The sequence below is a fragment of the Oryctolagus cuniculus genome, chromosome 2, assembly GCF_964237555.1.
Source record: "Oryctolagus cuniculus chromosome 2, mOryCun1.1, whole genome shotgun sequence".
NCBI lineage: Eukaryota > Metazoa > Chordata > Mammalia > Lagomorpha > Leporidae > Oryctolagus > Oryctolagus cuniculus.
Window position 1 is genome coordinate 4,799,453 of NC_091433.1, and position 63,428 is coordinate 4,862,880.

Consider the following 63,428-nt stretch of genomic DNA (forward strand, 5'->3'; position numbering starts at 1 on the left):
ATGTACTACTGAGAAGAATGTGTATTCTGCAATGTAGGATGAAAAGTTCTGTAGATATCTGTTACGTCCATTTGGTTGATTAACTATGTTGTTTCCTTGCTGGTTTTCTGTCTGGTTGATCTGTCTACTTTGAAAGTGAAGAATTGAAGTCCCTGATTACTATTGTATTGGAGTCTAAGTCTCTCTTTCAATCCTCAACATTTCTTTTAAATAGCTAAGTGCCCTGTAATTAGGTGCATATGTTTATTTATTTATTTATTTTTGACAGGCAGAGTGGACAGTGAGAGAGAGAGAGACAGAGAGAAAGGTCTTCCTTTTGCCGTTGGTTCACCCTCCAATGGCCGCTGCCAACGCGCTGCGGCCAGCACACCGCGCTGATCCAATGGCAGGAGCCAGGTGCTTATCCTGGTCCCTCATGGGGTGCAGGGCCCAAGCACTTGGGCCATCCTCCACTGCACTCCCGGGCCACAGCAGATAGCTGGCCTGGAAGAGGAGCAACAGGGAAAGAATCCGGTGCCCTGACCGGGACTAGAACTTGGTGTGCCGGTGCCACAAGGTGGAGGATTAGCCTAGTGAGCCACGGCGCCGGCCAGGTACATATATTTATAATAGTTAAATTTTCCTGTTGAATTGATTTCTTAACCATTATATAGTGCCCTTCATTGTCTCTTTTAATGGCTTTTGTGTTAAAGTCTATTTTGTGTGATATTAGGATGGCTACACCAGCTCTTTTTTTAGTTTCTGTTAGCATGGAATATCTTTTTCTATCCTTTCACTTTCAGTCTATGTGCATCTTTGTTGGCAAAATGTGTTTCTTGTAGGCATTAAATAGATGGGTTTTGTTTTTTAATCCATTCAGTCAGTCTTTGTCTTTTAACTGGAGAGTTGAGGCCATTTGCATTAAATGTGACTATTGATAAGTAACAACTTTGCCCTGCCATTTTCCCAAAAAATTCCTACTTTTTTGCATTGAATTTCCTTTAAATGTTTATTGAGAGATTTTCTTCCTTTATCATCTTTCATATTGATGACCATGTTTCTGTGTTTCTGTGTGTAACACATCTTTAAGCATCTTTTGTAGGGCTGGACAGGTAGTGACAAATTCTTTCAATTTCTGTTTGTCATGGAAGGTCTTTATTTCACCTTCATTCATAAATGAGAGCTTTGCAGGGTATAATATTCTGAGATGGCAGGGTTTTTTTCTCTTAGTACTTGGGCTATATCTCGCCATTCTCTCCTAGCCTGTAGGGTTTCTGATGAGAAGTCTGCTGTGAGTCTAATTGGAGATCCTCTGAGAGTAATCTGGCATTTCTCTTCTGCACACTTTAGAATCTTCTCTTTATGTTTCAGTGTGGAGAGTTTGACTGCAATGTGTCATGGTGAAGGTCTTTTCTGGTCATGTCTATTAGGAGTTCTATGTGTTTCCTGTACTTGGATGCCCTGTTCTTTCTCCAAAGTAGGGAAGTTTTCTGTTATTATTTCACTAAAAACAACCCTCTTATCCTTTCTCTCTTTCCACGCCTTCAAGAACTCCTAGAACCCATATGTTGGGTCATTTCATAGTATCCTATAGATTCCCAACAGTGTTTTTTAGTTCTCTAATTTATTTTTCTTGGTTTTTGTCTGACTGCATAATTACCTGAGATTTGTCATCTAAATCAGAATTTCTTTCTTCTGCTTCACCAATGCTGTTGTTAAGAATCTCCACTGCATTTTTATTTGTTCTGTTGAATTCTTCCTTCCCGAGATTTCATTTTGATTTCTCTTTACGATCTCGATTTCATGGGGTAAATTTTCTTTCATGTCGTGTATGGATTTCATTAGTTTGTGCATTTGCTTCTGATTACCTCTAAGTAATCCTATGATCTATTTTTTGAATTCCACTTCTGGCACTTCTTCAGCTTCCGCATCTTCACAATCTAGTGTTGAAGAGTTGTGTTTGTTTGGGGGCTTCATGCTGTGTTTCTTGTTTGTTACTCAGCCTTTGTGGAGATACTTGCTGGTTTCTTCTTTGTTTTTTCACTGTGGCTGCTTTTATCTTCTGTGTCTCTGTGGTTTAACGGAGTGTCTGCTTTCAGTGAATACCTAAGGTATGTGGTGGGTGTGGCCAGGGAGCTCTGTTCAGTACTCCAGGGTGAGAAGGAAGTATCTAAGGTGACTGACACCCAGGTTGGGGTAAAGCTCTCTCTCTCTCTTGTTTAATTTTATCAGAAGGGAGGTTTGTTCTGCTCTGTTGGCATAGACTCAGCTCACTTCCTCTCCTCAAAGGAGATCAGTGCCTGGGCACTAGCCCCAGTGAGTATAATATTCATCCACTCTGCCCACAAGGACCACACAAAGGATCTGTGCAGTCCTCAGTGTAAGCTCAGACTCCCCAGCAATGTCCTTCACCAGGGAACCAGGGAGCCCTGATTGCGTGGAGCCTCCCACAGCGACTGCCCAGAGTCCCAGCCACACCCTGAGCCCTCCCACACAGCCTCAGTGTTTTCACAGTCCTGGCACACAAGCCTCCCACAGTCATGAGCACCCAGCCCCCTCTCTGTTTTCCCCACCAGACTCAGGAGTCTCTACTTGGCTGGTTGCTGGTGTGGACAGGAGCTGGTGTAGCTGTTAGATATGTCCAAAATGGTGCCCACTCTGTACCATCTTGTTACAGGATAGCATTGCAGGGTGATGGGGAGACAGAAACGTGCCCCCCATTTTATCCTCTAGTTTGGCAGCTACAATGTCTCCCACAGGGCTCCAAGCTGGATTCCCTCCAGGCTCTTCCTGCAGCTTTTCACCAGTGGCTTGGGCTGCTGCGGTCTGGTCTTGCCTCTCTCCAGAGCTGATGCGGAGGCTCTTGGCTGCTGAGGTCCTGAGTTGTGTGTGCCCTTACCCTCCACGTAGGTCCACAGTGTCCCTCTAATTTCTGTAGAGTTCCTTCTGTCTGTTTCTCCCTGACTCTTCCCTGAGACTGCACTCTCTCCACTTTTTTTAAACTATCTTCTAGACTAGAGGAGCAAGCACCCTCCCTACTCTGCCACCTTAATCCAGTCGTAAAATTTTTAAACAGTGATCTCATAGAAATTGAAACTGGAGCCAGTGCTGTGGCAGGTAAAGTCACTGTCTGCAGGGCCAGCATTTCATATGGGCACCAGTTCAAGGCATGGCTGCTCCCCTTCCGATCCAGCTCTCTGCTGTGGTCTGGGAAAGCAGCAGAAGATGGCCCAAGTCCTTGGGCACCGTACCTGTGTGGGAGACCTAGAAGAAGCCAAAATAAGGTATTTTAATTGCACTTTCCCAGGGGTGGTTTGGAGTTTTTCTTTTTTTAAGATTTATTTATGTATTTGAAAGGCCAAGAGAGAGAGAGGTCTTCCATCTGCTCGTTCCCTCTACAGATGGCCACAACAGCTGGAGCTGCGCCAATCCAAAGCCAGGAGCCAGGAGCTTCTTCTAGGTTTCCCACACAGGAGCAGGGGCCCAGGGACTTAGGCCATCTTCTACTGCTTTCCCAGGCCATAGCAGAGAGCTGGATTGGAAGTGGAGCAGCTGGGACTTGAACCGGCACCCATATGGGATGCTGGCACAGCAGGTGGCAGTTTTGCCTGCTACACCACAGAGCCAGCCCCAGCCCCCTGGTCTTAGAGGAGGCTTGCGAGCAACAGCACTAGGAACTAGGGCAGGCTGGCATGCAGCATGGAATCCTACAGAGAGACCCGAAAACCAAGGCTTGGCCACAGAGATGCAGCCCCCCAAACCCTGTGTCCTGAGCTTTGGTAACTCATGGGCCAGGCACTGGGGACAGGACCATTCCCAGGGGTTTCTAGGCAGCCGGACAGTGTAGGAAGCCAGGTAAGGGTCTGTGAGGGATCCTGGACAGAGGCTCCACCTCGTGCCTGCAGGTGCCTGCAGGCCACTGTGCAGGCGTGGAAGGGTGCTTTGCTCCCGACTGTCCAGGGGCATGCGGGCGGAAGCGGCTCTGGCTGGTCCTCCCCTGCCTAGCACAGTCACAGCCCCCGGGGGACAGGGCGGGGCTGGCCTGCCTCTCCTTGGGCTCCATACGGGCTGAGATGAGCGTAAGTTGTCTGTGGTGCCCCTGAACCTGCACATCCCCGTTCCTGCCCCAGAGGGGCTGGAGCTACCCAGAGGCTGCTGGTGCCCCCTCCCCAGGTGTGAGCCCGCTTGGGTGTTTTGTTCATTTTTCATGCACTGCCTTGTCCCAGGAAGAATTCAGGGCTGGCAATGCCCTGCACCCCGAGGTACAGTGTGAGTGCAGTTCTGGGGCCTGGACACCCTGTCTTTGGGTCCTTTACACACCAACAATGTAATTAGCCTGCTGGGGCTGCCATCACCACGGACCACAAATGGTGGCCTGCAGTGCAGTCGCCCTGTCTCAGTCCGGGAGGAAGGGGTGGTGGGTAGATTCCTTCTGGGGGCTCCCCAGGCTTCTGGTGCCCTGCTGGCCACCTTGGAGCCCCTGGGTTTGTCACTGCATCACCCCAGTCACCTTGGACATCCTGGGTGCTGGCTCCTCCCCCTCTTACCAGAACCCCGGCGCTGTGGGGTCAGGGCACACCCGCCCCCCACGAGACTCATGTGAACCCATTCCACCGAGGTATCTTTGTTTCAAGGCTCGGCCCCATCTTGGGGTCCTGCGGTCAGGGCTTCTACATAGGGATTTTGGGGGGTACAAATCAACCCATGACAGCAATTGACTTTTTTGCTTGGATTTTAGGTAAAATCAGACAAACCCCACCTGTACCATCCATGCAATGAGTCTCTCCCGAGTGCCTGGCCAGCTGGGGCAGGCGGAAGTGTATGAATGCAGTGAGGACCCTGCCCCCTTGGCACCCACAGGAGACAACAGACAAAGGCCTGTGTTAATGGCATGTTGGCTCCCTGCTGGCCCTGGCCTGTCCCTCACTGGCCGTTGCTTCCACTCTCCCCGCAGCCCTGGGGGGGGGGGTGGGTAGGCAGTTATTATCAGCCCATTTTACAGTGGGGCAAACTGAGGACTGAGGTCACAGCAGAGTCTCTAAGCCGCCTCCTTCAGATTTGACCCTGACTTAATGGCCTAGGATGACACCGTGTGAGCATGTTTAGGATGGACGCACACTGAAGTCGGTCCCAGAAAAGCCCGCCCTGTGGTTGCTGCGCCCATCTGCTCAGCACAAAGAAACAAGAGGGCTCTGAGTCTGACCCTGTGTGCCAGCTCCGTCCAGCCAGCGGGCGTGGGCTCAGAGCGGCCACGCTCACTCCGTTCTCTCAACAGCCCTGTGAGATAGTCCTGTCGTCTCCTAATATTTATTAGGGAGTTCCCATCCACAGGTGCACTCCCTGAATGCCCACACGGACGGGGCTGGGAGCTGGGAAGCCAACCCAGGGCTCCCCCATGGGTGGCGGGAACCCCTCCAGTGGAGCCATCACGGCTGCCTTCGTGGGGTTACAGAAGAAGGTGTCAAACCCAGGACCTCCATCGTGAGATGCGAACGTCTTTACCAACCTCCCCCCCCCCCCAAAGACGCAGAGTAAAATACATATAACACAAAATTCACTGCTCTAAAGTGTACATTGTGGGTGTAGTAGGATTTGTCTCCCCACACCTCACACCTGTGCTTAAGCTCTGACGTGATCATGGTGATGGTTGGTTTAGGGTGACGACTTGAGCTAAGGGGGGGTCTCTGGAGAGGTTTGAGTTTCCCAGTTCAAGTCCGGCTGCGGTTCTCTCTCTCTGCTGCTGGTTCTCCACGCGCTGTCCCCCATGCCTGTCACCACCAGCCTGGCACCACGTGCCACCAGCCCTCCGGCAGGTGCCCAATCCTGAAACCTCCAACTGGAAGCTGGAATAGACCATTTCTTTCCCAAAGAAACGCCTCCCAGGCATTTATAGTAATGCGAAGTGGATTAATACAGTGCCCAATTCAGGGGCGTCCAGCACACGCCCAAGGCTGTGCAGCCAGCGCCGCTGTGTCGCGCCCGTCCGTCGGGGCTGACAGGTCTGGGAGACGAAGGCGCCAGCCGCCTCTGTCGTCCTGGCTTGGGGACGGCTGCCTTCTGTGTCCTCACTGAGAGGGAGATCTGGTGTCCTGCTCGGTCCTATGAGGCCCAGGGCTCTTCTCAGGATCTCATGAACCCGAATCATCTCCAGGCCTCTGTCTGCAAACACGCTCCCACTGGGGATGCGGCGTCAACCTCCGGTTTCGGTGGGGGCGGGGGCGCACTGCCTGGCGCTGGCCTTGGGTGCAGTGAGCCGTCACTTCCCCCCTCCTCCCCCAGCCCTGCGCGGCCGGCACTCGGCTTCCTGTCTCTGGTCTGCCTGCTCTGTCGCAGGCATGGAGTCCCGCAGGGCGTGGCCGTGTGTGTCTGGCTTCTTTCCCTCGGCGCCTTTTCAAGGTTCACCCTGGCTGCAAGCTGGTTTTAAAGCCATTTTTACAGCTGTAGTCACCGAGGCCAGCGCTTGGGGACCTTGCCCTGCAGGGCTGTGGGTGGAGCCCCCTCCCGAAGGCAGGGTCCTAGGCCGTGCTGCGAGTGCATCTGTAGCACTCAGCAGGGCTGGGGGAGGGTGAGCAGGTGGAGACACTCCTGCAAATGGGGGCAAAGGGACTGCCACCTCACGGGCTTCCTGGGGTACCACAGCCTGCACAGGGCTGCGGGAACGACACCCGCGGGTGGGGCAGCACCTGAGGTGCCCCAGGCCCAGCTCTGAGTCGTGAGTGCCGATACTGCCATCTGCTGGCCAGAAAGAAGCCTGCCACAGAACAGTCCGGGAAGCCCTGGGGTTGAACCCCGCCTGCCTGCCGGGAGCTGTGCGAGGGCGGGGACTCTGCAGGCTGAGGGGGAGTGTGATGCGAGTACTGTGCAGGGATTCAGGGGTGGGCCCAGGGGCCAGGGTTGGTGACAATTTGCTTTGGGAAAAGGCAGATGACAAAGCAATACATGTGGTGCGTCTACGGGCACCTGCAGGTTAGAGCCCGGGAGGAAACCACCCCAGATGAGAGCAGGCTTCTCTCGCTGGGGGGCCGAAGGGGCTGTGCGGGGCTGGCCCGCGCCAGGCTCCGCGGGCAGTATCCGTGCACTGGCAAGGGGTGTGTGCAGGGCTGGCCTGTGCCAGGCTCCGCGGGCAGGATCCGTGCACTGGCAAGGGGTGTGTGCGGGGCTGGCCTGTGCCAGGCTCTGTGGGCAGGATCTGTGAGCTGGCACAGGGGTGTGTGTGGGGCTGGCCTGTGCCAGGCTCCGCGGGCAGGATCCGTGCACTGGCAAGGGGTGTGTGTGGGGCTGGCCTGTGCCAGGCTCTGTGGGCAGGATCTGTGAGCTGGCGCAGGGGGGTGTGGGGCTGGCCTGTGCCAGGCTCTGTGGGCAGGATCTGTGAGCTGGCACAGGGGTGTGTGCAGGGCTGGCACAGGCCAGGCTCTGTGGGCAGGATCTGTGAGCTGGTGCAGGGGGTGTGTGGGGCTGGCACAGGCCAGGCTCTGTGGGCAGATCTGTGAGCTGGTGAAGGGGGGTGTCTGGGCTCTCAGCAGCTGTGGTGGGTGGAAGGAAGCATTAGGGTCACTTCTGGAGGGTGGAATTGTATCCTTTCTGCTTAGTTGTGTTTCCGTATTCTCCTCTTGTCCGTGGGTTACTACTGAACATGCTTGACAGACATTAAGATCCAGGGCAAGGATGCTCCCAGCCCGCACGGCGGGAAGCTGATTCCCGACCCTCACGGAGCAGGCTAGTCTCTCCAGGCCCACCCACGGCCCTCCGGGTGAGCCCTGCTTTCTGTCCCGCCTGGCTCTCCTCTGGGACCGGCCCTGCCACTTCCTGGCTCTGTGTCCTGGGTTCCTGGCTCTGGGGTAAGTCCCCTCACAGCCGTTTTTCCCACGTGGAAGCGAGGGCCATCGTAGGGACTGCACCACAGGGTTGTCCTGCAGGCCAGCCTGCAGGTGTGCACCGAGCAGTGACCGCTGCACCGGGAGCTGTGGACACGTGTGCCTGTGCTGCTGCTGGCAGCAGGCGATCCCCCCGCCCCATGTCAGGGCCTCTGTACGTGAGTGCAGACCGGGTCAGGGTCTTCACACTGCCTGCCTCTGAGCCAGCTGGGACTCCGTAACGTGCAGACTCGCACCCCTCGCCCCTGCCCTGCCGTCGGCGCCTTCCAGCGTCTGCACGCTCGCAAGCCTTCCGGCTGCGCTAGTGCCGTGCTCGGCAGGCGCTGCAGGAGCCTGGGCCCAGGCCGGTCTCAGAGCCGCACAGCCCAGGATTCAAGTTCACCCCCGTCACAGCGCTGGACTCGGGCAGGGAGGGCGTCTGTCTCACGGCCTGCCTGTGGGGTCTCCTGCCTCTGGGACCAAGGGGTCTACGTCTACCCACCAGCCATGCACGCAAGCATGTACACACGGGCATGTGCACAGAAGCCCCTCACATGTGTAAACGCACACACACATGGGCATGCACACATGCATGAGAATGTGTACACAGCAACATGCAGGCACATAAGCATGCACGTATGCAGAATGTAAACACGTCAACACGGGCACACACGAGCACGTATGGACACGATCACACACATGCATGAGAACACACATGTATGCGCAGGCATGTGGACACGTGAGCACATCCACACAAGCATGTGGGCACATCCACACAAGCATGTGGACACACGAACATGTACGTGTGTGCATGTGTGTACATATGTGCACACGTGAGCATGCACACACATGTGCTCTTGCCCCTGCTGTGGACGGCCTGTGCCACGTGCTCAGCGGGAAGCCTAGGCCCGCCCTGGGCAGATGATGAGCCGTCCAGTACGCTCATGCACACCCAAGCCTTCTGCCCTCCTGTGTTTTCTCGACTTGGGGTGGGGTTGGGGCAGCGAGACACAGGAAACGGGAACCAAAGCTCTGCTTGACCGTCCTCCCCTGAAGCTTTGCCCACAAGGTCCAGCGCTCGTCCTCGCCAGCAGACATGCGCACGGACAGCTGCCTCGGCCCAGGTGAGCCTCGTCCTGTGGGAGCAACCACCACTCCCATGCCGGGGCGTGGGAAGGGACGGCTCACCGCCATTTCCTGGTGGGGGCAGGGCGACTCCGGGGTTCCAGTCTGGCTGAACAGGGTTTAGGGGAGGGTAGGGAAGGATCAGTCCAGGAGATTGAGTATCCTGACACGGAGCTGTCCCGAACCTTCACCCGATCGTGACTGGGCGCGTCGTGGGTGCCGGGCAAGGCTCTGGGCCCAGGGAACAGCAGAGAACGAGACGGAAAACTCCCCGAGCTGCCGGGGGGGGGGGGGGGGCAGGTAAGCACGGAGCGGGTGGGGCGGCACAGTAGAGACCAGAGGGCGGCCGTTGGAGCTGCCCGTGGGTAGGCGTGAGGGCAGAGCTGGGGGTCTCCCAGGTTGGTCTGATAAAGGGACTGGCAGGGATGGACAGCAACAGGGTGAGGGGGCTGAGGGGAGAGAGGGGGTATGCCCTCAGGGGCCACCCCAGGCATGCCCCTAACTCCACACTTGCTGGGCCAGCCTTAAACAAGGGCAGGAAGTGAGCCTGCCGCCACGGCAGAGCTGGGGGCTGGAGGCGCTGATGAGAGGGCTTGGGGTGCTGGCCAGGCAGGGAGCTCACGGCCACAGCAGTGCGCTGATCCATCTCCTCAAAGGCATTTCTCTCCCCTGCAGGGAAGAGCCAGACCCAGCGTGCCGGAGCGACCGGACTCGGTACCCAGCCTCGCGGGGCGAGTGCCCGTCCAGGCCACTTGACGATGGAGAAAACACAGGACCAAAAAGTAAGTTTCATTTATTCCAATTAAATTACGAGTTCCATATACAAATAGAATCTGTAAATATTTAAAAATACAAGATGCTACAAATTTCAAGCTTGGAAAATACAAAAATAGTATCTGTGTGGTACATCTCCATCTCCCTTGGCGCGGCCGACAAGGGCGTCCGGAGGCCGGCGCTGCCTCCCTCGTGGCCCCGCAGGCCCCGCCACAGCGCGCACCGCCTCCCGGCCGTGGGGGCGCGGCCATCACTGGTCCAGCTCGTTCTCGTTCTGCAGCGTCTTCATGGCCAGCCCCCAGAGCGTCATGCTGGAGAAGAACTGGCCCTCCGAGTTCCTGTAGGCCGTGGACGCCGCGCGCGCGCCCAGGGGGTCAGCGCAGTGACTGTCCAGAGCGGCCAGAGACGAGCGGATCATGGCCATGCCGTCGGCCTGCAGCGGCTCGCCGCCCGCCGTGCCGTCCGCGTCCGCGTAGGCGTAGGCCTGCGGCGGCGCCAGCTTGCCCAACTTCTCGGGCTCCAGGCCCGCCTTCTCGGGCTCCGAGACGCCGGGAGGCGGCGCCAGCGGGCGGAGCTTGCAGTAGGCGCCCGCGGCCGGGCTGTCAAACGGCGAGCTTTCTGCCGGCTGGCCCGGGAGCTTCACGGACACGGGCATCAGCGTGACCGCCACGTCCTGGGAGTAGGAGTCCGAGCCCCGAGACCTGTCCAGGTCCGAGGCCTCCGCGGCCGCGCCCAGCTCGTCCAGCGCGCACGGGCTGCCCGCGTCCGCCCTGCAGTGCATCTTCTTGTGCCGCCGCAGCACGGCCGAGCGCGTGAAGCACTTGCTGCAGATCTCGCACGTGTACGGCTTCTCCCCGGTGTGCGTGCGCACGTGCCGGCGGAGGTCCCCGGAGCCCCCGAAACACTTCCCTGCGGAGAGGAGGAGGGCCGTGTTAGTGCGCCCCCCACAGCTGCTCCCGAAGGGATTCGAGGAGTGAGGCCGCCTGGCCGGGTGTGCGGGACCAAGGTGAGGGGTCAGCGTCAGCGTCAGCATGGGAGGCAGCACTCAGAGGCCCTATCATCTGCACAGGGGCACAGGGGCCGCCAACGTGGAGGGTGAGGCTCCTCTGGTACAGAACGACTTTGAACTTCACGCCTGGTTCCCTCATAGTGTGTGGTTTTCTTTTGCTCTTAATATGTGAAAGGCAGAGAGATAGCCGGCGCCGTGGCTCACTAGGCTAATCCTCCACCTTGCGGCGCCGGCACACCGGGTTCTAGTCCTGGTTGGGGCACCGGATTCTGTCCCGGTTGCCCCTCTTCCAGGCCAGCTCTCTGCTATGGCCAGGGAGTGCAGTGGAGGATGGCCCAGGTGCTTGGGCCCTGCACCCCATGGGAGACCAGGAAAAGCACCTGGCTCCTGCCATCGGATCAGCACGGTGCGCCGGCTGCAGCGGCGGCCATTGGAGGGTGAACCAACGGCAAAGGAAGACCTTTCTCTCTCTGTCTCTCTCTCTCACTGTCCACTCTGTCAAAAAAAAAAAAAAAAAGAAAGGCAGAGAGACAGAGGGAGCTGTTCCGTCCACTGTTTCATTCCCGAATGCCCACAGCAGCTGGGCCGGGCTCTCAATCCTGGTCACCCGTGAGGGTGGCAGAGACCCGGGTACTGGCGCCAGGACGGGAACCCAGAGGCTGAGCTGACGCAGGTGGCCCCAGTGCCGGCCTCACCCCGGCACCGCGCACTCATCCGGGACACATGTTTCTCAGGCACTTTGACGATCCTTAGTCTGTTGAGACTTCTCCCCTATTACATATTTGTGTTTGAACTCCTGGCTCTCTAGTCCTAGTCAAGCAATAGTTGGGTTATTTAAAAAAGGGAAAACTCACACAAGATGCGCACAGAAAGCAGCCACAAAGACCCACGGCCCAGGAGGCCCCTCCCGGGAGATGTCCAACAGCCAATCAGATAGGAGGTGGCCTGGGGGTGGGGAGTGGGGAGCAACTGCCCCTGGGTGGAGAAATGTTCCAAAATCAGACTGCAGTGCTAAACAAGGCTCTGGTGAACCACTGGTCGGGGCATGTTCTCTCAAAGCCGTCGAAGACTGCACCTGTCACACACACAGCCCAGCTCCCCCAAAGCTGATGGCGCTGGGATCAGACACCCTGGAGTGGGGAGGGGAGGAGGAGCCCGGCACCGGCTAGCGGGGAGGGGGGGAGGAGCCCGGCACCGGCTAGCGGGGAGGGGAGGAGGCGCCCGGCACCGGCTAGCGGGGAGGGGGGGAGGAGCCCGGCACCGGCCAGCGGGGAGGGGGGGAGGAGCCTGGCATGGGCTAGCGGGGAGGGGAGGAGAAGCCCGGCACCGGCTAGCGGGGAGGGGAGGAGGAGCCCGTCACCGGCTAGCGGGGAGGGGAGGAGGAGCCCGTCACCGGCTAGCGGGGAGGGGAGGAGGCGCTCGGCACCGGCTAGCGGGGAGGGGAGGAGGAGCCCGTCACCGGCTAGCGGGGAGGGGAGAAGGCACGGCTGAGCTGATCACCTGGGACGGACGACTGCGTGACCAGAGGTGGGTTCCTGATGTGAAGTGACGACATTTCACGTTCTGAGCTGTCAAGAATGGTCAGGACTGCCCTGGAGCCTGCTGTGCCCCGTGCTGGGAGACCAAGTGGCCTTCTGGGTGCAGCCCGGAAGTCCTGCCCCACCGCGAGCGGGGCCTGACCACGGGCCCCCCAGGGGGACTCTGCTCTCACCCTGTTCTCTAAAATGCCCGCTGCTCACTTCATGCACCAGGCCCCTGTGAGGAGCAGGTGCACGTGGGTGGAGCCCACGTCCTCGCTGTGCGCTCACACCCTGGCACCAGGCTGCCGCCTTTGCTCCGTCAGGACTCGACTCCACCGACGCTCACGGGCAGCAGTAAGCGCCCAGAGCAGGGATGCTGGCTTTGACAGCCGGGTGCTCCTCCTGCGCTGGGGGCTGGGGGAGGCACAGTGACCCACAGCCCCCACCCCACTCCACCCTGCTTTCCCTAGCTGCACCTGTGCTCGCCACTGTCACATCCACAGCCCCAGCACAGGTGCTGGCGGCCGGGAGCCTCACAGCGAACATCTCCACCGGAAGCAGGAGCCAACAAGATCCCACACCCGACTCCGCCTGCGGCGCCGGCATCCCCTGTGGGCGCCGGGTTCAGTCCTGGCCGCCCCACAGCGAACGTCTCCACAGAAGCAGGAGCCAACAAGATCCCACACCAGACTCCGCCTGCGGCGCCGGCATCCCCTGTGGGCGCCGGTTCAGTCCTGGCTGCCCCGCTTCTGCCCCAGCTCCCTGCGGACGGCCGGGGAAAGCAGCAGAGGACGGCCCAAGCGCCTGGGTCCCTGCACTCTGCCTCCTGGCTTGGGACTGGCCCAGCTCCGGCCGTGGTGGCCATCTGGGGAGTGACGCAGCAGATGGAAGACCTCTCTCTCTGCCTCTCAAACAAATCAGTGTTAGAGAGAGACAGGGACTCACCGCAGGCAGTGCAGCTGTAGGGCCGCTCGCCCGTGTGCCGCACCCTGTGCTTGACCAGCTTCCTCTGCATGTTGAACGACTTCCCACACTCATCGCAGGTGAACACTTTGTCCGCCGTGTGTGTCTTCTTGTGCTCCTTCAAGTTGCTGAAGTTGCTGAATCCTGGAGAGACAACAGGCGTCAGTGGGAGGACAGCGCACAACCGGTGAGCAAGCTTCGAGGGAAGGAGGCTCTGGGCTCGGCTGTACCTCGACCACAGATGTCACACAGGTGTGGCTTTTCTCCTGAGTGGATGATGATGTGACGCTGGACGTCGCCAGAGGCTGCGAACCTGAAACGCAATTTACACCCGGTTAGGAGGCCGCCTCCAGCGCCGCGGCCGCTGGAACCGCAGGTCACCGGGCGAGGGACACCTGCATCAGAGGCAGCCGGGGTGCCCTCGACAGGGGCATGCAAAATCCACTTTGCTGTGCTCGCTCATCTGCCCACCTGGCCTTCCTCGGCTTCCTAGAGCACAAGACCAGATCCTACATGGTGTAGCGTCACCACCTCGTCGGCTGTCGAGAGAAAGAGTGTCACCGGTCCAGAACAAGGTGAGGTTCCTGGGGCCAGCGGGACAGCCCAGGGAGGATGCCCAGAGACCCCCGAGTGCTTCCCTGCTCTCGGCGGGCGCAGGCCAAGAGCAAGCAGGGGGTGCAGAACCTCAGGCACCAGGTAGATAGTCGAAAGGTTTGATCAAGAACACCCTTGTCCCTGCCACCCTCGAGACCCTGGGGGAGCGGCGCCTTCTCCCCTCTGCCTACTACGCCCAATCCTCAGGCTGTGAGACACCGGGAACTAAACGAAGAAAGGACACGAGGGCTCGCTGAGCAGCGGGCGAGGTCGGGTGATGCGCGAGGTGTCGCGTAAACCTCACCTCGCTCCCTGGTCTCCCCAGCACCGCCAAGCAGGCATGTTCAACCCTGCTTCCCGGAAGGAGAAACCAAGGCCGGAATCAGTCATGAGCCCGGCTTAGGCAGTAACCGCGGCTCTTTCCTGTGCTGTGTTCTGGGGAGGACGAACAGCCGAGCCGTGTCTCCCGGTGCTGCCGCCGCAGCACGCGGGCAGACTGAATTAGGGACCGAATCGCCCCCATGCCCGCGTCTTCCTCTGGGCCTCTCCAGCGTGAATTCATCAGGGGCCCAGAGTTCGCTGTGAGTTTTTATGTTCCCATCACAGCACTTCACATATAGCGGGTGTCCAATAAATGTTGAATGAACGTCTGAATACAAACACTACGTAACCAGGCTAGCTTGTTGGTTTAGCACAACCATTAGAGGGTGCAGTGTGTGGACCCCAGATACACAACCCAAGCGATAGGATGAGGGTCAAGGTTGCCGGCCAGGAGGGGCCAAGGCCCACACTTACACCACACTGCACAGAGGGATCGACGCCTCATTCCACCAGGGACCAACTGTTGCCAGCCCCCCGCAGGGTTTGGCTGAGCCTTCCTTGAGGCTGGACTGCTCCTGGAGTCACCCGGGCGGCAAGTCCCACCCGCTACGAGACGGCCACCCCGGGGGGCTCTCATCTGTGTTCAGTTTTGGGATAAATGAACATCTTAGTCTGAAATCAGTTTGCTTCATGTAAAATCCCATTTTCCCCGACTCCTGTCCTAGATTTGCGTTGGGAACTCACTCTTGTCATTGTAATTCTCATGCATGTCACGGGTCTGAGAGTACCCACCGTGGCAGGAGAGGCCCACGCGTGGGCTCCCATCAGAGCTCCCACCACAGGCAGCCCCTGACCTGCGCAAGTTCGAGCCCAGCACTGACCTCTTCCCACAGATCTCGCAGATGTACGGCTTTTCACCGGAATGCCGACGCAAGTGGGTCTGCAAGTTACCTGCCTGCGAAAGGAGAGGGAGAAACAACCATCACCAAAGTTTAGTTTCTTAAAGCCATGTTAGCTCAGAAGGACAAGTGACACGCTCGGCCAGGCTCCCAGCCTGCTTCCAAAGGAAGACCAGGTGGGCACAGCTGAGCAGCCGCAGGACAGCCACATCAGGGCCCTGGGACCCCACGCGAGCCCCTGCTGCAGCCTGCTTGGCACACTCCCTGCTGAGCAGGGCCTGGCTGCCCGTGGAGGCCATGCCGGCGCTCGCCAGCCTGCACCTTGACCAGGCCCCTCCACAGGCAGCAGCACCCGCTCCGGCTCGTTTCAGAACTGTGTCTGTGTGTTTACAGCCAAGGGGAGAACCTTCCACGAGGACCCCCTGGCCGCGCAGTGGCTGTGTCTGGCCCACCATGTCACCTGGGTGCGTGGTGCCCACGTGGGGCAGCACAGCTCACCCAGCTGCAGGCCTCCCCAGTTCCGGGCTCCCGAAAGCAGCAAGGCTCTGCAGAGAGTAACATCGAAATGGAGGCGTCGAACAGACTTCCAGGACGGCGGCACTGAATTACCTGACGTACACCGAGGTGGAAACCGCAGAGGCCTCAGACACTAGAAAAACCCTCGGTGATGCTTCCGGTCAGGACTGGGAAACAGCCCCCAGCGCCGCAGTCTGACGCCTGAGCCTCTCGCCCTTCTCCCTCCGCTGGATCCTGTGACAGGCCACGAGCGCCGCGCCCCGGGGAGCAAGGGGAGTGCACGGCCCACAAGGAAGCCCCAAAACGAGCACGAGCCACATGCGGTGAGCAGGCCTGGCGTTCCCACTCGCCCCCGTGTTTCACGTAAACGGCAGAGGCCGATGGCACCTGTGAGTGGGAACTCACAAGTATCAAAACCGTGTCTGTGGCCTGCATGACACGGGGACCGACGCTGTCTGCCAGGCTCTGGCAAGCTGAGTTGGACGCCACACTTAAGATCAGGTACCCATGGCTTAGGAAAAACCCAGATTTATCTTCAAAACCAGAGAAAAGAACCTGGCGAGATTTGGGGACGTGTCTGTAACAGAATGACCGTAAACAGCAAAGCCAGACACGACAGCAGCGTGCGCCTGCTGGACTCTTAGGCCTTCACCCCGCGACCAGACCCCACAGCTAAGTGGCGACAAACACATTCAGACAGAGCAGGATAGTGTGACCTGCTGGCTGCGCCGGCCAGGAGCGCTGGCGTATGTGGGTCTACACTCTTCTCTGGCTGTGCCAGGCCCCAGGAATAAACCAGCGTGTGTGCGCAGTGCAGCGACAAGGGGCCCTCTGCCGCTCTGGCACCAGCCACGAGGGTTACGCCGATGGTCTCCTACAGGTGTTAAAGCAGTGGCTCCCTAGTGGCAAGAAAGCTCGCTGGTTACAGGGCGGTCTACACCGCGCCCTGTGCCCAGCTGTGCGGTCAGTGAGTTACACATTACGGTTGAAGTGGATTCCGAGCAACGCGGCCTTTTTCCTTTTTAAGAAAGGCATAACATACTCGCTTCCCAAACATAATATAGTGGTCTTCCACGTAATGTTACACCAGCGATACCAAGCTGGGGAATGTTTCTTCACCTGGCCCCATTGTTCGGATAAATACTGTAAGATTCTATAAACAAGTGGAGTGGCTCAGGAAAAATCCCATCAGATTAGGCAGCACACCAGGCTGCAGATTATGTGAGCTTTAGCCAGCATTCTGACTTCCGGGGAATCCCTGAGCCACTCCAGTACCCTCAGGCCCTGCGTGCACGACGCTCCATCAGGTGGTAATGGTGCAGTGAGTGCTCTTCACGGGCGCACCCTGCATCTCCCTGAGTGGCTGCAAACAGCACTTGGCTCAGTCCCCCCATGTGTTACAAAGTAACAGTATTCACATTTCACTGCCAGGTCATAAAATTGGGATTAACTGCACGAATTCAGGTTTGTCTGAGGGTTCCAAGGCTTGTGCTGTTAAACATATGCTGAAGATGTCAGCAGGAATGACTTTTGATTCTAAGTCATTAACGACTCCTTAAGATGGAGCTGTTAGTTTTTTAATTTGACAGGCAGAGTTAGAGAGAGAGAGAGAGAGAAAGGTCTTCCTTCTGTTGGTTCACCCCCCAAATGGCCGCTACGGCCGGCACTGTGCAGATCTGAAGCCAGGAGCTTCCTCCCGGTCTCCTGTGCAGGTACAGGGGCCCAAGCACCTGGGCCATCCTCCACTGCCTTCCCAGGACACAGCAGAGAGCTGGATTGGAAGAGGAGCAACCGGGACTAGAACCTGGCACCCACATGGGATGCCGGCACCGCAGGTGGAGGATTAACCTAGTGAGCCATGGCACCGGCCCCGTTAGAATTTTTACCAGAACTCTGCTGCAGAACACAGCGACCTAGGAGCCGAGGAGCTGTTGTAAACGCCCTCTGGTAGGGCAGGACTTAGACGGAAGAACCCCGCCCATTCCCGATCACAAGCACTCTTTCCATGGGGGACAGAGGGAGGGAGAGAGCGTTTACATAAAAATGTCAAGAATCATAAAACTAGTGGCTGGCGTCATGACACAGCTGGTAAAGCCGCTGCATGCAATGCCAGCACCCCATATGGGTGCTAGCTGTGTCCCCACTGCTCCACTTCCCATCCAGCTCCCTGCTAATGGCCTGGGAAAAGCTGCAGAAGACGGCGTGGGTGCTTGGGGCCCTGCCACCCATGTGGGAGACCTGGATGAAGCTCCTGACTTTGGCCTAGCTTGGCGCTGGCTGTTGTGGCCATCTGGGGAGTGAACCAGCAGATGGAAAATATTTCTCTTCCTCTCTCCCTCCCTTTCAAATAAATAAATCTTCAAAAAATCATAATACTAGAGACTGTAGGGATCGCAGATCTTAAAAAGTCAGCTAGTTTAGGAGTTTCAAGAATGGAATTTCACAGAGTAGTAAAATGTAAAACAAAAACAAACCTGGGACCAGTCGAGAGGGAACCTAAATGAAGAACATTCTTTCACAACACGCAACAGGAGAAGTGGGGAGTGTCCCTTAGAGCTGAACACGGAGTCACCTGGGAAAAGCTCACTGCACCCTTAGTTTTACACCTGCACCACGGACACCGCCGCCTCAGTGCACACCAGCGCCCAGGACGCCCGTGCCGAAGCTGCTGGCTGCAGGCAGCTCCACCCGGCTCCGGTGTGGAGGCCTCTGCCCCTCCGGACTGGGGCTCTTGCCACTCAAACCCTCTCAACCCGGCTTCCTGTCCACCGCCCGTGTTTCTACTTCTGTCTCCTCAGAGGCACAAAGCTGCCCCGCTGCTCTCCTCAAGGTGCCGAGCACGCCAAGTGTGCTTTCTCCGGTTCCCAGCCAGGCTGTGCTGTGTGTCGCACAGGGGAGCCCGCGTCCTACTCTGAAGCACCACGACTCTCACTCCGCAGACGCAGACGCAGGCGCAGCGGCCAGGCTGTCGGGAGTCTGCACGCCAGGCGAGGGCGGGACGTACCTGGGGAAGAAAGTCACGCTGCGGCTGTGTGTGCTGAGTGGCGCCAGGGCGGCGGTGTCCGCGCCGGACACGCACACTCTCCTGTGGCTGCTCTGTAAACAACACAGTACGACAGCTGTTTACACTGCACTGCCGTGGAAGTCGGCATTACAGGTAACCCAGACGGCCTACGCTCTACAGGAGGACGTGCGCAGCACTGACCTGAGAGACCCGAGCTTCCTGGGGGTTCCATGGACACTAGCAGGTGATGGTGTATTCTGCTGTCCCAATCGAAGATGGCAGCAGCTTTCTAAAGCTGATGTACCGGGGCTGGCGCGGTGGCACAGCAGGTAAAGCCGCCGCCTGCGGTGCCGGGATCCCACATGGGCGCCACTTCAGGTCCCGGCTGCTCCACTTCCCATCCAGCTCTCTGCTATGGCCTGGGAAAGCAGCAAGGACAGCCCAGGCCCTTGGGTCCCTACCCGCTTGGGAGACCCAGAAGAAGCTCCTGGCTCCAGATCGATGCAGCTCCAGCCATTGCGGCCAATTGGGGATTGAACCAGTGGATGGAGGACCTCTCTCTTGCCTCTGTGTCTAACTCTGCCTTTCAAATAAATAAATTTTTTTTAAATAGCTGATGTACCATATTGCTTGCTGACTTATCATTAAGGCTGAGGTTGACTTTTTAGACAGACTAGCCCTGTGAAATACTAAACCCTCAGTAAGCAGGACGGGGAACATTTTCTAACTTCTGGCAAACGATATGGGAGTTCCGCGTTCCAGAGCCCCGGCTTAGGTGAAGGGCGTGTGGGTGGGCACTGTTTACTGAGCTGCACCAGGCGCAAACACTGGGGACTCTGGGTGGATCCCGGGCCTACGTGTCTGTGGGGCTCCCCCACCCAAACAGCACTTTCCAGGGAGATGTGGCTGCACCCGCCCTCTGGCCACGCTGCTCCTGTGCGCGTCACTGGACCAGATCCTTCGTGTGCCGGCTCCTCCCCCCGGGCCAGCACCACTCCCGTCCCCTCTGCAGGATGCTGCACACAACAGCGTGACAACCCTTACATTCATAAAAAACCAGGTAAAATACACACACGGACACAGGAGAGAGAAGGGTACTTCACTATGAGGCATAGGAGCCAAGGGGCTATGGGCAGTCAAGGCCTAAAGCAGCGGTCTCAAGCCTGGTTGTATGGCAAAAATTCCTGGATTAAAAAAATGCCAACAGCTGAGCCTCGCCCCAACCCAGAGCCAGAATCCCTGAGGGTGGGCAGCCGGCCCCCGAGGCGGATGGGGGCAGACAGCAGGGGTGCTTGACAGTCAGTTTTAGTTTGGTCTGCACGGGGTGGCACGGAGGCGTTCCGAGTGGCAGAACGACAGAACATCACACCATTAGCACAATTTAACTGTGAAGCCTGCAAGCCCACGTTCTCATCCAGTCTCCCTCAGCTCCACCAAGGGCTGTCCCTTACTTATCAGACAAAGGAGGCTGCGAGACGCTGTGACTGGCCAGGGCCTGTGCTTTCTCCACTATAGAAAGCTGCCAGGGGACCGGCACTGAGGCGTAGCGGGTAAAGCCGCTGCCTGCAGTGCCAGCATCCCATGTGGACACGGGTTCAAGTCCCAGGTGCCCCACTTTCAATCCAGCTCTCTGTTGTGGCCTAGGAAAGCAGTGGAGGATAGCCCAAGTCCTTGGGCCCCTGCACCCACGTTGGAGACCTGGAAGAAGCTCTTGGCTCCTGCCTTTGCATCAGCACAGCTCTGGCCGTTGCAGCCAACTGGGGAGTGAACCAGCGGGTGGAAGACCTCTCTCCCTCTCTGCCTCTCCTTCTCTATGTAACACTTTCAAATAAAATAAACAATTCTTTAAAAAAGAAAAATAAAGCTGTTACGAGGACCCTGGAGGAAGGGGCGGGCCCCAGGGAGGCTGGGGACAGCAGGTGGTGGTGGCCACAGCGCTCACCTACGTCACTAACTCAGCCCTGCCCACACCCCCACTGGGGGCAAGCATCTTATCTTCCTCATTTCACAGGTCAGGAAACAGAAGCCGCAAAGGGTCAGGAAGCTTGCTCGAGGCCACAGAGCAGAGGCCCGGACTGTCTGGCTCCAGGGGCCAGACTCTGATGCCCCGCCAGGCCTGTGGGACACAGCAAGGGCCTGAAAGGTCACCTGAGGTGACCCGGGCGGCTGGGACGACGAGTGCTCAGCTCAGGTCGGCAAACCCTTCCTGAACGCTTCCTGGGTGCGCGGCCTCCCCCTGACCCACAGGGCAAGGAAGACAGGACATTCCCATAAGCTAGAGGAAGCAGCAAAAGCAGGCAGTAAAAATCGTTTGCTCTTTTTTCTGACACCCCTAGGAAGAGGAGGAGCTGCACTGGGCGAGCCTGGTGCCACGTGCAGCCCCCAAGAATGCCACGCTCACCGTGGGCCACTGGGAACTGTGCCGACGGGGACAGGTCAGGACAGGTCCAGGACCCTGAGCCTCCTTGGTGGGGAAAGCAGAGAGGGTCCTGTGAGGATACACACACACACACACACACACACAGAGGGTTCTGTGCACACACACAGAGGGTCCTGTGCACATGCACACACACAGAGGATCCTGTGTGCACACACACACACACACACACACACAGAGTGCTATTTTCCCCGCAATGAACCAGAAATTTGTCCTCCTGGAAATCCCCTCTCGTGATTCAGTGTGAAGCCTGTCGGTCACAGGTATCAGCGCACGCCTCTCCCCAGGACGACAGCACGGCTTATTTATAATACACACACACACTGGGTTTCAGGTTCCCAATTATGAACAGTAAATAAAGAGTATTCCCACCTGAGAGAAATGCTTCCCACAAATGTTACATTCAAAAGGTTTCTCACCTAAAACAGAACAAACAAGAAACAAGTTGTAAAATCACGACCAGCACGTGCAGTTACGTCGGCTCCCGCCGCATTCTTTACCCTAAAGGCAGGGGGAGTCTCTGCTTCCGCACACCATCTGCTGCCGGGAGCTACGGGTGGGATCCACGAGGAGTCCACCCCTGGGCTGAACGGCTGTGCAGTTATGCAGCCTCAGCTGCGGGACACGGTCTCTGCCTTCAGCGGGAGTCAAAGGTGAGCCTGCCTCTGCCTGACACAGCAGGGCTCGCTCACGCGGAGGTTGCCTCCCTCTGTGGCCGTCCGGCTTGCTTTAAGCTTGCTCCCAGAGAAGATTCCCTCAGGGAGAGGGGGTTTCTCTGCTGACCTGCAGGCACCTCCAACGTCAGGCCGGGCAGCCGCATTCCAGCAGAGGAGACAGTGGAGGATGGCACCTCTCGGCCACCAAGAATGACCGCTGTCTGAACCCGGCTTACAGGCACCCGGTTAGGGGCTGGCACTTTGGCACAGTGGCTTAAGCCACAGCGTGCAGATATCCCATATGGGCACTGGTTCAAGCCCTGGCTGCTCTACTTCCAATCCAGCTCCCTGTTAATGCACTCGGGGAAAGCAGTAGAAAAAGGCCCAAGTCCCTGGGTCCCTGCACCCACGGGAGACCTGGAAGAAGCTCCTGGCTTCTGGCTTCAGCCTGGACCACCCCTGGTCGCTGCAGCCATTTGGGGAGTAAACCAGCAGATGGAAGATCTAATTCTCTCTCTCTCCTTTACTCTGCCTTTCCAGTAAATAGAGGAATCTTTTGTTTTTAAACAGACAGAGATCTGTTCAATAAAAGCACACTTTGTGGGACTAATCTACACAACCTATTAAACAGCTTGAACACCAAGACCTCGCCCTTTTCCCCACTCCCCTCAAAACTAATGGCTCCCTCAAGCCCTCTTTCTGAACCTGCAACCCCGCTTTCCCGCTACTGAACTTCTCTGAAGGAGCCAGCTAACGAGCTCTCCGCTCCTGCCACGGTGTTTCTATTTTTGTCCTGCAAATGTCTGATGGCTTCCTTGACCTTGAATAATTATAATCACATTAATTCTGTATTTGGAGATTCCATTTACATCTGAAATTGTCGGGATAACAGTGACAAATAAATTAAATCCCCCATAAGAGATTTATATAACAGTGTGAAAAAAATAGAGGTCACTGGTCCTAAGACTTGTAGGTAACCAAGGCCGTGGTCCTGCTCTGGTGGGCCTCGGGCCCCTTTGCTGACAGCGGGCCCTGCCTAGAACGTCCGTCCACGTGGGCCGCATCTAGGGACCCAGACCCTGTCTGACATGAAGACCGAGTGGCTTTTCCAACATTTCCCTGGCTGCCAGGGCGCCATCACCACCTGCCACACACACTACACTCAGAGGGTGGGAAGGGCGAGCGACAACTCCAGCTATTTTTGAACATTGTCATGGCCTCACACACTCCAAAAAGGGCTCCCAGAATTTAAAATAATAATAATAATAATAATAATAATAATAATTTTTATGTCCTTTAAACAGGTGGGCTTCTCAAATAAAAATGAACCTTGATCGCCAGGCTGTAGGAGAGAAAAGCAAGCAGAATGAGCTAACAGTCTGCAATACTGTCTTCCTATGGAGCAATTCTGTAGGAACACAGTTTATAAAGGGCTTTCACGGAGGTCGCTGAGATCTCCCAGCACAACAAGGCAGGAAACACCCAGCACACGGACGGCAGAGGGCCACACGGAACATGCATGAGAGCAGTTAACTGGGAGCATCGCGTCACACGTGACTTCCCAGTTTATAAGGCAACTGTTGTTAACGTGTAACGTGTTGTCCAAGTCATCATGCTGAATTATAGGAATGAAAGCAAAATGCATGTATTGCACAACATAACGTCCATGTGTACGGCCTTAAAAAAAACCTCCAAGGGTAGGAGGTACAGATTGAGACAATGAAACTTTGAAAACTCGGTGTTTAAAATCTAAGAAACTCATTTGAAAATATCAAATGATTAAGTGATCCTTAAAAGTTTACTTCCTGCCTCCCAAATCATGATTTCTAAAATCAGGTATTTATTACTTCTAAGAGAATTTTAGGATTACTCCAACTAAATTCTTGTGGAATGAATTAAGCTACACTTTGCCTTCAAAAAATAAGCCTAATAAGTCTAGTGAAACTAAATAAGATTTATCTGCCTTAGAATTTAAATAATACACGAGGCTTCCTTGGAAGCAGAGAACTTATCATATACAACCAGGAATTCAAGTTTAAAATACACCATCTTTCTACGGGGAAACTGATTTGCAGCACTTGGAAGCATCACCGGGAACACAGAGTCAAAGGCAGCTGAAGCTCGCGCGTTGGCTCAGGACACGAGACTCCAGCGCGCAGTGGCGGGACTCCTTACAGACAAGGGCAGGCAGTGCTGCCGGCAGGGCATCGCTGCGTCGCTCTCCCGCAGGGCCGGGGCTCTGTACCTGTATGCGACCGTCTGTGCAGCTCCAGGTTGCTGGGGTGTTTAAACGGCTTCCCGCACAACTCGCACGCGTACTGCCTCTGGGCCTGCGGGGCCTGAGCCTGCTCGTCCGGCGCCCCCGGGGCCTCGGGCACCTCCACGTCACTCTCCGGGGGCACCAGGTCCTCCCTCTCCTGTTCGTGGGGACTCTGGCTGCGGGCCTTCTCCCCGGCGTTCTCGCAGGGGGCTTCCACCCCCTGGGCTAACGCGTCGCCCGCCGCCGCGGGGGCAGAGGCCTGCTCTGGCAGCTTCTGGGACCTCAGGAAGTTCAGCTTCTTGAGATGAACGGCCTTCTTCAGCCTCATCTGTCTGGTGGGCTGCTGGCAGCCGGCGTCCGGCTCGGGGTCGGGGGCAGAGCTGCTCAGAGGCTGGGCCAGGAAGTTGGAAGGCAGGTGCTCCGGGGACTCCAGCAGACACGCGGCGGGGCCCACGGCGCAGGGCTGGTTCTCCACGGCGGCGGCGAGGGCTGCGTGCGAGCTGAACGCGAAGGGCTGCTCCACGACGCGCTCGTGGCTCGGGCAGGCGGCCTGCTTGCAGTGCTTGCTGTAAAGGTTCCTGAGCTTGTAGTAGCAGCTCGGCTGCCGGAAAGCCAGGTCAGCGCAGCCGCCGTCCAGCGTGTCCGGGGCTTGCTTGGCGCCGTCAGCTGCGGCCTGAGGAAGGCTCCCGGTCGGCGGCACCTGAGACTGCGGCTCATCCAGAACCTTGGCGGGCGGTGCGTCCGCCGCACACTCCTGCAGTAAGTGAGGAGGGTAGCTGTCACTCAGGACACAGGGCCCGTCCGCGGTCAGCGCCCCCTGCAGGGAGAACACGCCGTTACACGGCAGGCCCGCGGGCTGGTCCACTGCGGTGGACTTTAAGAAGGTGTGACACAGCGTCAGGACGTTCTGCACTTGCAGGCACTGCGCGGTGTCCAGCATGACGTGGATGTTGTCCTGATTCAGATCCAGGTGGGACGTGTACATGAAGTCCAGGATCTGCCCTATGCCGCTCACGTTTTTAACGTCCAGGTGAAACACGTCATTCTTCTGGCTGGAAGAGTTCTGAAAGAGGCTCCTGGTAACAGAAAGATACCTGTTTACAGGGTCAACACGCACGCGGGCCGCTAACCCAACACACCACCCTCCCACGCAGGCGCACCGCAAACACACATCTGAGTCCTTCGAACAGTTCACAAACATCCGATTAACAACTCAGGTGAATTACGTGTCGTGGGTTCCCAACTTCACAACAGACCTCCAAGTGCAGGTCTGGAGTAGACTCACTGCGTGGACGGCTGAGGGGTGGGCACTCGGCCTGCTGGTTAGGACTCCAGCTGGGACGCCTGCATCCCATATGGAAGCCGTCAGCTCCAGGCCCCACCCTCCTGCTAACGTGCACCCTGCTGGTCTGGTCCCTGCTATCCATGGCGGGGGTGGGGTGGGGGGACCTGGAATGAGTCCCCAGCTCCTGGCGTTGGCTCTGGCCTGGCCTTCGCCATTGCTGCCATCTGGGGACTGAACCAGCAAATGGGAGTTCTCTAGATCTTTCTTTGCTTCTCAAATAAATTTAAAATTTACAGATTAGGAAGATTACACCCAGTAACATGGCTGGTAAATCACACATCAAGAAGTTCCCAATATGATGTAAATATTTTTCCACATGAATTACATACTCATACAATACAGAAAACTAAAGGGTATACACTTTTCAATATTCCATGCTTACTCTGACCAATTATATATTTCAAGCCATAAAACATATAGACCAATGTTTCCATATCTAAGTGCCTTTAAAACTTCTAAAGACAAAAACTGCCATAGCCAGCCAACCCTCAGTACACACACACTGCAAGCAGTCATGTATTTGGCTGCCGGGTTTTCGGCAGGCCAATGGTCCACAAACCAACAGAGGAAACACTCCTATGAATTCATGAAGAAAAAAAGGCACCATAAAGCCAGGCACTTTACCACGACACAAGTCAAGTTCACAGGTGAAGGACTTGGTACTGGATATAAATAACCGGGGCTGGGTCAATTAGCCCCCAAGCTTGTGAAATACAGCCACCTGTGTCCCCCACACAGCCGCACCTTCTGTGATGGACACTCCTGACAACCAATGGGTTACAGTCTTAAAACCTTACTATCTGGGAGACAGGAGAACAGGGGGCCATTCTGTGCAGGAACGAGGACTGCCCTGCGTCCATGAGCTGACTTCCACAGTACGTGACACGGTGCACAAAGTGACCGAGACTTCGTTCAGGACTCAAGACTGTCAGGGAGACAGTAAATTATGTTGCACACGAGAGGCTTTCAAGAAGTTCATGGGGATCCATGTTAGGAAAAGACTATGGATTTCACATTTCTGCACCAAAAAAACTTATACCTCAATTCCATTTTCCCATGAACCTTTTGAAGTACCTGTGAATAATGTTTATTTGAGTAGTAAAATGGTATACATTCTGAGAACAAAGTACTTGGGTGGGAGGAAAGAGGTTTTAGTTTTAAGGAGAATTAAATCTGCCAACCAGAAAATTAACTTATGTAGAATACTAACTCCAGCGATATTAAATGTTGCTTTGTTTGTTTGTTTGTTTGTTTGTTTGACAGGCAGAGTGGAGAGTGACAGTGAGAGTGAGAGAGAGAGAGAGAGAGAGAGAGAGAGAGAGAGAGAAAGGTCTTCCTTTTGCTGTTGGTTCACCCTCCAATGGCTGCCGCGGCCGGTGCGCTGCAGCTGGCACATTGCGCTGATCCGAAGGCAGGAGCCAGGTGCTTCTCCTGGTCTCCCATGGGGTGCAGGGCCCAAGCACTTGGGCCATCCTCCACTGCACTCCCTGGGCACAGCAGAGAGCTGGCCTGGAAGAGGGGCAACCAGGACAGAATCCGGCGCCCCGACCGGGACTAGAACCCGGTGTGCCGGAGCCGCTAGGTGGAGGATTAGCCTACTGAGCCGCGGCGCCGGCCTACTGTTGGTTTTTATTCAGTATTTGCACATAAATATTTCATGTAAGAAAAAAGGTGTATGAGGAGAACCAAGCTGAGATCCAACTAAGGTTTCTTAAAATATTCCAACAAGGAATAAAGTATTTTAATAACATTTTTTAAAAAGTTTGAGTGAGCCAGCAGATGGAAGATCTCTGTCTCTCCCTTTCTGGCACTTTGCCTTTCAAAGAATAAATAAAAATACACCTCAAAAAACTGAAACAGAAAATTATGTATAGGATGTCTGTCCCACTGTGATTTATCATGGAAAAATTCTTTTTTTTAACAAATATTTATTTATTTTATTTGAAAGGCAGAGTGACAGAGATGCAGAGATAGAAAAACACAGATCTTCCATCTGCTGGTTCACTCCACTAATGGCTGCAGAGTGGGAGCCAGGAGCTTCATCTGGGTCTCTCATGTGGGTGCAGGGATCCAAACAATTGGGCCATCCTCCGCTGCTTTCCTAGGCCATTAGCAGGGAGCAGGATATGAAGAGGTGCAGCCAGGATTTGAACTGGCACCCATATGGCATGTGGGCACTGCAGGAGGCACCTAACCTGCTGCACCAACACTGGCCCCAATCACAGAAAAATTCTTACCAGAAATTCAGTTCCTCAATCATTTTATCCTGAAAGGAAGTGAAATACATACATGTATGTGGAGAAGACTGAAACTAATGATTTAAATGACAAATTGTCAAAATACTTGCATCACCCCAAATGCATTTTACTTCCAGGTGAGTCTAAACACAAGAGCCATAAAATCATCTAAAATAAAAACTAACTTCTAAAATAATTAAGGACTACCGTTACGAAGGAAAAAGACAAAGCCCAGTCTGTTACAGAAGAGAAGGGCAGGACAGCCAGGGAGAGAGCCCACTGTGGGCAGAGCCCTCCCCCCCCACGTACCGGAAGTAGTGGCTGAAGGCGGCCAGCACGTTCTTGTGGGCCTTGAAGCACACGCCTCTCACCACCAGCATGCAGTCGCACAGCAGGCCCTGGATGCGCTGCTCATGCAGCTGCTGCAGGAGGTGGCAGCTGTGGGTGGCGACAGGGTCCATGCCAAACCCGCGAGACCTGCGGCAGAGAAGTGGTGACAGCGGTTCCTCACGACGTCGCTGCAAGCCGACCGGCGCCGAGCCCCACCCGCCCTGTGCTCCCCAACACACACCCCTGAGAAACTCCATTCGTGGGGCACCGAGGCCGGGGCTGTGGAGCAGGGCCATCCGCGCGTGAATGTGGCTGCCGCTGGCCACGTGCGGCCTTGAGTATCTGACATGTGGCTGAGGATCGGAAATTTCAGCTTATATTTAAATATATCTGACAGCACAGATCTAGAATATAATCTTGTTAATACCATATGTTTCTCTCATGTGTTAAGAAAATGACAAATTTCAAAAACAAACTAAAACACATAGAGTAACACGTGTAAGGCAAAAACAAAAAAAAAGCCAAGTGGTTAGGATTCACCGTGCTTTCATGGAACACCTGTACAGAACCGGAAGCTGGGAAAAATTAGGAGTCGCCAAAAATAACGGACAGCAGCAGCCAATGAAAAGGGTGGTATCACAGCAGGGCACCCACCTCTGTGCCTCCGTGGCTGCGGGACGGGACGTACGGGAAGGGGCTGAGCAGGTACCTGGTGGCTAGTGAGGGGTCTGGGATGATACCCTAGACAGGCAGGTCACCCTGAGCCTCACAGAGCTGTTTTTGTGTTTGTATGTATGTTATCTGAAAGGGGGAGGGGAGGGGAGGGGAGGGGAAGGGAGGGGAGGGGAGGGGGAGGGGAGGGGGAGGGGGGGAGAGAACCGCCCATCTGCTGGGTCATTCCCCGAATGCCGCACAGCTAGGACTGGAGCAGGCTGAAGTCGGGGGCCAGGAGCTCGGTCCAGCAGTGGCTTGAGTCATCACCACTGGCTGTCAGGGCGTGCACTAGCAGGCAGCTGGGATGGACATCAGGGCAAGGACTGGTGCTAAGGCACGCAGGCACGGGACATGGGCAAACGCTGCCCCCCGCTGGCGCCAGCTGACACGGGAGGCCACTACGAGGACACGGAGTTCCATCCTGCAACACGGACTCACCGACTGACCACAGTGTGACGGGCTTCAGGGCCGCGGGAGTGAGCATGCCGGCTGAATTCCAGTGAGAGCAACACACACTCACAAGTACGCAGCCACAAGTCACGGCTAGACAGTGAGACACAGTGAGACAGACACAGGCCGGCGCCAGGAGCTCAGTCCAGCAGGGCATGACTTACAGAGGAGACGTGACAGCGAGGGAAGGTAGTGGGTGTGGGACGAGACTCCGGAGGTTAGAATGGCAGGCTGGACACTGAACTCCGCCCCGCCACCCTCCGCCTGCTCTGCGGTCCTTCTCGGTGAGCAGGTGCAGCAGAACCCGCTGGAATCTGGCTGGCGTGGCCCTCCTTCACCCCACCTTCAGCCCCCTCTCCCCACACACACCGGCCACAGCGGAACTCCCGGGCTCCCCAAACGCACCACATCCCTGGCTCATTAGTGAGGACCTGGGCAACGCCCTCTCCCTGCGGTGCCCGTCCTACCTCACAGGTTGCTGCGGCAACAGGGTAAACAGCTGGAATGGTATCTGGCACGTCTAAGTGCTCCGCAGGTGTCCTGAGAATTCCCTGGGAGCTCAGGAGTGCCGACTCCTGGCACCGGGCAGAGCTCTGTCCTGTGGTCCGGAGTGGGGCCAGGGCATCAGCACAAGCTTCCGGCTGCTCCTGGAGGTGACCCGCAGGCCTCCGCACCACACCGCCTCTCCTGGGAGTACTGCGTTCACACCGGACCGCCCCTTTCCAGCAGGGCTGGGCTGGCTGCCGTCTGCTTCTCTCACATCTGACCCTGGGATCGCCCATGCAGGCTCCCGTGAGGTAACGCGGTTCCCGCATTCGTGTCCAGTGCTGCTGCTCTGTGGCACCTCCTGATCTCTGCCTGGCACACAGCAGACCCTCAGCCTCTACAACCCACGCTCCCTGACCTCTGCTGGCTGATGAATACTGGCAGGTAACTTTTCACAAGCACTTAGGCCATTTTAAATCCTTCCCGTTACATCCCACCCAGCGGCCGCTCTGGCCCCTGCCCTCTCCTCCTCCTCACCCGTGACCCAGGAGTGCGTCTGCGTGTGGCCTGCTACACCCCGACAGCCACAAACCTCCCACTCACCGCCCCGTCACTGCCTTGGGCTTGGCAGGATGAAGTGTGCCTCCTCCTCTCCACGCAACCTTCCCATAATTCCCCTTTCAGGGCCTCACTCTGTCCCCCCCAGGTCCGTCCAACACAAATCTCACCCCCACCTTTCAAAACAGCAGTGTCCACCCCCCAGAATGACCCCGCCGTGCTCTGCAGACCCCTCCTCCCCAGCTCTCCTGCAGCGGCCACTCCTTCCTGAAGCTCCCCCTCCTCAGGACTCTTCCGGTTCCCTACACCCCGGATCTGTGCGGTCTGTGCCACGCCTCCTCTCCCGCTAGTCCGGAAAGCCTAGTGTTCCTGGGATGCAGCTCCTTGGCCTCTCCTCGGTTCTTGGACCATCACGTGCAGCCCGGGCTTCCGCCTGCGCAAGCAGACGGCTCTGAAACCGGAAACGTCACCTTCCACCACCAGTTCCAAATCTCCAGCCTTCTGCCGAACGTCTCCAGGGCTGCGGCCCCTCAACCTGGCGCCTCTGTGACGCGTGCCCCTCACCCCTCACGCCTCCTCTCACCCCCCCCTTCCTTACGGGAAGCACCGTTTCTGATGTGCAGAGCTGAGGGCAGGGTTACCACCTCCTGGTCTGGCATTTACAGAAAGCCCTGGGACGGGCAGCCTCGCCCAGACCAGCACTCAGAAAGGGAGGCTCGGTGCCACGTGGTGGGCACTGTCTCCAGTGCCGAATCCTTGGGGCAGTGAGGAGCCAAGCCAGTCATCAGTGAGCCGCCCCTGCCCCACTGGCAGCCGGACCAGAGAGGGCCTCTTGGTTTATAACTAGCTATCACGTACAAACCACGTACTGCAGAACTGTGTCTACTAACTCAAGCACTTGTAAAGGCTCAGCTATCACCATTTCCAGGTGAAGAAGCCGAGCAGTGGGGAGGCCAGGCAGCTGTTGGGGCCATAAAGCCCCCACGTGCCAAAGCTGGGCCTTGAACTCCGAGACCCGGGGGTCCCTGTTCTTACGCTTCACTGACTCCCGTGGGAAGACCTCGAACCACAAACCAATGTTAAATACAGCCACTATGCTGAACCTTCATTAGACATATCTAGCTCTACAGAAATAATAACGGAGACAATTCTTTGGACCAACTCCCGGAATTATGATATACAAAGTTATGAACCCTTCCACAATTCCTTTTCTAAAAAATTTTTTTTATTTAGTTAATTGAAAGGCAGAGCTACAGAGAATGAGAGAGAGGCAGAGACAGAGAGATCTTCCATCCGCTGGTTCACTCCCCACACGGCTGCAATGGTCAGGGCTGTGCCAGACTGAAGCCAGGAGCCAGGAGATTCTTCTGGGTCTCACTGGTAGGTGCAGGGGCCCAAGCACTTGGACCATCTTCCACTGCTTTTCCAGGCGCATTAGCAGGGAGCTGGGTCAAAAGTGGAGCAGCCGGGACTTGAACCAGTGCCCATATAGAAGGCCAGCACTGCAGGCAGAGGCGTAACCTACTACAACACAGCACCGGCCCCCACAACTTACTTTTTATTTTAAAAGATTATTTATTTATTTGAGAGGTAGAGTTACAGACAGTGAGAGGGACAGACAGAGAGAAAGGTCTTCCCTCCATTGTTTCACTCCCCAGATGGCCGCAACAGCCGGAGCTGCGCCGATCCAAAGCCAGGAGCTTCTCCCGGGGTCTCCCACGTGGGTGCAGGGGCCCAAGGGCTCGGGCAACCTTCCTCTGCTTTCCCAGGCCACGGCAGAGAGCTGGATTGCAAGAGGGGCAGCCGGGACTAGAACCGGCACCCATATGGGATGCCGGCACCGCAGGCAGAGGATTAACCTCCTGCGCACAGAGCCAGCCCCCAAAATTTACTTCTGAATTATAAATAACTAGAGTTCTCTAAATTACTTCCTGACGTCAGTCCGGTACTGTGGGGAGCAACCCGGACTAGACTAAGTTACTGGAATTAAGACTTATTCTATGCATCTGCTCTCCCACAATATGGCGCTGAGAAGGGGGGGAAACAGCTTCTACACAGCTGCCTCCAGTTCAACCAATAGACTGTGGGACCTGCTCCTGATTGGAGGAGAGCAGCGTACTCGGCGTGTGGGTAGCAGAGTTGGGATTGGTGGAAAAGGACTATGAAGGAGGAGAGAGACAACATGCACGAGGAACATCTGAAGGAACACCTGTGCAGCCCCCAAGATAGCCAGCCGGCGGTGTGCCGCTCCCCTGCAGAAGTGGGGAAAGTGGCCAGGGGGAACCGCCCTTCCACGGAGGTGGAAGGGACGGTAGCCAACCCGGGAAGAACCAGCAGCAAACCCGGGGAGGGCCGAGCAGACAAAAGAACAGCGCAGGGTCCTGTGTCGTTCCTCCACGAAGACGGGGAGCGACATAATGGTGCCGTGACTCGGACAGGAAACCTAGGAGGGAAGAAGAGGGAAGAAACGGGAAGAAGTGGGAAAATACCGGAGAGAGAGACTAGCAAAGAGCCTAGGGAAAAGCCGGACGGAAAAGGTGCCGGAAGAAGCTATCGAAAGCCTAGGCATAGACTTGGATACAGACTGTGGGAAAGAAGTTAGGATTTAAAGTGAAAGCAAGAAGAAACTTAGACTCGGATGCGGACTATGGCGGGGAAGCTAGGAGATTGAAAGCGAAAGTGAAACCTGGAGGAGGCTTGGACTCGGATGCGGACTGTGGGGAGAAACCGGGAGAAATGAGAGGGGAATATTGTTGTTGGAAGAAAAGTTAGGGAAACATACCGGGTAGAGAAAAATGTTAGGGAAATTGAAGCCGCGGGGGCAGGCTGAGGCGGAGACGGAAGCCATCTTGGAATTCTTCAAGTCAGCCCGGGGAGCAAAAGGCAAAAATCTGGAACCAGAGGCAGAGATGTGGGCCGCCAGGTTGGAATTCGCCAGGTTAGTCCGGGGAACTTAGATTGAATACGGGTGGTGGCGGAAACGTAAGCTACACTGTGTGACTCGCGGAAGCCGCCGTGTGCAGAGAGCGCGTGGGGCGTGAATAGATAGGGAACGTGGGGCTAGTGCGAGGCCGTGGTGCGGGCGCGCGAAGCCGGGAAGCCGTGCAGATGAGAGAAGCGCGGGCTGAAGCGGCTCAGAGCCAGGAAGCCGCCGAGAAGCAGCCTCGGGGCAGGCGCCGGGAAGCCGCAGGGATAAGAGAAACAGAAGTTTAGAAGTAAAATGAGAGAAATAGGAATGCTGGTAGATAGAAGTAAAATAGGAGAGATAGGAATGTCTGGAGATAGAGAAATAGAGAAAAATAAGGCCTCCCCTCAACATGGCAATGAGAGAGCTTGGATTCTGTCTGCCTGATTAGGGAGGTGGTGAGCACCTGCGGGCGGCTAGCAGCTTATGCGCCGCAGGTCACCGAAGACAGGCACGAATTAACATCAATAAGTCTCCCCACAATACCGCAATGAGGAGGCTTGGATTCGGTCTGCCTGATTAGGCGATAAGCACCAGCAGGCAGCTCGACCAGAGTATGAGCTGCAGGTCACCGAAGATAGGCACGTTATCAACACCAATAAGTCTCCCCACAAGACGGCAATGAGAGGGCTTGGATTCGGTTTGCCTGATTGGTAGGGCTTGTAAGCACCTGCAGGCAGTTCTAGCAGAGTAGAGCATGCGCTGCAGGGCACCGAACACAGGCACACATCAGTGCCTAAAAACCTCCTCACAACATGGCAAAGAGAGGACCCGGATTCGGTTTGCCTGATTGGTAGGGCTTGTAAGCACCTGTGGGCAACTCTAGCAAGCAGAGCAGAGTGTGTGCCGCGGGGCACCGAAGACGGGCGCGTATCAGCGCCAAAAATAAAAAGAAAGGGGTATCTGTGGGGAGCAACCCGGACTAGACTAAGTTACTGGAACTAAGACTTATTCTATGCATCTGCTCTCCCACAATATGGCGCTGAGAAGGGGGGAAACAGCTTCTACACAGCTGCCTCCAGTTCAACCAATAGACTGTGGGACCTGCTCCTGATTGGAGGAGAGCAGCGTACTCGGCGTGTGGGTAGCAGAGTTGGGATTGGTGGAAAAGGACTATGAAGGAGGAGAGAGACAACATGCACGAGGAACATCTGAAGGAACACCTGTGCAGCCCCCGAGAGAGCCGGCCGGCGGTGTGCCGCTCCCCCGCGGAAGTGGGGAAAGTGGCCAGGGGGAACCACCCTTCCACGGAGGTGGAAGGGACGGTAGCCAACCCAGGAAGAACCAGCAGCAAACCCGGGGAGGGCCGAGCAGACAAAAGAACAGCGCAGGGTCCTGTGTCGCTCCTCCGTGAAGAGGGGGAGCGACATGTACCTCCCCAGCAGGGTCAGGCGCAGCTCCGGAAAAGGAATGTGGATTTGTATTTCTGACACACTCTGTAAACAACTACCGATAGGAACGTGCCTAATCACAACAGTGATAAACGCACCTACCGAGGGCTCCTACGCACCAGGCACTGAGCCAAGCCCCTCACAGCTGACAGCCCCACCAGGACCATCTGCGAGCTACCGCTGTTACCCCACGTGCAGCAAAGGACAGCGAGGGCCGTAGATGAAAGAAGGCCACACGTCCATCGGGACGTGGAGTCCAGGTTCTGGCCCCTTAACCTGAGCAGGCTCTGTCGTCCCCAGAACTTGGAGAAAGCAGGCTGAAGGCTGCGCTCACTTCTGAGCCCAGGCCTTGGGAGCTAGCAAGTTCCCCTCCTCGTCTTCCTGACTGGCTCTGGGAGGTCTGAGCTGCCCGCAGAAGGCGTGGAGAAGGGCAGGGCCGTGGCTGGGGGTGGCGATCCCTCTCCACAGCGGTCCTCCTCTGGACGACACCACGTGCAACCCAAGAATCCACCAGTTCACGGCCGCCTGGATTCCTGACCCCAACATTTTCAGACAAAACGGTTTCAAAGGCACTGAGCTTGGGGGTGGTTTGTGGCAGGGCACTAAATAACCTGACCCTAAGTCCACAGAAGACGGTCACACAGCTTAAAGTAGGTCATCAAGTGAGGGCAGTCAGGATTCAAACCAGGGACAGACTCCAAAACCCACACTTCCTAATCACTACTGCAAACTGTGCACTTGAAGCAAAGCGAAGGCCTTCCTTCGCAAGTCATCTACCTCCTCAGGTAGCCCCCAGGCAGGCCCTGCTGTAAGGCACGTACAGGCCCGGGCTGGGCCTGATGGGGGGAGGTGGGGGGCACAGGCATCTCTTCCATCTTTGCAGCTAACGGTGACAAGAAGCAGAAGTCTCGTGGGGTGCGGACACGGCTGCATCTCTGGGACCAGGGTGCCTCTGTGCCCAGCGGGTGCCTTACACACAGCCTTTGGGTGCGTGGATGCTCTCGGTCTGTTTGTTCGTGTATGAAAATGGAGAGCGTCCCCATTGGACTCGGAGGCTTCTTCCTGCTCTAAAACCTACGAACGGGAGCAGGCACTGCGCCAAGGGATGGGGAGGGCTGCCGGGGACGCCCGCACTTCTGCATCAGAGAGCCCGGCCCGAGTCCCAGCTCTGCTCCCAACCCCAGCTCCCGGCTAACGCACAGCCAGGGAAGCAGCAGGCGAGGACGCAAGCAGCCGGGTCCCTGCCACACGGGAGACCCAGATCGAGTTCCCGGCGGGCATCCGGGGAGTGAACCAGCAGAGGAGATGTCTCGGCCTCTCCTCCTCGCGAATAAAACCAACAGAAATCGCGGATAAAAGCCACAAATCCACACCAGGAACGTGATGGTGGAAAGGTGGACTGAATGGCACCAGACAACGGCCTCGACTGACTGCGTCACGCGTCCCAGGGAACCGAACCCCAGAGGGCTCCGGAACACAGGCCTCCCCGCGCCCTGGGCCAACTCTACCAACTCGGCAAACACCAAAGGAGAGAACTGGTGGATGTCTTCCAGCAACGCTGTCATCGACAGGCTACTTCTCCAAGAGCCGCAGCTGAGGCACCTCAGCACCAAGCCAGCCTCGTGCGGGTGACTCCGTCACACGGCACAGGCCAGCTCACACAGAGGCTATGTGCCAAATAGGCACACGCGACTCCTGGCGTGGAACAGGCTGTGTGTCACCTCCCCACAGGGCAGCCCTATGTGCCAGGCGCCACGGGTGCGACAGTGATCACCCCCAGGAAGACGGTCCCTGGTCCTCACGAGTGCAGCACTGGGCCAGGGCCACTCAACGCAGGGAGCCGAGGTCAACGGGAAGGGAGCGCCCGCGGAGAGCTTCGTGGCGGAGGGACGTGCGCTGAAAGCTTTATTCTGCAGAGAGCGAGCTCACCCGTCCTGAACTTTCAGATACCACGTGCGAGCAAGATGCAGGAAGGCACGCGAGCACGAAGTCCATTTCTGTCCCGACACGCAAGACAGCTCGAGTGCTTCCGTGTTCTTATTTTTAAAAATTCTTTCTTGTTCAATATTTTATTTGAAAGGCAGAGAGATACACAGAGAGAGAGAGAGAGAGGGAGAGAGGGAGGGAGGGAGGGAGGGAGAGAGGACCTTCCATCAGCTGGTCCACTCCCCCAAATGGCCACAATGGCCAGGCTGAAGCCAGGAACCTGGGATTCCATCTGGGTCTCCCGTGGCTGGCAGAGACCCAAGGGCTTGGGCCCCTGCTGCCGCTTTCCCACGCACACTGGCAGGGAGCTGGATCAGAAGTGGTGCAGCCTGGACTACAACCAGCGTTCCCATGGGATGCGGGTGTCCCAGGAAGAGGCTTAACCCGCCAGGCGTTGTTCCAAACACTTGCATTGAAGGTTCTTGGCGGGGCCGGCGCCCTGGAGCAGTAGGTTAATCCTTGCTTGTGTTGCCGGCATCCTGTAAAGGGGCCGGTTCGAGTCCCAGCTGCTCTGCTTCGGATCCAGCTCTCTGCTGTGGCCTGGGAAAGCAGCGGAAGATGGCCCAAGTCCTTGGGTCCCTGTACCCGCGTGGGAGACCCAGAAGACGCTCCTGGCTCCGGATCAGCCCAACTCCGATCGCTGGGGTCATTTGGGGGGTGAACCGGCGGATCAAAGAGCTCTCTCTATAACTCTGCCTTTCAAATAGATAAGAACAAACCTCTAAACAAACCAAAAAAGCATGCGAGAGGCCTCCCCATCACCCCTGGGGGGGGGCGGTTAATGACCCTGCCCCCACCCCGTTCACTCGAGGCCGAAAAGCGGCTACCACGGACGATGCACCTGCTGGGGGCGGGCACTGCGCCGCGCGCTCCGCTCGCCGGGACCCGACTTCGCAGGTGGCGGGGCTCCCATTGCAGGGGCGCGCGGTGACGAGGCCCAGCTGGGAGCCCGGCTGCCTGAGCACTTCGCTCCGCGCCGTGCTTCGGGGGTGGGGGCACACCGCATTCGAGAGCGGCGCAGCCCGCAGCCGGGCAGGGGGCGGGCGGCGCTTCCAGGCCGCCGGAGCCGAGAGGGGCGAAGGCCCAGCTGCCAGGCCCCGAGCCGCCGCCCACGTCCCCTCCGGAGTCCGGCGCCCGGCAGGTGCGCGCTGACTCACGCGGGGGCCGCCAGCGTCTCCGTGGCCCCCTCGCGGGGCCGGGGTAACGGCCACCCTCGGGCGCCCGTCCTCGCCTCCCACCGCCCCGCCCCCGCACGCCTTCGCGAGGCCGGGCCCCCTTACCGTCGGAGGCCGCTCCGTGCCCCGCCGCCTCCCCGCCACCGGCGCCCACCGCCCTCAGCCCGCCGGCCGGGCCCCGCATACAGCGGAACTCTCCCGACTACGCCCCCTCGGCTCGCGGAGCCCGCCCGCCGGCTTCCGGCGACGTCACTTCCGCCGGGGGGTGTGGCCGCGGCGCGCAGGCGCGTGGGCCGGTTCTGGCTGCGCGGGGAAGCGCCCGAGGAGGTGGTGCGGCCGGCGGGCGGGCGGCGGTGGTTCCACGTGCTCCCCGCGGCCAGTTGAAACCGTTGGCGGGCGCTGGCTGAGAGGTGAGGGGCGGTGACCCGGAGGTCCGTCCTAGGCGGTCGGGGCTCAGCGGGAGCGGAGGGCCGAGGCGCTGGGGCCGATGCCCGCCTTTCCACCATTAGCCGCCGTGGCTCGCACGCTCCGAGGGAGGCGGAGACCCTTGCAGCCCTGCACGTAGGATGACATGTTTGTGCCGGTTTTAACACTGAAGGCCCCGCGGCCCAGGAGCTCGTGCGCTTAGGCTTTGCTGCACGTTGGGGGCGAGGCTATCGTGTGAGTCCGAGGTGCACGGACCCCAGGGGTCGCGAGCACGGGCTTAGGGCCCCAGTGTCTGCATGGGAACCCGGGTTGCCGCCGACTGCAGGTGTGGCGACTCGCGGGGCACCTCCGTGAGCCTCGGGATCCTCATCTGTCGCACGGGAGCGACGACACAGAGGCTGATGGGGGGGGGCGTGGCGAGGGCCGCGTGAATGGAGACGTGCTGAGCGCCCACGACAGGCCTGGGCACGCGGCAGGTGCCCGGGCTGCAGCTCCTACCTGTGAGGGCCTGGGAGGGAATGGATGAAGGGGAGCGTGAGTGTTTGCAAGAAGCCCTGCTGCTCTGCAGAGCGCGGCCACCCAGGACTGGCTGCACTGTGCGCTCCACGTCCAGCGCCGAGCGTAGTGCCGGATGCCCTGGCGACTCCGGGGATGCTGTCTGAAACCACGGAGACGCTGTGGCGGGAAGGGTGGCAGAGAGTGGAAGTGGGGGGCGTGGCTTAACTTCTCCCAGCCTCGGGTCCCTCGTTTATTCACCTCCTTTCCAAGGGCTCCAGTCCGGACCAAGGGAGAGGACCTCCCTGACAGTGCACCTGCAGCCCTAGTCACCCCACGCCCAGGGGCTCCAGGGCGGTGGACAGCCGCCCCGGAAGTGGCGAGAGTCTAGGCTAGTTGGCCTGCACAGTGTGTGACATGGGGAGGTCGCTGCGGGTCACAGGCTCACTGGGCGCTGTGCTGGAGCTGCCCGCCTGGCCCCTCAAGGGGGCAGCTTTTGTGGTGTGATGATGATGGAGTGATGTATGTGTGTGAGAGAACGTTTGGAGAGTAGCGAGTGTTGTCTTTTAATGAAAATAACAAAAATATGGAGGGAGGAAGGTTGAAGGGAAAAAAAGACTCTAAATCCGAGTCTGAGAACCGAACTTCAGGGCACGTCGTCCGGAGCAGGGAGTTAGCTGGTGGTCACAGTGAGGACCGGCGGAGGCGGGGCGGACAGGTGGGTGGAGGTCGTGGTTTCGGGAGCCTGGGTGTGGCAGCGTTGATGTGTGCATTACCAAGTCTCAGGGAAACCTCTGCACGCTTGGGTAGGACTGACGCCTTCCCATCTGGTGTCTTATTGACTTCCCATGTGATGCTTTGAAATAAATACAGATAAACAGATCCTCATCGAGTGCCTTGAGGTTACTGATGGGTTGTTTGATTGGCGACTGCCGGACCCAGCTCAGATCCTCTGCCCTGATGCAGTCCGTATTCTTAAGAGAAGACCACGGTGCCCGGGCCCTAAGCTCCCAGCCCCTCCCCGATGGCTGTCTGCTGCCCTTCAGCTCAGCATCTGTGTCCCCACGCCAGATGACCTCCGGCGGATGTGGGTGGCTGCTTGCCCAGTGGGGGCTGACTTTACCCTGAAGGCTCAGGGCTCTGAGGTCTAGAGGTGAAAGGTCATGTTGTAGAACCTGCCCTTTTTTTTTCTGTATGAGGATCTCAAGGTCCCGGCGTGGTGGTCAAGCACATGGTGAGGGCGGGGCTTGGACTTGTCACCCGGCCTTTTAGGCCCCCTCTGCCCCTCTGTGACCTGGAGCAGACCCGTGGACCTCCTGAGCCTTGCCTTTGTCTAGGTGGCCGTGGCGCGGTGGTGGCTGTCCTGCTGCTCTGAGTGCGGAATGGCTTTGAAGGGAGCTGATGACGCTGTGGTCCAGGTCCAGGCTCTCAGCGTCTCTGTCTTGGGTGTGGCATGTCGTGAAAACTCAGTCACTCTCAGGGAGAGCAAGCTGGAAGCGCACACAGAGGACTTGGTCTGCTGAGTCGGGGCACCTGGAGGCCTGGAGAGCGGAGGTGCACACAGAGGACTTGGTCTGCTCTGAGTCGGGGCGCCCGGGGCCTGGAGAGCGGGAGTGCACACAGAGGACTTGGTCTGCTCTGAGTCGGGGCACCCGGGGCCTGGAGAGCGGAGGGCCCAGGCGTGCTTCTCATTCAGTATCTGTGTGCTCACTGCGTGTGCCCGGCCCGTCCAGGAGCACTGCTGTTTGCCTTTCTCAAGGAAGACTCTGTGCAGTGTCTTTGACAGGGTGGCCGCAGGGAGGGAGGAGGGGCTCTGATCCAGGTTTGGCCCTGTACCAGTGCCGTCTTCTATGGGCAGGGCTAGAGGCCGCAGTGTCACATCTGAGCCTGGTGGGCAGCCCCAGTGCCGTCCTCTGCAGCTCTCCTGACTTCAGAAGCGGGGATTTTACAGACTTCGCCAGCCAGCACTTGGAAGTTCAGTCGCTAAATGTCGTTCGGATTCGTGCAGTCGTGGGGCTTGAGTGACACAGAGCTGCCTCCTGAAGCAGTCTTCGCTGTCTTCAGTTAGCGGGTGGTCTCTTGGGAGAGGGGCATCGACGCTTCTGAAGCTTGCAAGTCCACACTGAGGCGTGGGACACCGCGCCTGCCGTGCAGCTGAGCTGGGCTGGGAGGTTTGGGGTGTGATGGTTGTGCGCCCCAGGCAGGCGTGGTCACCGCACAGGTGCTGGGTGTCTTCCCGGGCCAGGATCAGGTGGGAGGCACAGTCAAGGTCACTCTTGGGCTGGTGCTGGAGTGAATGAGGGAGAGTTAAGCTCCTTACCGGCCTTATCTCATTAGCCAGGCGGGAGACATATCCAGGGTGAAAGTCCAGCGTGAGGCACAGAGGGACTGAGTTGTGACTTGCCGGGGAGTTATCCATTTTGTCTTAAATCCACAAAAGGTCCAGTGAAAGCAGACCTTTCATTTGGCCGCATGGTGCGTTCCGATCCTGTCCTGACTCGATGTTTGCCCGGTGTGGCCAGTCACATGGCCGAGGGAGGGAGATACCCTGGGGGCATCGTTTCCTTCAGCATCATTGACTCCTGTATTTTGTTCGCACCTGTCCTGAGGCCTTTAATGCCAGGTTGTGTGGTGGGAGTCTCCCAGCTGGATCTTGGAGCTTGCCGAAACCTTCTTCCTCTGCCGAGACGCAGAGCTGTCCCCACACCAAGGCTGGGAAGTGCTCGGCCGCCGTGAGCTTGGGGGACGCTTTTCTCCGTGGTCTCCTGCAGGCACAGGAAATGTCCGGCAGACAGTCTGGCTCTGTGCAGCTGCTTCTGCGCGCCCTCGTGAGGCAGAACGGCTGCTCTTGTGGCCTGCGATGTAGGGGACCTGTCTGCCTCGCGCAGGGTGGTGGTCAGGGGCCTTGCGTCATGGTGTGCGTGCTCCCCACCCCGGGGCTTGCGACTCTCCCACGTCTTTACCTTCAGCACACAGAACCTGACAGTTGTTTGCAGCACGTCCCAGGGTGGCCCTGGTCCCTTGGGGGGCTAGGCTATGGCTGACCACACACCTATCCTCCCTCCTGAGTAGTGGGACCCAGGGCCCCCGGACTCAGGGCCTGTGATTTGTCTGCAGCGTATAAGGTAAACTATTGACCGACAGTGCCCCACAGAGGCCTCCACAGACTGGCCGGGCCTTTGTACATTTCCACTGGAGGCTGAGTGGACAGGAATGGCCTTGGTCCTTGCTCAGGTGGGACCTTGCCAGCAGTGATCCAGAACATGTGCATGGGGGAGCGGCGGGGGCCAGGCATGGGAATTCCATGCACCAAGGGTGGCTCATTCGTGCGAAGGGTTCTCAGATGAAGTGTGACCCTGATGCGCATCCATCCTCTTAACAAGGAAGAAAGTGCAGGTTACACAGTTGTTAATATTTGTGCTGTGAGACTTAGAACGCAGTGACTCAGAGGTCACAGAAGTATGGAAAGTTACTCGGAGCACTGTCACACTCAGACGAACCTGTGTTCTTGGGCTGCTAGACAACATCTCCATGAGATTTTTAAGATTTATTTTGAAAGTCAAAGTTACAGAGAGAGGGGGAGAGGGAGAGAATCCTCCACCCGCTGATTCATTTTTGAGCCAGGCTGAAGCTAGGAGCTCCATCCAGGTCTCCCATCTGCGTGGCAGGGGCCCAAACACTTGGGCCACCCTCCACTGCTTTTCCCAGGCCATCAGCAGGGAGGTGGATCAGAAGTGGAGCAGCCAGGACATGAACTGACACCCAGGTGATGCCGGCATTGCGGATGGCAGCTTTACCTGCTGTGCCATGAGATTTTTAAATGGTGGTTATGTGTACGTGCAGGTGCAATGGAGGGAGGCAGTGCGGGGGACACCTGGGTTTGTGGCTGCCTGAGGTAACTCAGCACCTGCTGGACTGGGACTCCGGGTGTGCTTCCGTTTTCCTTTGTGACCTTGTGGACAAGAGGCCGCATGAGTGAAGCCTCTCTCTTGCTCCCCGTCCTCATGTAGTGTAACACCCGTGGACATGCAGTAATGTGTTTATGGATGCCCTCCGTGCCTGTACAAGTTGTTCTTGGGTCTCTCCTCCACTTTGCCCCTCGTAACCGGGCGTGAAATAGTGTGCAGTGCCCATCTAAACCAGTGTTTCTAGGGGTTTCACGCTAGACATCGTTCTTACATATATACAGAGAGGGCATGCAAGTGCATTTAAAGTTATCACAGCAGGAGGCAGCACTGTTTGTTACACTCCTGAAGCTCCTCTGTCACCAGCTGCCAGGTTTAAATCCCGGGTCTGTTGCTGTGGGGCCCTGGGCAAGTTAGTTCGCCTCTCTGTGCCTCAGATACCTCAGAAAGTTTAAGCAGTAACAGTCTTTCCTTGTAGGGTTGCTGTGCAGACTGACTGAATGAATACCCGTGAAGCTCATGGTCACGTCTGGCGCGTGCTAAGTGTGCAGTCAGCAAGTGTGGGCCGTCAGCACCGTTAGGAGTGACTGTCTTGCATCGCTGGTGGAGAATTTTCTGTGGATTGCTGATCAGCTTTGGTTCTGCCACTTGCACTGATTTTCATGAGAAATTCTGGTTGGAAAGTTAGCTGTGTGGAAACAGAAATGGCAGCGTAAAGTAAATATCTTTTTTTCTTTTTGTTCTTTTAGCACAAGATTTAAAACCTATCTTGGACAGAGATCATTTTAATCGTTTAGCTAAAAATGGTGTTTTTCACGTGCAACGCGTGTGGCGAATCGGTGAAGAAGGTGCAAGTGGAAAAGCACGTGTCCGTGTGCAGGAGCTGCGACAGCCTCTCCTGCATCGACTGTGGTAGAGACTTCTGGTAAGACACAGCGTTTGCCAAGACCGTGGTGAAGTGCCAGACCGGCTCCGGCAGCTGCGGCCCCTCGGGGCCTGCGACAGTGCAGGCACATTTGAGGGAAGACCTTGATTCTAAGTGGTGAATTCTTGGAAAGGTGCCTTACAGGGCGGGGGGTGTGGTGCCGCAGGCTCAGCCCCTGCTTGGGAGCCTGTTCCCGTATGGGAGTGCCTAGATCCAGTCCAGCCTCCCTCTGACACAGCTTCCTGCGAATGTGTCTGGAAGGCAGCAGGCGATGGCCTCAGCATGTGGGCCCCTGCCACCCAGATGGGGGACCCGGATGGAGTCCCGGCTCCTGGCTCCGAACTGGCGCAGGTCTAGCTATTACCGTCATTTGGAGACGAAACCAGTAAATGAAAGATCTCTCTCTCTCTGTCACTCTGCCTTTCACATAAAATAGATAAGACTTTCAGAAGTGCTTTACAAAACCACTTGCTTTTCAAGGACGTTTTCAAGAGAGGACTAAGAGAAGGGATCATGGCAATGAGAGCGTTTGGTAGTTCTCATCTGACCACCGTTTTCAGACCCAGGGGCTCTGGCACAGCTTTGCGGGGCCCAGTGCCTCCGATGAGCTGGGCTTAGGAACCAGAGAATGAGCGGCTCCCGGCTCCCGGGGCAGGGGAGGCCGGGTCCTCCCTGGAAACCAGAGGTAGGAGGAGCCTTCCCTGGCTGCGGGGTCTGTGGAGACTGCCTCAGGGGGGCTCTGGGAAGGCGGGGCAGGGCCAGGCGGCTGGGTCACTACAGAGGGCTAGCCCAGTTTACGCTGCTCCCGTCGGCGCTGGGGGCTCCCACTGAAACGCTGCCTCTGGCTGATCTACCCAGCATTCCCGGCGGCACCTGCTCACTGTGTGTTAGGAGCAGGTTTTAATGTCATTCTAGAGCAGTGAGGTTTGAAGCTGCTCAAGTCTTTGTTCCGGCTCAATCCTGGGAGGGGAGGAAGCCAGATGGGTGAAGTAGGTGAAAGCTGGGTTGTTTCTCATCTGAGAACTCTGCCTTCCTCCTTGTCCCCAGCATTTCCCTGGGAATCCCAGAGAGCCTAAAAGATTGCAGGAGAGAGAAGTCGGCCTTCCCCCAGGACCCCGAGATCACTTTGGTGACTCAGTACCTCCACGCACATCGGCTTTCAGTGCTGGTACTACAACTCCTGACTGCCTCCCCCGTCACCGGGAGGCCTTTCAGATGATTGTGTTTCAGATAAAACCATTCTTTTGCAGAGAAGGGTTTTCTTTTGTGTTCAGTGTACATCACTTAATGATTTGAAAGAAAAATGCTGCCTGTCAGTTTGGTTGAACACGTTTGTATATAAAAATGGACGAAAAGTTTAGTAGTGGGTTGTATTCATTTTAAACGTTTGTTGTGTATGTATGTATTTATAAGGCAGAGCATCAGAGAGATCTTCTGTCCACTGTGCACCCGGTCTGGGCCAGGCTGCCACCAGGAGCCAGGCGCTGCGTCTGGGTCCCCACATGGGTGGTAGGGACCCAGGAAGTTGAGTGATCTTCCACTGCTTCCTTAGGCGAAAGCAGTCCAAACTGGTGCTCAGATACGGGATGCTGGGGTCAAGCGGAGCTTCATTTGCTGCACCACAGTGGTGGGCTCCACAGGAAGTCTGGAGGAAGGAACATGGGGTCGTGACCGTGAGGTGCTGCCGTTAGGGGCAGGTGTGAGCAGATACAGGAGCTGCCGCTGCCATTGGACAGGGCTCCCCATGCCGGCACTCTGAGGGCCGGACTGCCGATCGCTTTGCAGGGGCGACGACTACAAAAACCACGTGAAGTGTGTGAGTGAAGACCAGAAGTACGGTGGCAAAGGCTACGAAGGGAAGACCCACAAAGGCGACGTGAAGCAGCAGGCGTGGATTCAGGTAACAGCGCCTCGCTCGTCCAGACGGAGAGTAAATGGGTCCTTTATGCAGATGAGCCCCGAAATAGCACATCTTAGGGGAGACAGAGGTGAACTAAACCTGCTGGGACTCGGCCCTGTGCTCTGATAGCCACTCCGCACGTGGCGGCTTGGCCGCAACAACGCCAGCCTTGTCCCTCGTCTCCTGAGTGGTCCCCGCAGCCTTGTCCTAGAGCATCTGCCCACGTATACAAGCACTCCCTTCCGGGCTCCCGGTTCTTTTGGACTGTGTGTGTCTGTGAGTGAGTATCACGGTTCTGATGATTGTACTTTGCAGTAAGTTCTGAAATCAAGACGCGTGAGACCTCCAGCGTTGCTCCTGTGCAGCCTTCTAGGCTCCCTGGAAACTCCAGGGTGGATTTTCCATTTCTGTCCTCCCCGCTGGATAGATGCGTATTGTAGGCGTAAATGCCACCTGGACTTTGAGAGGAATTGCATTGACTCTATAGGTTTCCTTGGGTAGCAGGGAGTGACGTCCTATTAAGTCTTCCAGTGTGTGACAAGGATGCTTTGTGTTTATTGGTATCTTTAATTTCTTTCAACATTGTTTTGTGATTTTCATACAAGTCACTCTTATGTTTATTCCTAATCATTTGACTACTGATTTTGTATCCTGCAACTTTGCTTATTAGTTCTATTTTGTGTGTGTGTGTGGAATCTTTAGGGGTTTGTACATATAACAGCATATTTCTACATAGAAATTGTCTATGAATAGATAATTTTGTCTTATTTGCCTCTCCCATTTAAGATGCGTTTTACATCTTTTTCTTGCCTACCTGCTCTGGCCAGGACTCCATCATGTGTTGAAGAGAAGTTAATCTGTTTGTCTCGAGGTGTCACCTAAATATAGAATCTGGGCCTAAAACAGAACTGTTGGCCACGACAGGGACTTTTTGCTTGGTTTTTATGAAGCTTCTGACCTGGTTGTTCATTGTTTTTGTTTTATCTTCCTTTTTTTGTAGAAAATTAATGAATTAATAAAGAAACCTAATGTCAGCCCCAAAGTGAAAGAACTTTTAGAGCAAATTAGTGCTTTTGACAACGTCCCCAGGAAAAAGGCGAAATTCCAGGTATGGAGTGGTCTGACCCCCGCGTGGCCCAGCAGTGACCGAGCTGCAGGTGGCATAAACAGGACTTTGTCTTTCTGTCCTGCACAGAACTGGATGAAGAACAGTTTAAAAGTTCACAGCGACTCCGTCCTGGAGCAGGTGTGGAATATCTTTTCTGAAGCTTCAAGCACAGTAAGTGCGGTTGCATTGTGGATTTGCGGTGCAGCAGCAGTACTTTTGTGATAAGGAAGCGGGAATGTCCTACTTTGGGAGGTCAAGACAGCTTCCTTTCTCAGAGAGGCTCTTTGTGCCTTCACGTGCGGGAAGGAATAAGATCTCCCTGTCGTGCAGAGAAAGGTGTTTCGCCCGTTGTTGGACCGCGGTACCAGCTCACGGGCGATGGCCGGCTCCGAAATGCAGCTGGGGTGTGCTCCTGTGCCGGGCCCGCGTCAGCTCTGTGCGTCTGCGATGGTTCGGTCGTGGGCTTGTTATCAGCTCTGAGCTACAGAAAGGTGGACCGTGATCGGCGTTCGTCTAGTCAGTGCTCACTGGGGGCCGGCCTGTTCCAGGCCCTGGATGAAAAGGGAATGTTCCCGGGCAGCAGTGGTGTGCCGAAGCACGGCGAGGGAGTGGCCCCGAGGTGTCCTGTGGCAGGTGCAGTGCTGGGTCTGTGCGCGGGCCCCGCGTCCACGGCACTCAGCCTGCCGCACGCCGTCTGAGTCACGGTGGCTCGGCAGTGCAGGAAGTGTCGGTTTGCCGTCTTTGCCACGTTGTGAGCTCACAGTTTGTTCTCATTTATTCAGTTGCGCTTTGCTCCTGTATAGAACTTAATGTCCTCTTTGGAGGCAAGAGCAGCAGGTTCATAAGATGAGAGGATTGTTTGCTGAAGTTTTTGTTTAGACAGACACGTAGAGAAAGATCTGCCTGCTGGTTCCGCCCCAGAGGCCTGCAGCAGCCAGAGCGGGCCAGCCTGGAGCCAGGTGCCCAGAACTCAGTTGGTCTCCCATGTCGGTGCCAGGGACCCAGCTGGTTGAGTCGGGTGTGTGTTGGGAAAGTGGAAGCAGCAGCAGCGCTGGCAGCCGGCGGCCGTGGGACTCTGCCTGCTCTTTGATTCTAGTCGAAGTGCTCAGTTGATTGCTTTGTGCAGGGAGAAGAGTTTGGGCATCAACTTGAGGCTGCAGTGGAGTGGAGGTTGGTGGTGTATCTAGTGTTTGTCTTGCTGTTGGTCTGCTTTCTGTTACTGAAATGAAATGCATGAGACAGGCTGACCTTATGAAGCAAAGAGGTTTACTGAGCTCAGTTTGGCGGCCGGCAGTCTGAATAGCATGGCTAAGCCCGTGGGGAGGGTCCCGAGGCAGAGGGTGGAAGGGTGTGCAGGACAGAAACCACATCTCCAGACAGGAAGCCGGAGAGGGAGAGACTGGGGTCCCACATTCCTTCTGAGGGTGGTGCCCCCAGGTCCCCTAAAACCTCCCACTAGGCTCCGCCTCTTAAAGTCACATCACCACCCACGGACCCCTGGTGAGCAACCTGCACCCGAGCCACGGCGGAATCTTTCAGATAGACTGCACCTTCGAACCCCGACAGCCATTTATGTGGCACCTGTTTTACAGAATCGTCAGTGAACAGCTGTGGGAAAGCTGGGCTCTGTGAGCCGCTGCTGGTCGCTGCTTCGGCTGTGGCTGCGTCCAGGGGGCCTCCCAGCACTCCCTGGTGCCTGTCACGCCAAGCTAAAGGCCTGTGACTTCTTTAGTCCACGTCGCACATGTTTTCCCTCTGCTAACTGCACCAGGCACCAGCTGGGGCTCCTCTGTCCTGCCCGGCCACGGGCTTGCCCTCCTGGATGGGTTGGGGCAGAAAACCACAAGATACGGGCGCACAGGGCAGATTGGGGTCCTGTAGAGGGCTGTGGGGTCCTGGAGCAGAAAGGGGGCGCTCTGCTGGGGCGGCACCCGGAGGGTGAGGAATGAAGGAGAGAGGGTGGGCTGGCTGAGGGAGCGTGTGCCTCTCCGTGTCCCCCGGCCGGCGGCTGAGCAGCCAGGGCAAGGCCCGAGCTGCCGCCGTGGCCGCAGCTGGTGGACGGGCGGTTGTAGCGCTACCTTAACCCCAGTCTCCCCAGTCTGCTTTCGAATGCCGCCTCGAGCCCTCACAGCTCACTGCCCAGTGCTGCTCCTGAGGCGGCAGGCCTGGGCCCGCCTACGCCGGCGGAAGCCAGGCCTTTGCTCCCTCGGCGGGGAGAGGCTGTGAGTGACCCCCGGGTCACCTGGCTGCAGGTGCATCCCAGTGGCTTTGGCCCCGGAGCAGCCCTGCTGCTGCCGCCATCGGCCCCCTCCCTGTCTCCGGGGCGTCGGGGCTCACGGGGCAGTTTGGTGCTTTGCCTCAGGTCCTCTCTGAAGGAAGTGGGATGCGTGGCCGGGCTTCAGCTGGCGCTGCAGAGGGCGGGGGCCTCTTTCCTCCTCCGCTCGCACTGGCCGCTCCTTCCATGCTCTCCAAGTGCCCCCCCACCAGGGAAGCCGCCTCTGAGCAGTGATGGCGCTAGCCTGCCTTTGTCTGGTGCTTGCTGATGTGTGAAGCCTTCCCTGCCCACGGGGCTGACTTGCTGAGCCACCCCTGTGCTACGCGCTCACATTCCTCTTCCCATTTGCCTCGTGCCTCGTGTAAGGAGGTGTGACCACCGCTTCTCTTACAGTTGGGGAAATAGGTTCGGAGCCAGGCTCAGCTGACTGGCAGCTCACAGAGCTCACAGAGCTGGACCTTGAGCCCAGGGCTGCAGACACAGTCCAGCAGATTCTGCCACACCTAAGTGCTGTGTGTCCTGACAGACAGGTGCACAGTGGGCTGGCACTCAGCACCGGGGCTCTTCACTTTTCCAACGGAAGGGAAATGTTGGGTGCAGGGGGCTGGGGGAGTCTCCTCTGTTTGTCACTGCCACATTTCCGCTGTTCTAGAACGGTAAGTGATAAAGCCGCTTTTTGTACATGCAGTGTTGAGACCGGCTGTGTTTCCGCAGCTAGACTGAGTATGTCTGTGTTTCCTCCTTTTCCGTAAAAACAAGGAGCCAGTCAGCACGGGGCAGGCCCAGCCGCCACCTGACCAAGCGGCAGGTCCCCGTGCAGAGACGCCCGCCCAGCCTCCCGCCTCTAAAGCGGGTGAAGCCACGGCGAAGCCAGCAGAGGCAAAGAAGAAGAAGAGAGAGAAGAAGGGAGACCGGCAGAAGGAAGAACCGGAACTGGAAAACCACCAGGAAACCCCAAAGGGTCAGAAGCCCAAGAAGTGCAAAAAGGGCCAGGAGGCTGGACTTGAGGCCAACGGGGAGGACACGCCCACCGCCAACGGCTCAGCCCGGAAGAGGAGCAAGAAGAGGCGCCAGGGAGAGGAGGCGGCAGACGGAGGGGGCGCGGGCCAGGAGGAGACCGCGTCGGCTGTGGGAAAAAGAAAGCGGAAGCACGCGGAAGGTGTGGCCAGCCAGCGTCCCTCTCAGGACGGTACAGGAGCGCTGAAGCAGGGAGCTGGGGAGGGGTAGCACCTGCGGGGCCTGGCGTGAGCTGTGGGCTCGGGCTGACCTGTCCCACTCGGGGTGGGCTGGGGACAGACGACGATGCGTGTAACCTGGCTAGCATGAGGAACGCGCTCACTGAATGCAGAATCTGTTTTGTTTTTTTCTTCTTTGTAAATACTTAGCTGAAACAGAATCTAAGAAGAAAAAGATGAAGCTCGCAGGACAGGCAGAGGGCGGAGAAGTGGACGAGCAGCAGCCTGTGAAGGGTATGGTCGCCGTCACTGGCCAAGCGCCGAGGTGGGGGCAGGCTCGCGCCCCCAGGGCACGTGGAGGCGCTGGGAGCCAGAGCTGTGCCCCTGTCTTCAAGGACAAAGGGAGAGCAGTGTGCATGGGACATGTTCCGGTGTATGACCTTTGGAATTGAGGATACATTTCCAAGGCCCTGTCCCTCTTGCTGTTCCCAGGTCTCCCATCCCCGCCTCTCGTTGGTCCCCTGAGCCCCCAGCCACACGTGGCTGCTTCCTTGCTCAGCTCGGTGTCCGTTCTGGGGCCTCCCTGCTGCTCCCCATGGGCTGCATCTGCCGTGCCCTGCCCGCACGCACCTGTCACACAAAGCTTCGGGCCTGAAGCCTCTGCTCCTGTCAGGAGGTGGCGGTCTCCCCCAGTCCCAGGGATCCGCCTAGTCAGGAACAAGCCCAGGGACTCCCCGGGAACCGGGGACCGTGGGAGCTGGATCAGATGTCTCAGCTGGGGACCCTCTCAGTGTGAGTGTGGAGGCCTTTGCCGTGCGGTGGCCGCGATCACTGGGTTGGCAGGCAGCTGCAGGAGAGGTGGTGCCCTCGGACCCGGGTTGTGCTGCACAAACCAGCACGGTGTCTCACACAACAGCCTGACTGGTGCTCCACCACCCCGGGTGCCCCCCACTGCCCACTGCCCCCGCCCCTCCTTAACCTCTGACACCTCTTGTGTTGTAGGTAAATTCAACTGGAAGGGAACTATTAAAGCAGTTCTAAAACAGGCCCCCGACAATGAAATTTCGATCAAAAAGCTAAGGAAAAAGGTATGACACATGGACAAGCCCAGCATGGATTGGCTGTGGAGGGATTTGCTGTCTTTTACAAATTTGCGTGAGACAGAAAGAGATCCCCAAATGCCCGTAACAGCCCCGGGCTGGGGCTGGGAACGCAGGCTGGGTCTCTCAAGTGCCTGAGCCCTCACCTGCCTGCTCACGTGAGCAGGAAGCTGTTGTCGGAGCAGAGCTGGGACGCGAATCGGGCACTCAGTTTGGAACCCAGGCATCCCAGCCACTGAAGTGTGCAGTTGTTTTATGAGTGTGTGTGTGTCTTAGTGCTTTTCAAGCTGTCCCAGTGGCCCGCCCCACAGGCTCTGTGGAGAAAAATTGGGCCAAACCCTGTCACGTGGTGTCAGCCAGGGCAGTGCCTAGGTTCTGGCTGTATCCGGTTTTGTTACGCAGTCACTGTCCTAGAGCGTTTGTTCCCTTTGGCTGATGCCAGAGCAGCGGGGAGGTGTTCTCTGCAGGGCACCCGTGTGCTCAGCAGCCGGGGTCGTCTCTTCCACCGGCGGCCTGCCCCTGGGCTGGGTTCGAGGACGCGCCCAGCCACCTGCCGTTTGTTTTCCCTGTGCAGGTCCTAGCTCAGTACTACACCGTGACCAGTGACTGTCACAAGTCTGAAGAGGAGCTCCTGGTCATCTTCAACAAGAAAATCAGCAAGAACCCCACCTTCAGATTGCTCAAGGACAAGGTCAAGCTTCTCAAGTGAGCATTTGAGTTTAACACTTGGCCCCTCTGCGGCTCCTCCCTCCCACTGCTGTTTACAGGCGTGTAATGAATTGGAACAACTCAGATTTTGCTTTCTGAAGCTGTATTTTTAAGTTAAGCACAAAGATATATTTTTGGTAGAACTTTTATGAAAAAAATAAAATATATTCTTGTCCAAAATTCTAAATTTGTGGTGGCAAAAATCGATGTTCTTTAAGAAATTCTTTTGTGTGGAAGGCTGTAAAACTGTGCAGTGACAAGTCAAAAAGTAGTTCCTCCTCTGATCAGGAGGTAAATCCAACTGGAAGTATTTACTAACAAAAATCCTCACTGTAGCCATGTCCCTCAGTCTGCTTCTGTGTGTTCAGTGTTTGTGCTCCAGTCTTTGGTGCCAGCGTGGTCCTCACTCAGCCACGGGCCTGGCCCTCCAGGGTGGCTTCCTGGAAACACAGCAGCCCTCCAGGCTGTGGCCCAGTCTACTGTCAGCCAGAGGCATATGTCAGGGGCTCCATATAGGGGTGTGTCCTGTGCCCAGGAAGTGCGGGAATCAGCTCACGGAGCTCAGCTGTTGCCATCTGGGGCTGGGACTGTGCCAGGAAGCTGCCCAGCTGGAGTTTGGGGTGCTGGTGCGGTGGGCTGGCAGACGGCTATGTGCCACCTCCTCTTGATAGTTGAGCAGTTTTGCCCACCCGACCCTCACTGGCCAGTGCTCCCGGTCAGCATCACCACTGCCCTTTAACCCTCATCCCGCAGCTGTGTCAAGGATGGGACTGGTAAGGCCGTGAGCGTGGACCTGTTCATGTAAGCGCAGTGCCCTGCGGATGCCCTCTCAGGCTGCCGTCTGCGGTTACCGGAACAACCTCAGCCACGAGCAGCTTTAGACGTTCCAGGGAGCAAAGGGGAACTTGGCCCGGAGCACACAGCTAACCAGGGACCAAAGCAGGGCGCCAGGGAGCAGAAGCACTCCACTGCCCGCCCCACCCTGTGGGCAGGCGTCAGGCTGGTGTTGACGTGTATGTTAACGTCAGACTGTTTGTGTCCCCGTTACTGTGACGGCTTTAAGGCAAGTGTGGCAGATGTGACAAAATTAAGACGCATTTGCTGCTGTAGTCGAGTCTTTCCTGTCCCCGTGTCCTTCACACAGTGTTGGGGATTCCGGCAGGGACAGGCGGGTGCCTCTCCGCTCCCTTCCAACCCCAAGTGGCCAGCAGTGGGGCCAGCGATGGATGCCGTGCAGAGGAGGCGGGGAGGCACTTGCCCTGGGGGTGTGCTCCAAGGCCATGTCCAAGGTCCCTGCACAGAGACCACCCTTTCGGGTGGCGGCAGCTGCCTGACTTGGGCTTCTCAACCACGCAGGAACTCGGGCCTCGGGGCTGCAACCCAGCTCCCTCCATGTGAGCTGAGTTAGGTTCTGCCCTGACTGCCCGTCCTCGTGCGGCCTGATGGGTGTGGCACTCCCGCCCCCTGCTACACTGTGCCACACGGCACTTCCTACCCTGATGCCGTATTTTCTGGCATTCTGACACTTGCCAGCTGTGGCCTGGCCAGTTGCCACGGTGCTGCGTAACAGGCAGGAGTCGGGAACACACAGGCTCTTGTCCACCCGGGAGGTGCAGATGTGTGACTTGCATGCTGGGGCCATGTGGGGAGCAACCCGGACTGGACTGAGTTACTGGAATTAAGACTTATTCTATGCATCTGCTCTCCCACAATATGGCGCTGAGAGAGGAGGAAACAGCTTCTACACAGCTGCCTCCAGTTCAACCAATAAACAGCAGGACCTGCTCCTGATTGGAGGAGAGCAGCGTACTCGGCGTGTGGGCAGCCGAGTTGGGATTGGCGGAAGAGGACTATAAAGGAGGAGAGAGACAACATGCACCAGGAACATCTAGGGGGAACATCTATCTGAAGGAACACCTGTGCAGCCCCCGAGAGAGCCGGCCGGCGGTGTGCCGCTCCCCCGCAGAAGTGGGGAAAGTGGCAGGGGGAACCGCCCTTCCACGGAGGTGGAAGGGTCGGCAGCCAACCCGGGAAGAACCAGCAGCAAACCCGGGGAGGGCCGAGCAGACAAAAGAACAGCGCAGGGTCCTGTGTCGTTCCTCCACGAAGACGGGGAGCGACAGGGCCATCTCTCATGTCAGGCGCACCTGGTGAGGAGACAGGCTCGGCACAGTCAGTGGGAAGCCAGGGAGGGAACCAGGGTTGCCCTCTACCCTGCACCTGGCGTGACAGCTGGCAAACGAGGCAGAAGCAGAAGCCCTCGAACGGCTGATGGCAGAGGAGCAGAGAGGAGAAAGCTTGAACACGCGAAACCTCCCGTTTCCCTGGGCGCAGAGGCGAGCACTCAGGAGCCCGGATCCTTGTCCGGGGTGGGGCGGTTTGGAGAGCGCACTGCTGATGGTCACGGAGGAGAGCCGTCCCCACGCCTGCAGAGCCACGGCTGTCCGAGAAGCCCTCACATCATCTGAGCATCTCACGTCTAGTTACGGCTCGAGCTCACGTTAAACAGCAGACGCTGCTGGTCTCACTAGCCTGTGACTGCCTTTCCCAGAATAGATTTCTCGGGCAGGAAAGCGGCAGGTGTGGACTGCTGTCGTAGGGACCACTTTTACAGGTGAGTCGCGAGGTCTAGGAGGTGGCGGGCTTGGCCTGGCGCATCCCCAGCAGTGGGCCCATCTGGGTCTTCAGTGCACCCCTGACAACCAACCCTTGCTGGTGCCTCACTCCTTGTCCCAGTGATGGACCTGGACGCCTGGATACAGAGCGGACCCCAAACCACAGCTCTGTCTCACACTGGCAGAAACGTGGTGGGTTATCAGCCTCAGCTAAGGGAAAGGCAGAGCCTGGACACTCCCCACGACTGGCTGCTGGGTCCCAGGGTACATTCAGCCTCTGTCCCACTTCCAGCTGAACTTTGAAGAAAGGGCTGAGAGAGGCTCCTACATTTCTTTGCCGAATGAGCCACGGCAGGTACACTGTTCCCCCTTTACTTTAGGGAGACTCCTAGGTTCCCTGTGGGCAAGAGGCTGGCGCCGGCAGTTCCTCTGCTCTCACCCCAGCAGACGGCTTCGGCCAGCATTGGTGCTGCCGATGAGGAGTGTGCGGGAAGAGTCCCTGCAGGCAAGCTGCCTGTGTGCACCGAGCTTCGCTCTGCCCGAGGCCTCCGGTGCCCTTGGCCCCTGATACGGTCCTCGGTCACGGGGACGGGTGAAGTCACCCCAGGCTGCCTACCCTGGGCTGGGCTCCATGCTGCGTACTTGGCACACGGGTCTTTAGGAAGGGGGACAGATACCGTCAAGGAAGACAGGAAGAAGTTAGGAGCGGCTAACGGTTACGAGGGTGCCCAGAGGGACTGCTGAATTCTGCCCGGGGTGGGGTGGACAGCATTACGGATTAAAGGGCTCACTGCAGGGCAAGGCGTAGGAGCTCTCCATGTTCTGGCCGCTTGGTCCACTCGGGGTCCATGAGCCAGAGCTAGACTTGACGCTGAACTTGAGCTTTGTGTCTTACGAACCAAGGGTGGGTTATTCCACCTCTCTGAACCTCAGGGGTTTTTGTCTTATAACGGACTTCCTAGAGTAGATAGAAGGGGATTAAAATACCATACACAAAGTGGCCGGCACATAGTAGGCACCTGAAAAATCTCTTCAAAGTACGTGAAGTGCATAGACTGTGCAGTGTGTACCACTGCCTGGGGGAGGCCCTGACCCGTACTGTTTCTTCATGCACGAAGCCCCCCAAATGACCGCACTGCAGGGAAGCCCTGGGGATGTGGCCAACACCCCAGCCAACCTCCACTCTGATCCATTTTCCGGGACAAAGACAGTCCTGCACCCGGCCGACAGCTCCAGGTGAGTCTATTTTCCCGTGAACCTTCTACTGACGTATAACTTCCAGTGAAACGCATAAACATCAGTGTGCCACTCACTGAGCTCTCTAACGTGCTCACACCTGGTCACTGCACTAGCCTAGCCCAAGTCTGCGTGGGCTGGTTTTGCCTGGTTTGGACTTGATGTAAACAGAATCACACAGCACGAGCCCGTTTGTGCCTGGCTGCTTTCGCGATTCTGCGAGGTCCATCCAGGTCACTCTGTAGCTGTCAATGCTCTACTGGTTGCTGTAAGCGCCATTTTGTGTTGAAGCATTCCACAGGGTTTGTTTGTTTCCTTCCTTCCTTCCTTCCTTCCTTCCTTCCTTCCTTCCTTCCTCCCTCCCTCCCTCCCTCCCTCCCTCCCTCCCTCCCTCCCTAAGATCTATTTGTTTATTTGAAAGTCAGAGTTACACAGAGAGAGGAGAGGCAGGGGTGGGGGGTCCTCCATCCGATGGTTCACTCCCCAATTGGCTGCAACGGCCAGAGCTGCGCCAATCCGAAGCCAGGAGCCAGGAGCTTCTTCTGGGTCTCCCATGTGGGCACAGGGGCACAAGGACTTGGGCCATCTTCTACTGCTTCCCCAGGCCACAGCAGAGAGCTGGATCGGAAGTGGAGCAGCCGGGTCTGGAACCGGTGCCCATATGGGATGCCGGCGCTTCAGGCCAGGGTATTAACCTGCTGTGCCACAGTGCCGGCCCCCCACAGGGTTTCTGAGGATCTGGACCCCTCCTGGGTGCTGGCACTGTGGCGCAGTGGGTTAACGCCCTGATCTGAGACGGGCATCCCATATGGGCGTCGGTTCGAGACCCGGCTGCTCCACTTCCGATCCAACTCTCTGCTATGGCCTGGGAAAGCAGTGGAAGATGGCCCAAGTCCTTGTGCCCCTGCGCCCACGTGGGAGACCCAGAAGAAGCTCCTGGCTCCTGGCTTCAGATCAGTACAGCTCCAGCCATTGAGGCCAACTGGGGAGTAAACCAGCGGATGGAAGACCTCTCTGCCTCTCCTCTCTCTGTGTAACTCTGACTTTCAAATAAATAAATCTTTAAAAAAAAAAATGAAAAGGACCTCCCTGGTGCACACACTTCCTGGGGGCGCTGAGTCCGGCCACGAGAGGCAGTGCCGTGTCACGGGGTGTATTTCAGCCGTCACAGATTTGGCTACCCAGTTCTGTACTCACTGCCGACCCCAGCACCTGAGCACAGGAGTTGACTCTGCCCAAAACCACACGAAATCTAGTCTGCTCCGGTTTCCCTCTGTCGCCTCAGACGGCTGCTACTCTTCGGGGAGGAGAGGCGTCGCCAGCCTTTTGCTGCAGATTTGCACCTCGGCGATGTTAACAGTGAGCCAGTGGAGCGAGGCCCCACACAAACTGCCTCTCCTCACATCCTGGACCACCGCTGTGGAACCCCGGCCGGCTCGCCTAGCAGCAGGCCTCGTAGTGTCTGTCGCTGGCCTCGGGCCTTACCTCTGCCCGCTCAGTTACAGACGGCGAGCGTGCCTGCGGAGGCAGCCTCCGTGCTGGGGAAGAGACGCGGCTTTCTTCCGAGTGCTCACGCGACTTCAGCTTTTGTTGTTCGGGGACCTGACCTGGGAAGGCTTCCCTTCGTTCCCTTTGATCCGAGTGATTAAACAGCCCCTGCAGTAGCTTAAATTGTAATTGCGGAGTAAGTACAGCATGTTTGCCGGGGTTTAGAGGTCAGACAGCGCCGAGGAGGTCGGGCCTTTGTTGGGCCACAGAGCCCGTATTGTGAGCAGCAGAAACACTACCCGGGCTGCTCCCACTCTTCCTGGTGACCTCAGGCCGACTTGTGGGGGAGGCAGCGGCCGACCACATATTAGATTTCTCCAGCACCGATCAAAGGGAGGTGAAGCTTCCGTCCCACGGGTGGTTCCTCACAGCGCGGCCTCAGGGAGCTGGCACCCAGCTGCGCTTGGGACACCAAGGGCAACGGCATGCGGCAGGGAAGTGTCACACGGCTCATCCTCTCCTGCCTCTTGGAGGTTCCAGAAAACAGCCAAGGTCATCGAGTTTTCTCGACTTTAAGGTGTCCCTAAGCCCCTTGCTGCTACTAAACTCTAGCAGAGGGCTCAGTGCTCGGGTCCCTGCCGTCCATGCGGGAGACCAGGATGAAGTTCCTGGTTCCTGGCTTCCAGCTGTGTGGCTGTTGCAGCCATCTGGGGAGTGAACCAGTGGGCACAGGGTCTGCCTCCTGCTCTGTCACTCTGCCTTTCTGCATAAACAAACAAGTAAATCTTAAACAACTGTGTTTGGCTCACAGTTCTGCAGGAAGCCTCACTGACTCGGCTTTAGGTGAGGACTTACCAGCAGGTGGCGCCACACGGGCAGCAACGCGTGAACAGTGAGACCACAGCCTGCCAGAGAGCCAGGGTGGGGTCGGGCTCACTGTTTAATAACAACCTTCTCAGCAGAACTCACCAGGGTCCCACGGGGACTAATTCCTTCCAAGGGCAGGACCCCAGCGACCTATGCCCCCCCCCCGGCCCCACCGCCTCTCACAAGGCCACGCTGGGGACCAAGCTTCTAATGCATGCGCCCCTGGGGGGCACACGACAGCTGAGCGACAGCCACGTCTGAGCTGACCCAGCTTCCTGCTCCTGCGCCTGGGAGGCAGCAGAGGTGACTCGGTTTGGGTCCCTGCCACCACACGGAGACCCAGGTGGACTTCCAGGCTCCTGGGTTGACTGGCCCGGCCCTGGCTCTTGCAAGCACCTGGGGGATGAACAGGTAGATCTCTGTCTCTCTTACTCTCTCTGCCTCTCAAAAAAAAAGACAAAATTTTTAAATTAAAAAACTACATAGGATGCACAGCAAACTCTAGTCAAAGCAGAACGAGCTGGGCTCAGAAGTGGGGCTGGCAGGCGCAGGGGTGGTGGGGGCCAAGGGGGGGCGGCAGGCACAGCGTCTGCCACAGACACAGGGCGCCCTTGAGCCGAGTAGGGGTCCCGTCTTGGGTGTCACCTCACTCTGGCCCGAGTGAAATCCCATGTTTCTTTAGTGTGAGGAGATACTCGCGAGGAATTCCAACCGGCTTCCCTGAGAAACTGCGTATACTAATGGCGACAGCGGTCACTGGGGGCGTTCTTGCTCTCACACTGCTTAGCTGCCTGGAGTTGGCTCTGGTTGTGGTGAAAGAACTAGCCCACTTCTGGCCGCTGCGCCTGCAACGGAGGAGTGAGGTGGGAGCTCTGTGCTTCTCATGCCCTCTCGCTCTCTCCCTCAATACATAAATTAAAACGAAAAGCAGCAATGAACTTCTCAAAAGGAGGACCGATTTGCACGTAGCCTCAATGAGCCAAGCAGAGCTACTTAAAATCAGATTCCCTCCCAGTCCCAACCAGTAATTGGGAAACTCTGATCGGAGTGATAAAGCGGGAAGCTGGCTTCGTCTGCCCGCGGCTGGGGGAATGCAGAGCAGAGCAGTCAACCCTTTCTGGGGCTGGTTTGGAAATGTTTATCACGGGGCCAGTGCTGTGGTGCAGTGGGTAAAGCTGCCACCTGCAGTGCCCGCATCCCATATGGGAGCCAGTTCATGTCCCAGCTGCTCCACTTCCGATCCAGCTCTCTGCTGTGGCCTGGGAAAGCAGCGGAAGATGGCCCAAGTGCTTGGGCCCCTGCACCCACGTGGGAGACCCGGAGGAAGCTCCTGGCTCCTGGCTTTGGATGGGCACCACTCCTGCCATTGTGGCCCCCTGGGGAGTGAACCAGCGGGTGGAAGACCTCTCTCTGCCTCTGTAACTCTGCCTTTCAAACAAATAAATCTTAACAACAACAACGAAGAAAATAACATGTTTATCACAAGTCTTCAACCTGGAGTTGAAGAACGCCCAGGTCAGAGCCACAGATCTTATTGGCTCCAAGCCGAAAATCTCAGCACTCGGCCCAGCTTCCAAAGTAGCCACCGCTGTGGCCAAGCAGGGTCAGTAACAATCAGGCAGAACGGTAAATTTTCTGTTACGGATGCCACCTGCCTTCCCCTGGCCAGCTCTCCTCCCAGGCCAGTGAGGTAATGGGAGTCAACAGGGCGCCTTCCCCGAGGAGGTTCATACCTCCCTTAGGATGTACCCCATGTGAAGAGAGAAGTCTGGGCTTCATAACAGACAAGGTCTTAAAGCCTACCTGATTATTACCAGACCTCTCTGTCAGTTTCTATTTGCCTCTCAATCAGAAAACATAATCGTAGTTTAGACAGCAGCTCTCTTACAATAATGACTCTGTCCTTTGTTCTAGATGCTGTCTAGCCCCCTTGGGGCCTCACTCCTTTGTAATCACAGCCTCTACTCTAACATCAGTGGCTCTACTCCTGACCTGTGTATTCATGGTCCTCTCCCCCACTTAATGTTGTCTGATTGTTTCTCTACAAACCCCTCTACACGCAAAAGATGAGTGGCCTTTCTCCCGGTCTTGGCTGGAATCAGCTTTAAACCATGTCCATCAAACAGTCTTCACAAGGGTCCAGAGGCCCCTCCACTGTGGGGAGCAAACCGGACTAGACTGTTACTGGAATTAAGACTTATTCTATGCATCTGCTCTCCCACAATATGGCGCTGGGAGAGAAGTAAACAGCTTCCGCACAGCTGCCTCCAGTTCAACTAATAAACTGTAGGACTTGCTCCTGATTGGAGGAGAGCAGCGTGCTCGGCGTGTGGGCAGCCGAGTTAGGATTGGCGGAGGAGGACTATAAAGGAGGAGAGAGACGGCATGCACCGGAAACATCTATGGGGAACATCTAAGGGAACCCGTGCAGCCCCCGAGAAAGCCGGCCGGCGGTGCGCCGCTCCCCTGCGGAAGTGGGGAATGCGGCCGGGGGGAACTGCCCTTCCACGGAGGTGGAAGGGATAGTAGCCAACCCGGGAAGAACCAGCAGCAAACCCGGGGAGGGCCGAGCAGACGAAAGAACAGCGCAGGGTCCTGTGTCGTTCCTCCACGAAGAGGGGGAGCGACACTCCACCCCCATTTCCTCTCCTCTGTGAAATCCTCTCATTTCTTGGTTAATGCCACTGCTAGGACTACTGGTTGCTCTTCTCACCCTGTCACTTTATTTATTTATTCATTTATTTATTTTTTACAAGCAGAGTGGACAGAGAGAGACAGAGAGAGAGAGAGAGAGAAAGGTCTTCCTTTACCGTTGGTTCACCCTCCAATGGCCGCTGCGGCCGGCACATCGCACTGATCCGAAGCCAGGAGCCAGGTGCTTCTCCTGGTCTCCCATGGGGTGCAGGGCCCAAGCACTTGGGTCATCCTCCACTGCACTCCCTGGCCACAGCAGAGAGCTGGCCTGGAAGAGGGGCAACCGGGACAGAATCCGGCGCCCCGACCGGGACTAGAACCCGGTGTGCCGGCGCCACAGGCAGAGGATTAGCCTAGTGAGCCTCGGCGCCAGCCCTCACCCTCTTATACTACCGGGTCGGCTTAAGTGTTGACAGCAGGTGATAATGGAACAAACCAAGGCCTTCAGCAATTAGGCGGTCCACCAAATGCCGCTGCAGATCTACTCGGCTCCCCACCACGAGACAGCAGCTTAAGACGTCGCCCCATGCCAGCAGGAGGTAGCTCCAAAGGCAGATCATTGTCCCTCTACCCCTCCTGGACTTTTGGGGCTAATGTAATCCCATACAACTCTTGCTTTATAAAAAACAAAAGGGGGCCGGCGCCGCGGCTCACTAGGCTAATCCTCCACCTAGCGGCGCCGGCACACCAGGTTCTAGTCCCGGTCGGGGCGCCGGATTCTGTCCTGGTTGCCCCTCTTCCAGGCCAGCTCTCTGCTGTGGCCAGGGAGTGCAGTGGAGGATGGCCCAAGTGCTTGGGCCCTGCACCCCTGGGAGACCAGGAGAAGTACCTGGCTCCTGCCATCGGATCAGCGCGGTGCGCCGGCTGCAGCACGCCAGCCGTGGCGGCCATTGGAGGGTGAACCAACGGCAAAGGAAGACCTTTCTCTCTGTCTCTCTCTCTCACTGTCCACTCTGCCTGTCAAATAAATAAATAAATAGAAAATAAATAAAAATAAAAAACAAAAGGGGGAATGTTAGTAAAATGGCGCAGTCTTACCTATGGTGCCATCTACACTCCGCACACCATCCTAGCTCTAGCCCCTGCAGCCACTGCTGGAAGCCAGGTGACCCCATGGCCCAACCTGCTAATTCCTGGAAGAGAAATATGAACGAAGAGTGGCTGCAGCCCAAGCACCAGGAAATACTGACCAGGAGGTGAGCAGGTGCAAGATCTTGAAGGCCAAGCTATGGAGTCGTGAACAGCAGGTAGCCTTCCTGAATGCATACCACTGGCCAGGGACTAGGCTAAGCCACCTGTGTACATCCACCCGCACTCTGGTTCATGCTGCTTCAGACGCTGAAACTGATATCCAGGAAAATGAAACAACACACCCAAAGAGCCACAGTGATGGAGTCAGGGTTCCGTAGGCTGTAAACACCTCGGACATAACCATATGGCTAACGGAACCAGCAAGGTCACAGTCAGATCCACTGTTCTCCCTACAAGTAACCCACACTGAAAATGTCTGCACTGGTAGCAATCTGATCTCTATCTATAATTAAGGTGCCACAGTACACACATTGAAGAACTCACTGAATGGACCCCAACAAAGAAGATGTGGTCATTAAATACTGGATTTTTTCCAATCTGCTTTTAAGTAGCATCAATAAGGTATGCAAGTAGTGCCATTTAAAATATCAGGGGGAAAAAGCTGGACGGATTTCAGCTCCAAATACAAAGGCCCCGAAACCACCGAAGGGGGAACTCGATCTGACCTCAACATACCGCGCACGGAAACCCCGGGGTGGCTGGGGGGCTCCCGGGAATATCTGGTTACGAGGGAGCCCCGGCACTGACCTTTTCTCGAGGAGAAAGATCAACAAGACTGTTCGATGGGACGAAGTCACTTCCTGTTAACAAGGCTTCTAACCCCGTACAAGAGAAAGAAGAAAAAGGGGCCAAGACCTCGGCTGGCTTTGAAGAGATGAAGCCCAGTTTAGGAGTTTGCAAAGAAAAAGAGCAGGAAAAAAAAGGAGGGATTGTTTAGAGGCCGCAGTCTGCCGGGCTGTGAGTCTCTCTGCTCCCAAGGGTACAGGAAGGTTGAAGGAATTGCAGAAATGGGCCGCTAAGAACTTGACTTTTTTTTTTTTTTTTTTTTTTTTGACAGGCAGAGTGGACAGTGAGAGAGAGAGAGACAGAGAGAAAGGTCTTCCTTTGCTGTTGGTTCACCCTCCAATGGCCGCCGCACCGCACTGATCCGATGGCAGGAGCCAGGTGCTTCTCCTGGTCTCCCATGGGGTGCAGGGCCCAAGCACCTGGGCCATCCTCCACTGCACTCCGGGCCACAGCAGAGAGCTGGCCTGGAAGAGGGGCAACCGGGACAGAATCCGGCGCCCCGACCGGGACTAGAACCCGGTGTGCCGGCGCCTAGTGAGCTGCGGCGCCGGCTGACATTCTTCTTAAATATTTTTTATTACATTCCTTTTACAAACACCCACAACACCCAGGAGATATGGAAGAGCAGCCTACTAGCTAATCCGAAGTTCACGTCCGCCGTGGCTTTTCGGACTACCCTACCAGCCCTGTGTTCCATCTCCTTCAAGCGCTCCCCTTGCTCCTGCCCGCACCCCGCAGAACAGACTTCACTGAGCGCTGCCATAGCCCCAGGCGCACCCTACTGAGGCCACCTCCTCGGCCAGCGCCACCCACCACCATCACCGCTGCACCGCCCGCAGCTGCCCGTGCTGCCCGGAACTCGGGGCCGGGGGAAGGACGCCCCGTGCACTGCGCCGTCCTGCAGGTCGGCGCTGCAGCCGCAGCTCACGGGCAGTCTATCCTCACCGCCTAGCATTCCCAGCGCACAGTGGGCGCTGAGCAACACGGCTCGCCAGGGGACAGCGGGAGAGCCATCGGGATGACCGTTTGACAGAAAGCCGGGAACCGGCGGACACGGCTTCTGAGCGCTGGGCGGCCGGGAAAGCA

At 57.0% G+C, this 63,428-nt stretch overlaps 2 protein-coding genes and 1 long non-coding RNA gene across 19 annotated transcripts; 2 read left to right on the top strand and 1 right to left on the bottom strand.

Annotated features, from left to right (window-relative positions):
* The first annotated feature begins 7,987 nt into the window (after positions 1-7,987).
* Positions 7,988-20,481, top strand: LOC138848768 (uncharacterized). Its single transcript, XR_011386830.1, has 3 exons — positions 7,988-8,956; positions 9,633-9,739; positions 20,202-20,481. It is a non-coding gene; the product is annotated as an uncharacterized lncRNA (long non-coding RNA).
* On the bottom strand, positions 9,733-37,799 carry ZBTB49 (zinc finger and BTB domain containing 49). 11 transcript variants are annotated; one of them, XM_070069571.1, is made up of 9 exons: positions 37,653-37,799; positions 27,802-27,969; positions 23,896-25,004; positions 18,558-18,649; positions 15,020-15,093; positions 13,454-13,536; positions 13,206-13,367; positions 12,241-12,275; positions 9,733-10,640 (listed from the first exon to the last, which is right to left on the bottom strand). In XM_070069571.1, the coding sequence occupies exons 2-9, from the start codon at positions 27,951-27,953 to the stop codon at positions 10,386-10,388; spliced, it is 1,962 nt and encodes a 653-aa protein (XP_069925672.1). In that variant the 5' UTR covers positions 27,954-27,969; positions 37,653-37,799; the 3' UTR covers positions 9,733-10,385. The 11 variants fall into 11 exon arrangements, with proteins under 11 accessions (XP_069925672.1, XP_069925671.1, XP_069925670.1 ...); XM_070069570.1 differs by having other exon boundaries at positions 12,241-12,308; XM_070069569.1 differs by lacking the exon at positions 12,241-12,275 and adding an exon at positions 28,064-28,175 and having other exon boundaries at positions 37,653-37,771.
* LYAR (Ly1 antibody reactive) lies at positions 29,771-51,751 on the top strand. 7 transcript variants are annotated; one of them, XM_051829794.2, is made up of 9 exons: positions 29,771-29,916; positions 43,123-43,298; positions 45,084-45,198; positions 46,199-46,306; positions 46,394-46,477; positions 49,341-49,770; positions 49,967-50,050; positions 50,759-50,844; positions 51,431-51,751. In XM_051829794.2, the coding sequence occupies exons 2-9, from the start codon at positions 43,177-43,179 to the stop codon at positions 51,563-51,565; spliced, it is 1,164 nt and encodes a 387-aa protein (XP_051685754.2). In that variant the 5' UTR covers positions 29,771-29,916; positions 43,123-43,176; the 3' UTR covers positions 51,566-51,751. The 7 variants fall into 7 exon arrangements, with proteins under 7 accessions (XP_051685754.2, XP_008272333.2, XP_002709396.2 ...); XM_008274111.4 differs by lacking the exon at positions 29,771-29,916 and adding an exon at positions 37,800-37,957; XM_002709350.5 differs by lacking the exon at positions 29,771-29,916 and adding an exon at positions 37,800-37,957 and having other exon boundaries at positions 49,341-49,740.
* Positions 51,752-63,428: the final 11,677 nt, after the last annotated feature.

Coding starts and splice junctions, on each gene's coding strand:
- ZBTB49 (XM_070069569.1), bottom strand. CDS start 37,731: ATGCGGGGCCCGGCCGGCGGGCTGAGGGCGGTGGGCGCCGGTGGCGGG. Junction 25,005..27,801: donor GCCTTCAGCCACTACTTCCG/GTACGTGGGGGG, acceptor CCCTGTAAACAG/GTATCTTTCTGTTACCAGGA. Junction 13,368..13,453: donor GTGTGACATCTGTGGTCGAG/GTACAGCCGAGC, acceptor TTGTCTCTCCAG/GATTCAGCAACTTCAGCAAC.
- LYAR (XM_051829794.2), top strand. CDS start 43,177: ATGGTGTTTTTCACGTGCAACGCGTGTGGCGAATCGGTGAAGAAGGTG. Junction 45,199..46,198: donor AGCAGCAGGCGTGGATTCAG/GTAACAGCGCCT, acceptor CTTTTTTTGTAG/AAAATTAATGAATTAATAAA. Junction 50,845..51,430: donor TCAAAAAGCTAAGGAAAAAG/GTATGACACATG, acceptor TTCCCTGTGCAG/GTCCTAGCTCAGTACTACAC.